The 72,089-nt window shown below is 34.5% G+C and overlaps 2 protein-coding genes and 1 non-coding gene across 3 annotated transcripts; 1 reads left to right on the forward strand and 2 right to left on the reverse strand.

Moving 5' to 3' along the window:
- Positions 1–12,079: 12,079 nt before the first annotated feature.
- Positions 12,080–12,186, reverse strand: LOC131173532 (small nucleolar RNA R71). Its single transcript, XR_009143848.1, has one exon. It is a non-coding gene; the product is annotated as a small nucleolar RNA R71 (small nucleolar RNA).
- Positions 12,187–16,515: 4,329 nt separating this feature from the next.
- LOC131172941 (uncharacterized) lies at positions 16,516–17,173 on the forward strand. The gene is made up of 2 exons (XM_058134573.1): positions 16,516–16,964; positions 17,101–17,173. The coding sequence occupies exons 1-2, from the start codon at positions 16,516–16,518 to the stop codon at positions 17,171–17,173; spliced, it is 522 nt and encodes a 173-aa protein (XP_057990556.1).
- Positions 17,174–46,497: 29,324 nt separating this feature from the next.
- LOC110668335 (uncharacterized) lies at positions 46,498–51,999 on the reverse strand. The gene is made up of 7 exons (XM_021829527.2): positions 51,692–51,999; positions 50,296–50,353; positions 49,941–50,021; positions 49,699–49,734; positions 49,355–49,594; positions 49,125–49,266; positions 46,498–47,472 (listed from the first exon to the last, which is right to left on the reverse strand). Exons 1-7 carry the CDS (start codon positions 51,898–51,900, stop codon positions 46,982–46,984), a joined length of 1,257 nt encoding a protein of 418 aa, XP_021685219.2. The 5' UTR covers positions 51,901–51,999; the 3' UTR covers positions 46,498–46,981.
- Between the last annotated feature and the right edge of the window lie 20,090 nt (positions 52,000–72,089).

Raw genomic sequence — 72,089 nt, forward strand, 5'->3', positions numbered from 1 at the left:
TACGTGTAGATATTTTTTTTTATAGAGACCCAGACAGAGTCTCCTCTATTTTATTAGTGTATAGCAGGTTTCTTTATTTACCTGTTAAACAGTCCATATTCATTTTATATTTTCCATAAACCATGTCATGTCATCATAATACTCATAATCATTTCAAGTAAATAAAAATATTTTATTTCTTTCATATAAACTCAAGTACAATATTTACAATTTTATTTACAATCACAAAATGACTTACACTGTTTACTTACATACAATAACCAAAATGCAAAATTTAACTATACATAAGCCCTACCAAAATAACATTCTGAGGTGACAACCACTCTGTAGCATATCTGATCAGAATCCTATCTAGCACTACTGTTATTGATGCTGCTGCTGCTGCTCTCCTGTACCTACGTGATGGAAAAATCAATGCGCTAAACATAACGCTTAGTGGTGCATAAAATAAAGAAAAATAACTAAACAATTTAAAATAATTATTCTAAGTATAATTTCATAAATTTCTAAATCATTTACATATTTTATGAAATTTTGGAAGCAAGTAAGTTATTAAGATCTTCTTTATTCATTTATATCGTTTTAAATCTTATTGCTTAGATCTGTGCCCAAATAACCTATAACAAACTATAAAGACTGGATACATGGGAGTATACTAATTAAACATCCATATGTCTAACATGTATACGTCTGTCATTGATGTATGCATTTTAGATCATCATTTAGGTGTAATTTTTGCACACAATTTACCCTTGTTCATAGCTATTATTATAGATATTAACATATATTTAGTCAATTTTATAATTTTCACTACTTTTTTTTTTTTTTTTTATTTGTTTTGTAGGTTAAATTTAGAGAAATTTGGTGTATTTTGATCGAGTAGCCATTTGGAGAAAATTAAAGTTGAATTGTAAAAATTTTGAAAAGAGTAAAAAATATCGATCGTCGATATTATTGTTACACACACAACCGACACAAAAATGGTGACGTGGCATTTTTGTTCGACTTTATACCTCATTTTTTCTGAATCTTCCACCTTTTACCCATTCTAGGGCAGACCCTAACCCATATAAAGTATCCTTTATCATTTTCTTTCACACAGGAAGGAGAAAGAAAGAGAGAGAGAGCCTTAACTTAGATTTCCATTATTTCCTCATTTATACATTTGGGTTTGTCTTGAAACTATGATTAGTGAGTAGTTGTTTGAGATTCTAGAGATGGGTTTGTAAATATTGTTTTGTATTGTGGTTTTGAATTGATTTAGCCATTTAAATGAAGATTGTTACATTTTGATTTATTGCTTGTGAGCTTGTTGCCTTGCTTGATGAATGGGCCCTCATTAAGTTAAGCTTTAATCCTTAATAGATGGATTGAAAAGTGAATATTAGGGATAGATAATCTTGCAATAAACTTTATTTTCTTGGTGTTAGAGATAAGCTAAGAGGATTAAGGGGAACTTTCCAAAAATCAATTAGAGCTTTAAATGGGTTTTGTTAGGTTTGAAATACCGTGAAAACAAGGTTTGATTTAATGAAAACCAACTTTGAAATGCTTGAAAAAGGTTTCAAAAATTTAAGAATTGATTTCCCTCAAAATTCCAATTCTCATGTGTTTGGCTAAATTAGGGATAAACCACATGCAAACAATATTGGAAAATTCAATCTCTAGAATCACTTTAATTTTTATTGAATTTAGATTTAATTTCTCCAAAATTTATAAATAGTAATTTCAATTTAAATCTTGGTAATCTAGTTTAATTAATCTAGTTAATTATTTGGTTTAGATTAAATTCTTCAAATACCAATTTTAATTTCAGATTTCATTTTACATCTTTAAATTTTGTCATTCTAATTAGCTTATCCTTTTATTTCCAATTTAAGCACAATTCCCTATGGGATCGATATCATTTTTTTAAAACTATACTACTGTGACCCGTGCACTTGCGGACACAACATCAGTCATGTCAGGCACAAGGCCAGCGGGCAGGCATGAAGCCAGTAATAAAATCAGGCACAATGGCCAACGGACAGGCATAAAGCCAGTAGAACAACCATCTTAGATATATATTGTCTATCAGTGATTATTCTTGTGGGTAGTACTGCAATCTGTAGTCCCTAATTAGTATACCAATCAATCCATGCTATATAAATATGTCTAGGAGTACTTTGGGCAAAATAGAGTTATTAAGTATTTATAATTTCATATTATGTGCTAATTGTATTTAATAATATTTTCATATTACTTATGATGGGAAACATAAGTCCCACATGCATATTCATGTCACTTTTATGTTTAACAATTCATTTTGATTAACTTCATATCATATAATAAGTCATTTTATGAACCTTTCTCAAGGTCCAGATTTGATGTCTTAAGTTCACCTAACAAATTGGTCAAGGTATGGCCACTGTTTGGCCACACTTCCTTCATGAAAGTTGTTCTTCTATGTCTTATCTTTGTTTTCCTTTTTGATTCATATCATTTGAAGTTTTAGAACTCAAGTTATAGTCAAATAACCACAACTGATTCATGGTCTCATTCTGGGTCCAGATTCAGGTAGATTCTAGAGTAAATCTTTGTCTAATTAATTGGATATGTTACAGCCACTTTTAAGCCTAATGTTCTTCATAGAAGTTATTACCCTATGTCTTATGATTACTCAAAATTTTGAATTACAAATTTTCAGGTCTTGTAGAATTAATTATAGCAAATTAACTAGCCTAGACTCAAGTACCCTATGCCTCTGGGATTCTAGGTTCAGGTCAGTGGCTTTGAGTCCCATTTTAGGGTCCTTACACTCAAATTTTAAGAAAAGTTTCTAAATCAAAGTTGAAGCCCTATCTCTTAGGTTTCCAAAACAGTTTGACTCATCCCATATGGGATTTTCTAGTGAAAGTTGTGGTATAAATTTTGTTCTGGGGTTAGGTGGTGATTGAGGCAAATTCCAAGATTTGGTGTACTAACTTGTTCTGGCAATTTAGCCTAATTCCCTTGGCTTCTGGGTTCTGGTCAAAACATCAATATTGTAGATCTATGTCTTATAAAAATTTTGGCACTAGTTTCATTGCTTTTTCAATTTTGTATACCAAGTTATGGCCTTTTTTCCAAAATTGGTCGGGTAAGCCTATGTACAACAAATTCTGGGCAGATTTGGTTCTGGACAGTTTTATTGATCTAAATTGTGCTAACAATTTGACTTGGTTAGAGGTAGATCTGGGTTCTGTATTTTTCATGAAAAATGTGCTCCTATGTTTACCCTTTCCAATGGTTCAAGAATCAGGTAATTCTGACCTTCCTAGTGTGAGTTATGGCCATTTGAACATTTACTGTTCATTTGGTCATTTTTCCAGGTCCAGATTAGGGTTACCCGGATTCAAGCCAATTTTAGGCAAGGTTAGGGACAATTTTTGAGCATGATTTCTTCATGAAAAATGTGGCAAATTGTCCTAAGTTTCATCTCCAATTAGCCTCACACCAATTGGAGCAACACAATTCAACTTATGGCTTAAAAACCACACTGGACTTAAGGTTCAATTGCCTATACAAAAAAATCAGCACTCCCAATTTCAAATCCTCCCAACTCCCAAACTTTATTTCACATTCATAGCACTTCTAATAGTCAACAATTCACCTCAACATCATCAATTTCAAGCCATACACAAAATTCCCAAATTGAGATCAAAAGCCTAACTTCCATGTTCATTTTTCATGCAACTCATACCAAACTTATACTAGATTAACATATCTATCATGTATGGTTATCAACAACACCCATAGACAATTTAATTTAATCAAAATTCATCAAATCCTAAACACCCTCATGGCTGCCAAAAATTAGGATTTCAAATTCCTTATCTTTTTCTTTCAATTTCTTGCAATACTAACTCCTTTCCACATGCTTACAATAAGTAGAGAAGGGAGGTAAGGAAATTCTTGCACTAACCTCTCTTAGGTGAAATCCCCATGCTTGCTAACTTCAAATTCTTCTCTTCTTTTTGCTCCCAAACTCTAAATTAAGGTTTAGTGACAAGTTTATGAAGGTAACTATGGAAAATTTGGTGAGATTAGCTTGGAAATGGAGGTTGTGTGAGCAAGAATGGTGGTTTCTCTCAAATGGGTTTTGGCTGGCTGGTTCAAGAAGGAGATGGAAGATTTTCTTTCCACTTTTCTCTCATTTTATTTCTTTTAAAATTGGTTTATGAGTGCTTGTTGCAATTTAATTGGTTGAGAGCCTTTTAATTACATCATGCTTACTCAAGCATGATGTAATAATTGAGCTTTTCTTTCATTTTTCTTTTTCTTTCTTTTCTACTCATTTTTAATTAAATTTTTAGTAATATTTATTCATATTTTATATCATATAATTTATTTACTTAATTGCATAAGTTGGTCAAAAATCATCTCTGAAGATGAAATGACTAAAATGCCCTTCATTTTGCTTATCGAGCTAAAATTATCTGTACCGATTTAGAAAATTCTCTGAGCATTTCCTTGGCATTCTATTTGCCATCGAAACCTCAATAACTCTTCTCTGGAGTCCCAAAAATTATTTCACAGGGTTTTCCCACGGTTATAGGGTCGACTACTATCTTCACAGTCGCTTTCCATTAGGTCACCCATCGCTGGAGCTATGGCTCATTTAACCTTTGTGCATTTCATTTTTAAAATTTTTTTCTAAATTTTTCTTGTCATGTTTTGGATTATTTATGACTCCTCACTATAGTTTGAGTGTAGTTCCAGACATCCTAGCTGTCCGAACAGACATTAGTCATCGGAACAGTAGAATGTACAGACTACCTAAAGTAAGGATGTCACATATCGCCGATCTGAGTGCACATCTAGGACATTCAGATACCACTGATGATGGATTTAAATTCTATTTATCTTGATCATTTGATGGGTATTTTTGAGCTCATTTAACATTGTGGTTGGAGGGTCAAAATTATTTTTCAGAAAAAAAATACCATTTCAAATGCTATTTAAAAAAATAGTTTAGAAAAAATTGTTTAGTTATTTTAATATTTTTATAACTAAAACTCATCAAATTTAATTTTAAATTATTTTTTAATACTCTTTAATTAAAATATTTAAAAAAAATATTTCTTAATAGCAGTTTCAATAGTAATGTCAAATTGACCCTTCATCGTCAATATTGAGGCATGGCTAGTGTCAAAATGAAGTTTGAAGGACCAAGATCTCAATCCTTATGTTTGATTATCTAAAACCACTACTAGTTGGGCTAGATCTGAGCTAAAAGCCACAGAGGAGGGTGATGCCAATCTCTCTCCTCTAATGACCAAAACTACTTCTATTGGTTGAAAAAAGAACTAGGACCAAAGGATTCTATTGCTGCTAATGTCCCATTGATCTAGTACTAGGAATAGCTAGAATTGGTGTCAAAGTTACAGTTTTTGTGATTTCCCCTCTTTATTGATTTCCGTCATTTTTTCACTACTCGCTGTCCATGGGAGAGGGTGTAACGCTCTCACTTTAGGTAGTCCGTACATTCTACTGTTTCGGTGACTAACGTCTGCCTGGCTAGTCAGAATGACTGGAACTATATTTAAACTAGAGTGAGGAGTCATAAATAACCTAAATAATGACAATAAAAATTAAGAAAAAATTTAAGAAATGAAATACAAAGAGGTTAAATGAGCCGAAGCTCTGGCGATGGGTAACCCTAACGGGAAGTGACTGTGAAGACAGTTGGCAACCCTAGAACCATGGGGAGCCCTGCAAAATTATTATTTGGGACTTAAGTGAAGGATTACTGAGGTTTAGATGACAATAGAATGCCAAGAAAATACAAGAAAATTTATGTCAATCGATATAGACAATTATAACTTTGTGAGCACAATGAAGGGTATTTTGGTCATTTCACCCTCAAAAATGATTTTTGATCAACATGTCCATTTAAGTAGGTGAGATTTATGTCATAAAATATGAATAAATATTGATGAAATTTTAATTAGAAATGAGTAAGGAAGAGAAGGAAAGAAAATAAAACAAATGAAATTTAAAAAGCTAATTATGACATAAGCATTAGGTAATGATGATGTAATTAAAATTTTCAACCAATCAAAATTTGACAAACCTAATTAAATGATATAAAAGGAAATTAAAAGGAATAAAAATTCAAAAGTCATATTCTACCTTCTTCCATGCTTGGCCGAATCACCATACCCATAGCTCACCTCCATTTTCTTCCAATTCTCACCTAAAATTTCATGTAAATACACAATAAAATCCCTAGATTTCTTCATAAAAACTTGCTTGTGAACCTTGGAGAAGTGATTAACGGCCAAGAATTGAAGAGAAAGTGAAGTTTAGGCAAACTCCCAATTGTGGAAAGAGAGATTAGTGCCAATTCTCACTTCTCTCTCTCTTTATTCTTTATTAGGACCTTAATTTAAGCTAGAAATTGTAGGAAAATGAAATAAAATACACAAGTATGAACATACATGAAATTCGGCAGCCATGAGAAGGAGAGGGTTTTGATGATTTTTCATTTAATTAAAGTTGCTTAGTGATGATCTTGATGAGTACATAGAGTAGAACATCAATTTCCACATGTGGTAGGAAATTGAAACATGAGGAATTAGGGTTTTGAGCCAAAATTAGGGTTTTGTCAAATTGTTAATGAATTGGTGTTATTAAGGTCAATAAATGATCATTTGATGTGGTTTGACCTTAAAATGGAATTGGTTGTGGAATTGAATTATGAATTGGATGAGTTGCCATTGTGCTGAAAATTTTGAACTTTGAGTCTAGTGGGTTTGGGCAGCCATAAGTTGACTTGTGTAGCTTTAATTGATACAAGGCTAATTAGAGGTGAAACTAGGGACATAATGCCACATTTGTCATGGAGAGACCCTACCCAGAAAACTAACACAAAGTGACCTAAAATTGGCTTGAATCCGGGTAACTAAAATCTAAACATAGAAAAATGACCATATGAATAATGATTGTTCAAATGGGCATAACTTTTTGTAGAGAGGTCCAAATGACCTGATTCTTGAAGCCATGGAAAGCTTAGACATAGTAGAATAACTTTCATGAGAAATAGAAGCCCAAATTCTGATCATAACCTAATCAAATTGCTAACCAAATTTAGCTTATCAAAACTGCTAGAACCAAAATTGCCAAAAAAATTTTGGATATGGACCAATCCGGCTAGTTATGGTAAAAATGCCATAACATGAGCTACAAAACTCTAATTGGAGTGATTCAAAACGAAAATTAAAGTAGAGACATTAAGGAACAACTTTGATGAAGAAAAGCTAGCTAAAATATCACTGTAGATTGGTCCAATGGAGTAGTAAACTTAGGTGGCAAAAATTGAAATTTTAGAATTACTTCTAGGAAGACTTAAATTGTAATTGGCAACTAATGCCAACAAATTTATAACCCAAAATGTGGTACTATTATGAATTTAGAATTTGTATTCCAATTATTTATGAAATAGTCAAAATTTGCATGAATAGTAATGTGAATAGTAACTACTATGACACAAATGCAAAGAACCAAAACCTAAATTGCAAATACGGCCATGTATGCCTAGTTATGATTGGTTTAGATAGGTTGGCATGCCAATAGGGTTCTAACTGCAGTACTACTTATAGCTATGTGCCATTCCATAATTTATGGCTTTTATTGCCATCTCGTGAATTATGGCTTTTGGCCATTTTTTTATTCCTTGACATACACGGCTTTATGCTCGATTGTTATTATGGCTTATTAGCCATTCTGTTGCACACCTGATAGACACTATGTGATCGATGGTGTGACGGCCTGAGGTACTTGGTATCCAGTGCTAGTTTACCTGTTTATCTAGTCCAGTCAATTGATATAGGTTACTTGGGCAATTAAATAAGTCTTAAGAATATATAACTAGATAATGAATATAAAAACCAATAAATTAAATATATTATAAATAATTATAAAAAATACAGTCTGTGAATAGTAATGGCATGATTTCTTTGTATTTAATTATTTTCTTTATTTTTATATTATATTTGCACCACTAAGCTTTATGCTTAGTGCATCACTTTTTGCCACACGTAGGTATTGGAGATCAGGAGAGAGAGACCAGTAGACCATAGACTAGGAGTTAGAGATTTTGATCTGCATTGGGTCCCGAGTGTCACCTCATCCAGCAGTGCATTTGGTAGGACATATTTAGCTGATGTATTTTGCTTCTTTTGGAATATTATAATTAAATATTAAACATGTAATGTAAATTATCAAATTTGTACTTGGTTGCATATTATTGTAAATTAATGAAATTTGTAATTTCGTATATAAATTGTGTATGAATGGAAATGTGATGGAAATCTCTCATGGATTCTTATGAGTGAAATTGATTGATGCTTTTATGGTGAAAATAAGTTTGAAAAAATATATATAAATAATTGTTTCACAAAGGTGGGAAATTGTTAAAATATTAATAAATTAGGGGAAACTCCGTCAGTTTCTCGGATCGATTAATTAAACCTAAATTACTAAAATTAAATATGATTATTAGGAAATGTAATAAGATAAGTTAAGGCGTTCCGGCACCGAGTGTAACATGCCTTGCTCGGCTACACTGTAGACGGGTGAGGGGTGTTACATTTAGTGGTATCAGAGCACGGTTTAGGCGTTTCTGGACCTAGATAGAGTACATACCATGCATTGCATTTGTAAGAGTTGAGGTGACACTAATGTAGATCTATTTGTCTTTGGTTATTTTTAGTTAGGATATGGATCTTGCATCACAGAGAGTTGTTGAGGAGGACGTGGAGAGTCATGCTCCACCCATGACTAAAGGTGAAAGCAGGGGAGAACCTGCTCCACCAGTGCAAGAGATACCTGCACAGCCTCAGCAGGCCCTATTCCAACAAATGACCGAATTCTTCAGGTAGATGACTGGGGCTATTCCACAACCGCACCAGCAATCCCAAAAGTCTCAATTGGAGAAACTCAAAAAGTATGGGGCTGTGGATTTTCTGGGTAAGAAAGAAGATGACCCAGCAACAACTGAGCATTGGTTAGAAAGAACAGAAAGGGTCCTTCAGCAGCTCCATTGTATCCCAGACCAAAATTTAGAGGGTGTTGTGTCCCTATTACAGGGGGATACTTATCAATAGTGGGACACAGTATCCAGGAAGGTGCAACCAGTCCAATAACTTGGGATTTCTTCCTTGTGGAGTTCAGGAAGTAATACATCAGTAATGTGTATCTGAAAGAGAGAAGAAGAGAATTTATTAGCTTGAGGCAGAGGCAACTGTCAGTAGCAGAATATGAGCGAGAATTTGTCAGATTGAGCAGATATGGAAGGGAAATAGTCCCCACTGAAGCTGAAAGATGCAGAAGATTTGAAGAGGGGTTGAATGATAATATTAAGCTGTTTATCACGGCTTTGAGGATCACAGATTTTGCACAGTTGGTTGAGGCTGCATTGAAGGTTGAGAGGGTTAGAATAAATGAACCAAACATAAGAGACAGACAGTAAAAGAGGAGTTCGGGTCAGACTAGTTCTTCCTCTGCACCTAGTAAGAAATTCAGAGGTCCTCCAGCTCAGGGCTATAACCGACACAGAGTCAGGGCCAGTCACAGAGGCCTAGATCTCAGTTTACACCTAGGAGAGGCCCGTCCACGCCATCAGTGGATAGCTCTCCAGGGATGGTGTTTAGGGGACCAGCCCCAGTAATTTCTTTAGCATGTCCACACTATCATAAGTGGCACAGAGGCGAGTGTTGGCGATTGACTGAGGGATGTTTTCAGTGTGGGTCTACTGAGCACCAAATAAGAGATTGCCCACGGAGAACTGTTACAGCTGCTCCAGTACAAGTGACACACATGTATCATATAGATGTTTTTAAGTACAATTGTATATTGTTTCATAGCATTTAGATAAGTAATCTCATGCATAATAATTTCATGAACTTTTCTAAATTCCATTACCAAGCTCTAAATTCTATATTTTCTGTATGTTTTCAGGTGTTTTGAAAAAGTTTCAAAGCATAGGAGTAAAAAAGAAAGCTTGGAAAGGCCAAAAGACAGAGAAGTGTTATTGATACACTTTACATGGGTCATGTAATCAAAGCCATAGACCTGTGTAACTTACTGCCAGGAGAAAGACAAAGAGCTAAGGAAGAATTAAAGTACACGGGCCGTGTACCATGACCCTTGTAAACTATGGAGACCCATGTAAGTCTCTGCCGAGCTAAGCATGAAGAGCTCTATGAAGAGCAAAAGAACACAGGTCGTGTAATCAAACCCATGTAACTAGCAATGCCCCATGTAATCTCCTATGTCAATACAATACGCAACCATTCAAGCTCCAGTAAGTTGCACGACCTTGGGCCGTGTAGTGACACACGAGCCGTGTATCATGCGGCAGCCAGTTTCCTGATTTGGGTTCCCACAGAGAGGAAAGACTCCTAATGCCTTGAAGACTCTAAAAAACTAACCCTAGATTATTCAATATAAATAGGGGCAGCAGAAAGCACAAAGAAAAAAAGGAAAAGAGAAGAAAAAAAAAAAAGAAAGAGAGCTTTTGATATTTTTCCTACACATTCTCTTAACAGCCATTTTGGAGAATAAGAGCATCAGCACAGAAAGGAAATCTTCAGCAAAAGTTCCACAAGTTGAAAGCTGCAGAAAATCCTCTTGGGTTCTTTTGTTTTATTTCTTTAAACAGACTTTTTATGTTCTTTCATTTTATTTTCATTATGTTTGTTAAACTCACCATGAGTGAGTAATTCCTTTATTATGGAATTAGGAGAGTAGCACTTTTAGTCGTTATTATGGATTAATATTAAGTTTCTATTTATTGGATATGAGTTTTGCTCTTTGATTTAATATTCTATGTTCTTAATGCATGCTATGTGTTGTTACCCACCTAGACATGATAAAAGATATTAATTGAAGAACTGAAAGGTAAAGGTTAGTGTTGGAAAATCAGAATATTGAACTTAAGAAATCTGACTTAGAGATAGGCTGAAATCGTTCGTAGAGTTCCATAATTAATCATAGATCTTAAAGGGTTTTAATTAATTTAATCACCATGAAAGTAGGGTTTAGGTTAATTAAAATACACCTTGAGTGCCTTGAGAGAGGACCCATAATATCTTAGGATTAATTTCCATCAAAGCTATGATTCTCAATCTGATGAATAGATAAGATCAAATTCCATAGTAAGGTTGCAATGTGAAATCCTAATTATGGAATTGCTTTTATAAATAATTTAATTCAAAATTTACTTTCAGCATCCAAAATAGATTTAACTCACTCTTCATCTATATTCGGTAGCCTAAACAGTCAGAATTGCTGTGTAGCTTGGTATTTGCTAACTAAATTCCTCGTGGGAACAATACTTCACTCACTACTTATTACTTGTTAGCGATCTATGCACTTGCGGTGGTTGTAAAACCAGCAAACAAGTTTTTAGCGTCGTTGCTGGGGAATTTATGTTTAGCAATATTAGGCAATAGGCACTTTAACTGATTTAGGCATTTATTATTATTGTTTAAATTTACTTAATTAATTCTTTTTATTTTCTATCAGGTATTTGGTTTGGTGCATGATCAGAACAAAGCTAGAGGAAGAAGTTTTGGACTTGGATCCCGAAATAGATAGAACTCTAAGAGCCATCAGAAGAGAAAGGAGACGCTAAGAACAAGATCAAGGGAATCCAGAAACTCCAATCATGGTTGACAACAATAACAGGCTAAGACTCTTGAGGGACTACGGAGCTCCATCTATACAAGGATTCCAGCCCAGTGTTATAAGACCCATAGTGGAAGCCAATAATTTTGAACTGAAACTAGCATGGCTCCAGATGATTCAACAAACCTAGTTTGGGGGTTTACCAACGGAAGATCCACATTACCACCTCTAGTGCTTTCTTGCCCTATGTGATACATTCAAGATGAATGGAGTCTCTGATCAAGCTATAAGATTCAGAGCATTTTCATTCTCCCTTTAAGACAAAGCGAGGAAGTGGTTATTTTCTCAACCAGCTGAAACATTCACCACTTGGGAAGACCTCTCCCAAGCTTTTCTAGTAAGGTATTTTCCACCTGTAAAGACTGTAAAGTTGAGAGTTGAACTATATACCTTCAGACAAAAGGAAGGTGAATCACTTTATGATGCATGGGAGAGGTATAAAGACTTGCAGAGGGAATGTCCAAACCGTGACATAGAGTATTGGCTCCTAGTTCAGAATTTCTATAATGGGCTATTGCCTTCCACAAGGAGCACAGTAGATTCAGCTGCAGAAGGTGACCTGATGGAGAAAACAGTAACACAAGCACTTGGACTTTTGGAGAGGGTCACGTATCACGACTACGAATGGTCAAATGAAAGGGGAAATACAAAGAGAGCAGCAGGGATCCTGGAAGTGGATGCCCTAAGCATGATAAATGCTCAATTTGACTAGCTCACAAAGAGGCTTGATAAAATGCAAGCCAATGCTGTTAGAACAAGCAACCAACACTATGACAGCTGTGGAGGAGGATATATAACTTTAGAAAGTAACAACTTCAATGAATCCTCCACAGAACAGATGAACTATGTGAATAATGGAGGAAACTTCAACCATATGCAGCTTAATAACCCATATTCAAATACTTATAACTCTGGATGGAAGAACCACCCTAATTTCTCATGGTCCAACTCACAGAATTAGCCAATGAACAAACAGTAAGGGTACAGACCACCACCACCCCCTGGGTTTTAGAACAGAGGACAAAACTTTGCACAGCCACCACCACCTCCTCAACCTCAATAACCTGAATCGAAAATGACCATGGTATCCATGATGGAAGGCCTCTTGGTAACTCAACAACAACAGAATGAAATGATCAAGCAGTTGACTTCCAGAATGAACCAACTTGCTACTCACAACAAGATACTTGAAAATCAAATTGCTCAGCAAGCAGGTTCTTCAAGCGAAGCTGCTGGTAAACTGCCTAGTCAACTAGAGATGAACCCAAAGGAGTATTGTAAAGTAGTTACATTGAGGAGTGGAAGAATTCTAGAACAACTAGAGGAAAAACCAACAGAGGAAACCTCTGATAAATCTAAAAGCCAAGTAGAGAAAAAAGAAGAAGAAGTCAAGAAGGATCAGGAAGAGGAAGCGAGGAAGAAAAAGAAGCTACGAGAGCCATATCAGCCTCCCCTACCTTTTCCTCAGAGATTCCAGAAAGCCAAATTGGACAAGTAGTTTGGGAAGTTTTTAGAAGTTTTACAGAAACTCTACATCAACATTCCCTTCACTGAAGCACTTTCTTAGATGCCATCCTATACCAAAATCCTTAAGGAAATTCTGTCAAAGAAAAGAAAGCTGGAGGACTATGAGACTGTTTCTCTAACAGAGGAATGCAGTGCCATACTGCAAAACAAACTGCCTCCAAAGCTGAAAGATCCAGGAAGCTTCTCCATACCTTATCTCATTGGCAATAAGAAAATAGACAAGCCCCTCTGTGATCTTGGGGCAAGTGTGAGTCTAATGCCTCTATCAATATGTTAAAAATTGGAGGTCGGAGAATTGAAACCCACAATAATTTTACTGCAATTGGCTAACCGATCTATTAAATATCCCATGGACATACTTGAGAACATCCCTATCATGGTGGACAAATTCTTCATTCTAGTTGACTTTGCTGTCTTTGAAATAGAAGAGGATGTTCAAATCCCTATCATATTGGGAAGACCTTTCTTGGTAACTATCGGAGCAATTATAGACATCAAAAATGGGTGGCTAACTCTTAAGATAGGAGATGAAGAAGTGGAATTCAACTTGTTTAACACAATAAAACATAAATTTGAACCTAATAAATACTTTAAAATTGATACGGGTGACAAACAAGTTAAAGAGGAATTCCGTAAAGCGTAACCTAAAGACCCTCTTGAAGCATGCTTACTGCACACTCACACTGCTGATAATGAAAACACAGAAATTGTAGCTTGCGCATAATATTTAGCAGCTCATCCACCCCTACCCTTGGCTCAAGCTTTTAAGGTGGAGGAGCTAAAGGAGGAACAACCCAAAAGCAAGCCAGAGAACAACACTAAACAGGTAGAACTTAAACCTCTCCCCTCCTCACTAAGGTATGTATTTTTGGACTCAAACTCTAAATATCCTGTTATTATCAATGCTAGCCTGTCAGATATAGAAGAGAAAAAATTACTAAGAGTACTTAGGACTCATAACAAGGCTTTAAGTATAAAATAGAAGACCTGAAAGGGATTAATCCCTTGATTTGCATGCATAGGGTACCCATGGAGGAAAATAGTAAACCCACTATTAAACACCAAAGAAGGCTTAACCCAAACATGAAGGAAGTAGTTAAGAAAAAAATTCTAAAACTATTAGACGCAGGTATTATATACCTAATTTCTGATAATAAATAGGTTAGTCCAGTACATGTAGTGCCTAAGAAAGGCAGGACAACTGTTATCCAGAATGTAAACAATGAACTGATCCCTACTAGGGTAGTCACTGGTTGGCGCATGTGCATAGACTATAGGAAATTGAATAGTGCCACCAGAAAAGACTATTTTTCTCTCCCTTTCATCGACCAAATGCTAGAAAGGCTAGTAAAACATTTATACTTTTGTTATCTAGATGGGTATTTGGGATTCTTTCAAATTCCTATTCACTCAGAAGATCAAGAAAAAACCACATTCACATGCCCTTATGGAACCTTTGCATATAGAAGAATGCCTTTTGGTCTTTGTAATGCCCCTGCTACCTTTTAAAGATGCATGATGGCTATTTTTTCTGATTATATTAAAAATATCATGGAAGTCTTTATGGATGATTTTTCTGTCTATGGAACTACTTTTGATGATTGCTTAGCTAACTTATCCAAAGTGTTGCAAAGATGTGAAGAATCAAACTTGGTCCTGAATTGGGAAAAATGTCACTTCATGGTAAGAGAAGGCATAGTTCTTGGTCATCTGATATTAGAAAGAGGGATTGAAGTTGACAAGGAAAAAGTTGAGATCATTGAAAAAATGTTACCACCAACATCAATCAAAGAAGTGCGAAGTTTTTTGGGACATGCAGGCTTTTACAGAAGATTCATCAAAGATTTTTCCAAAATAGCTAGCCATTGACAAATTTATTAAATCAAGATGTTTCCTTTGATTTTGATAAAAATTGCCTTGCTTCTTTCAACAGGATAAAAGAGGCCTTGATCTCAGCACCCATTATGCAACCACCTGATTGGGAGCTACCATTCAAAATCATGTGTGATGCAAGTGATTATGCTATGGGAGTAGTACTCGGACAAAGGAAAGATAAAAAACTCCATGCCATTTACTACACCAGTAGAACACTTGATGATGCGCAAATCAACTACGCTACCACAGAAAAGGAATTTCTAGCAATAGTGTTTGCAATTGATAAATTCAGATCCTATCTTTTTGGATCAAAAGTCATTGTATACACAGACCATGCTGCTATCAGATACCTTTTGAATAAAAAGGAAGCGACGCCAAGGTTGATTCGATGGATCTTACTACTTTAGGAATTTAACCTTGAAATTAAGGACAAGAAGGGGGTCAAGAATGTGGTAGCCGATCATCTCTCAAGGCTGAGACACGAGTACTTAGAAGAAGCTAAAGAGTTGCCAATAGATGACTCATTCTCTGATGAATACCTATTATCCTTATCCCACGTTCCATGGTATGCTGATTTTGTGAATTTTCTTATATGCAGGGTTTTGCCACCAAACATGTCTTATCAGTAAAGAAAGAAATTTTTGCATGATGTGCGATACTACACATGGGAGGAACCTCTGCTATACAAGAGATGCAATGACGGGCTGATAAGACGATGTATACCAGAGGAGGATATAGAGAGCATTCTCCAGCACTGCCATTCATCACCATATAGAGGACACTTTGGCACCACAAAAACAGTAGCTAAAATTTTGCAAGTAGGATTTTACTGGCCTAATCTGTTTAAAGATGTGAGATCCTTCGTGCTAGCTTGTGATCAATGCCAAAGAATATGTAACATTTCCAGAAGGAATGAAATGCCACTGCACGGTATACTTAAGGTAGAGTTATTTGATGTTTGGGGGATAGACTTCATAGGGCCATTCCCCTCTTCCTTTAGAAACAAGTATATTTTGGTTGGTGTTGATTATGTGTCAAAATGGGTAGAAGCAATAGCCACGCCGACCAACGATGCTAGAGTGGTCACAAAGTTCCTTATGAAGAACATCTTCATAAGATTTGGCACACCACGAGCAATAATCAGCGATGGAGAAAGTCACTTCTACAACCAACAATTTGAAACACTATTGAAGAAGTATGGAATGACTCACAAGGTGGCCACACCTTATCATCCTCAAACCAGTGATTAAATAGAAATTTCAAACAGGGAGCTAAAATGAATCCTAGAGAAAACAGTAAACCACTCAAGGAAGGATTGGTCTATGAAGTTAGATGATGCATTGTAGGCATACCGCACTACATATAAAACTCCAATTGGTACAACACCCTTTCGACTAATTTATGAGAAATCATGCCACCCCCCTGTCAAACTTGAACAAAGCCTACTGGGCAATTCAGACCCTAAATTTTGACTTCAAAGCTACTGGTGAAAAAAGACTCCTACAGCTCAATGAGTTTGATGAAATAAGGCAGGATGCGTATGAGAATGCTAAAATCTTCAAGGACAAAACCAAAAGATGGCACGATAGACGCATAGTAAGAAAAGAAATAAAAGAAGAAGACCTTGTCCTGCTTTTCAACTCTAGGTTAAAACTTTTTCTAGGGAAGCTAAAGTCAAGATGGTCTGAGCCCTTTAAGGTTATGCAAGTCTTCCCGCATGGAGCTGTAGAGATTTGGAGTGAAACCTTAGGTGCATTCAAAGTGAATGGACAAAGGCTAAAGCCATATTTTCAGGGAGAACTCATAGAGAAGGGAGCCAACTGCGCCTTCGATGACCTTCTAGGCAGACCGTGAATAACGAAGGCAGAGTTGAGCTAATGACTATAAACAAGCACTCTTTGGGAGGCAACCCAAAATTTCTAAATTTCCTTTATTCTAGTTCTTATTTTATTCTTGTTTTTTGTTTTCTCATGTTCTGTTCTATAGGTACCCCGATTCACAATTCTACAAAAGCAAAGAACCAAAGGCAAAGGAGGAGAGGAGACGTCAAACTACATAAGAAGAGACTGCACAAATCCAAGGAAGTAAACCTGTTGCTACTTTTTACATTCATTTCATTCATAGTGGTAGCGTAATATTTTAACACAGGGAGAATTGGAGAGCCAGAAAATTACACGGGTCGTGTAAAAGTTTTGTACGCCCCATGTAACCTACTAGAACCCCAGAGTCAAATCTGCACAACCTCCAGAAACTTACACGGGCTGACCCCATGTAACATTACATGGGGCGTGCTTCGATAATAGAGAGAGAAATTTTAAGTTTGAGGGAGACAGGAAGTTACACAGGTCCCAAATCCAATTTACACGGGTCGAGTAACATGGCTAGCAAAGTAACTTGGAGACAGGAAGTTACACGGGTCTTGTAACAAATTTACACGGGCCATGTAATTTAGCAAAAAAAGGAAAATTTAGGACAGAAAGTTACACGGGTCTGATAGTCGGGACCTGTGTAGTGATACATGCCCCGTGTATCATGTCGCAGATGCGATACTTAGGGCGCAAAATGAAAGGTCACAATGACCTTTAAATCCGTATAACTCCCATTAAACTCCCTCCCACTCAAAAACTCTCCCTCTCTAAGCTTTCTCCCCTTTAAAAACCCCTTAAATCTCCTCTTCCCTCACAAACCCTAGCCTTTTCTTCTCCCAAATCTCTAATGGCACCTGCAAAGAGATTAGCCAGAAGAATGGGCTCCTCCTCCAGGCAAGAACTCAACTCCTTACCCTCACCTCCTCAGCCATCACCTCAGCACCCAAGAATAGCAGAAGCAGCACCTCCACCACCCCCACCACAAGCCGCCCCACAACCTCAACATCCAGTATAGCCAAAATTCTCCATCGCCTGGGGATTCTACGACAACGCCCACAGAGATCTATGTGCCCAGCTTAACAACCAAAGAAAAATCTCTACAAAGTATATGGACTTCAGGGTGCTAGAGCAGATAGGGCTACAAGACAAAATCAATGGGCTTCTTGACAGCATTGGGTGGACTAGATTCACCCAACTCCAATTCCCCACCTACCGAGACACCACACTGGAGTTCCTTGGAAGTTTCAAGGCCACCTTATGGCCCAATGACATGGAGGACAGGGGCAGGATTGAGTTTTGGCTCCTTGGTGTCGACTGGGCAATGAGCATGGACGAGTTCAATGCCATCTTTGGATTCGACAGCACCGAGCATCGGGAAATCTTGCAAAACTGGATGGTCTACAATAGTGTTGAATTTTGGCGCTCCATCACACCAAACACCGATGTTTATAACTTCAGCAAGTCCAAATCATTCAGTATCACCAGCCCTGCTTTGAGGTACATGCATCGACTAGTCGCCCACACCATCACGGGCCGCGGTGATAGCCTAGGTGTGGTAAAGGCCAATGAGCTCTTTTCCTCTAGTGTCTGGTCACCGGGCAATGATGCAGCACGGGTTTCTTCCTGTGCAACCACCTCCGTCGCATCTCTCACCAGCAGACAGGCCACATAGTGCTTAGCAGACTCATCACATCCATCGCACTCCACTTCGGATTCTTTCTAGGTCATCATAAGCTGCGCTCCATTTTGAGCACCTCCAGGATTGACCAGACCATTTGCATATCCATGGGGATATGTATGAAGGTCGATAACACATGCTATCTGATAGATGCCGAAGGGGATGTCATCCCCAGGAGAGATAAAGCACAAGCAGGCCCTGGTGAACCTTCACAGCCACAGGAGGAAACCCAAGAGCCACTCCACCACGAGTGCCTCCCTACACTCCACCACCGATGGACCCCATCCTTGCATACCTTCAGCGAATGGAGACCACCATAAACAACAGGATGCAAGCACTTAAGGACAGTCTCGAGGAGGCCCACAAAAAGCTTGACATGATCATGGAGAGACTCGATGGAGAGGGACCATCATCCCCATCAAAGGCTTTTTAGAGCTAGGACTATATGATAGGTTCCTTCATGTAAAACTTTTATGCCTTAGTCCTACTTAGTGCTCATAGGTCTCTAATTTTAGATTTTTGTCCAAACTTTCAATTTTTAATACATAATATGCTTTTTGCTAATTTTGTGTGCTATACCTTAATTTTGCATATTGTGTTGACATTGAGGACAATGTCAAATTTGAGTTTGGGGGTACAGATGCAATTCATGCACTGCATATCATTGCATTTCATTGCATTGCTTAATTATATCCATATTATACTTGTGTATCAAAATTTCAGAAAATTTTACAAATTTTAAAATTTTGAACTGGCTTTTAATTTAGAATTATAACCACAAATATTAATAAGCTAATAATTGGACTCCATGGAATTGAGGAATGAATGTATTTGATAGGCACAAAGGCTTTAATATGTTATCTGTGAAAGACTTAATCACCTTAGTGGAGCTAGACTAGTTAAACCCCTTCATAGCTATTAATCTGTCACACTGAATGTAACACCCCTATTTGCATAGCCTGGTATATTTCACTGTTCCGGTGACCGGTGTCGGTCTGGACAATTAAGAGATTAGAACCACACTTAAGACAACTAGAGAAGCCATAAACACAAATAATTAGTAATGTCCAATTAGTTAAGTATAAATAAGAAAAATAGAACATAAGAAGTTAAACGAGCCGAGAGTCACAGCGATGGGTGACCTTCTCGGGAACGACTGCGAAGTCATTTTAAACTCAAATTTCGAACCGTAAAATGTGACGCCGCGGTCCTTAGGACCCTTTTGAACACAGTGGAAAAGAGAAAATCACGAAAAAGAACTGTTAAGCCAGTCAAATAATTAGGTCAGGGAGCCGGAAGAAATATTAGATTATTTGCAAACCAGGATGAACAGGCGAGAGGCAATTTGGTCAATTGACCCCGAGAGCTGACTCCTGACCTAACTGTCAAATAAAATTGGAGAAAAGAAAATTTCGGAGTTGAGAATTAAATTAAAGAACTAATAGAAAAAAAAAAGGAAAAGAAAAGAAAAAGCTAATTATATCACTTTATGACATCAAAATGGTCAAAAGTAATTATTTTAATTCCCACAAATTTTGACCCATTCAAATACATAAAGTAAGTCTTAAAAGACATAAAAATTAAAAAAGAAAATGGTCTTCTCCTACCTCAAAAAAAAAAAAAAGGCAGCCATGGCTCTCCCAAATTCCACCATTGACTCCTCCATGAAAGCTTGAATACAAGCTTTTAAATACCCATTTGACCCTACCTTACCCCAAATTCTCCCATAAAAACTTGATTTAATCACTTGAGAAGAAGATTGGTCATCAAAGAAAGAAGAAAAGAAAAAAGAAAATTGGAGAAAAGGGGAGTTAGAAGTTACTACACAAAGGTTAGTGATTTAAGTTGTAAATGAGTTTATTAGTTGTGTTTATAACTTAGTTAACTTAGAAAAATGCTTAAAATGAAATAAAAATTTATTGAGGGACCATGAATGATTTTCAGCCAGCATGTATATGAGAGTGATTTGCATGATTTGAATGGTTTGAATGGGTTTAAGAACTTTAGTTAGTTGAATGGTTATGATTAAAAGCTTTGAAGGTAGCTAAATGCATGAGGTTAGTGAATTAGGGTTTGGACATTAAGGTTTAGAGACCATAAATGTGAAAAACTTGTAAATGGTGTCTTTGACCTAATGTGAAGTGAAAAATAGTCATTTGTGACCAAATGAGGTGTGTTAGAAGTGTTGGAATTAAAAGCCAATTCGGATTAGATAAAGTCATGTGCTGGCAGCATGACCAAAATCTCCTTTAAGGGACCAAAAATGAAATTTTACAAGTCTAATGGATATGGGACCAATTGGGGATGAAAATAGGCACTAAATGACACAATTTTTATTGAGGAAGCATGCCCAAAAAGTGACTAAAACCTAGTGAACAAATTGATCAAAGTTGAAAAATTGCAGGCTGCCTCTGCGCAAACTGACTAAATGAACAGTGTTTATTCATTTGGTCATAACTCGAGCTAGGCAGGTCAAAATGACCTAAAATTTTACCAGTGGTTAGAAGAGATATAGACCTAAAACTTTCATGAAGAACACAAACCCAAATTATGGCATTAACCAAATCAAATTACTAAGCAAATTTGGGTCACTGAATCTGCAGACTGCAGATTTGCCATTTGAACAGTAAAGTTTCAATGGCTATAACTCTCTCTAGAAAACTCCGATTTAGGTGATTCTTGAACCGATGGAAACCTAAGGCATAGTAGAACATTTCATATGAATAAAATTAGACCAAATTATGGACCTAACTTGATTAAATTGCTGAACGAATTTGGAATTAATAATCTGCCAGAACAAAATTCTGCAGCATGAATAGTAAACGTAATTTGCTTATAACTTGAGCTACAAAACTCCGATTGGAGTGATTCAAAAAGGAGAATAAACTTAAGACATTAGGGAACATTTTCTATGAAGAAAGTTTTGCCAAATTTCAACAGTAAAGTGACCAATAGAACAGTGCAACTTAGGACTCCAAAACTGAAAATTGGCAATTTTGCCTAAAAGACTTAGAATTTGAATAAATAACCAAAACCAAAAAATTTAATGACCAAAATGTGGTATGTGGGTGAAGTTGGAATTCCCATACCTATTAAGCCTTAGAAAGTCAACAATTTGACTTAAATAGTGTAGTGAATAGTAATCCTGAAAAACAAAATTTAAAAAACGTCGAGTTTAGCACGTTAGAGTTAGGTAAAAGTGAAGTTAAATTTATTTTTGGATTTATGCTAAGTTATGGTACTGAAACACTGTGAAAATTGTGTGTTTTAGTTGAAAAGAATACCGGGAAAGAACCCAAGGAATCGAGTCAAGGCCAAGAGGCGACTCGCTTGAGATTTATGCACAACATCACTATGCTTTAAAATTCATTGATAAAGTGAATGAAATATGTATTTTACTTTTGCTTTGAATTGTGAAAGTTTATTTGTGATATTATTTATGAAGTTTTAATTTAAATTGTTGAAAGTTATTGTGTATATTTGAAATGACAATATTTAGAAAATTATTAAGATAAGTTTTGAAACCACAGTGTCATGACCATGTATTTGAACACCTCACTAGCATGACTAGTGGGGGTAATTAGTTTCGAATTTTAATTCCTTCTCTGGAGAAGTGTTGAGGTGTGCCAGTAGAAGAGGATGTGAATTGATATCCATATATTTGAGCTAGCTAGCTTTTTGATGTGATTTCTCTTTAGCCTCTGGCTATTGAGATTCTATTTGTTTCGAATGGCATGATCTAACTGTGGGTTTTATGAAATGTGATTTGATACTTCAAAATGAAATTGTTTGGGACTAAAATCTCATAATGCATGATTTGTATTTAATTCTCATGTTCAGTCAAATTTTCGAATAAATGTGATTTAAGTTCTGCATAAAGATTATTTTAGTATGTTGTGCACCACTGAGTCCTAGTACTCAGCGATAGCTTTTATTGCTGTCGCAGATATAGAGACTAGAGGAGCAGCAGACTGAGCTGCTAAGGATTGAGGATTTATCAGCTTGAAGTTATAGGGTATAATTTATACCCTGCCTGTAAATATTTATTTTGATGTATGTATTGCACATAAATGTATGGACATGTAAATCGGTCTTGAGCAGTTTGTACAAAGTTTGTATAAAGCTGTAATAAAATTTTAGTTTGGATTTTCTTAATATAGGTTTTGGTATGATGTATATATATAGTTTGTTGTCTTTAATGAATGGAAATGTTTTATTTTAATTTGAATGAGATTGATAGATATTATTTTACTGATGATTGAATTTTGGAAATTGAGAAATGTTGACTATTGAATTTTGAGATTTGAGAAATTGTTGAGATTGATTGTGAAATTGAAGTAGTGGTTGAGAAAATTTTTGGAAGTGCTTTTTTTTAGGTATTTGAAGAACTGTTTTCTTAAAATACTGACGAAACTCTGGCAAAATTTTTATAAAATTTGCGGAAAAATAAAATGGACAAAAAATATTAACTAGTTTTAAATTTAATTAAATATTTTAAATACTTATTAGAAAATGCTCACCACTTATCAAAAATAAGAAAATTGTTTTAAAATCTCTTGTAGGGTACTTAATGAGTTATCAGTAGGTGAAGTTCGGTAGTTCATTAGGTATTCTATGGGATCATGTTATACCTTACAGAGGGGTAAGGTGTGACACTGAACTTGCAACATCGGGAGAAAATTTTTGAAATACAAATAAACCTAAAATTGTCTCACCAACTCTAGAACATATCTCTTAGACCTATCGAGGTGAAATCCTAGCATATGTTTGAAAAAGAAATGATTAAGGCATTCTTTCATTTAGCCCCACTAAGCCTTAAGCCACCCTTAGTTACAATATACCCCCTTGCAGCCAACTTGAGCCTATACTTTCACCTGTATAATTTTCCTTGTTTACCCACACATGTTTACCTAGCCCCTAGCCTAAACACATACCTACCCTTTTGAGGAAGTTAAATGCATAAGTAAAAAGTATATTAGGTGCAAAAATAGAGAGAAGGTGTAGAACTCAAGAAAGAGTGCAAGTGTGCAATTGAAATCAAAGAAAAATTTGCTTTTCCAACCCAGCAAAAGCAATGAGTTTGGGGGAGAGGACAAGAGGGACATAAAAAAAAAAAAAAAAGAAAAAGAAGAAGAAGAAGTCCCAAGATAAGTATCATGGAAGCATGCTTGGCACTATAAAAACCAAAAGTCCGTCTTCTCCATACAAAATAAGTAGAATAAACTTAGTATACTAGGTATTTTATGCGTATATACTATCCTTATATTTGCATTCCCTAAAAACCTTCCATTAGCAACCAAGTCATTATCTCTTTAGCCCCATTACAACCCTTTTAAAGACCTTTTGATCTTTTGAAAAATGTATGCTACATTAGTGGAGATAGGTAATTGAGATATGCCTATGGAATTGGAATTAAATCAAACTTACCACAATCATCCTTAATAGAGGTAACTTGGGGAAGTAAGTGTTTCTTAAGTCTATCCTGAAAACAGAGGTTATTTGTGACTTATTAATGGTCTTGTATAGAGGAATAATTAGTTGAAACACCATAAGGGGGTGAGGTTTTAAGCAGGTAACTATTGAAACCTTTATGCCTTGAAAGAGGGTATTTGGTATAAAGGTTGAAGGACTTCAATTATATGCATATCGAACCTATGGTTATGCTTCTGAATTTTTCCCTAAAAAAGTGTTCTAAAAAGGTTTTTCAATTTGCTTGAGGATAAGCAAAAGTTTGAGTTTGGGGATATTTGATACACATGTATCATATAGATATTTTTAAGTACAATTGTATATTGTTTCATAGCATTTAGATAAGTAATCTCATGCATAATACTTGATTTCATCAACTTTTGTAAATTCCATTGCCAAGCTCTAAATTCTATGTTTTTTTGTATGTTTTCAGGTGAAGAAGTTCCAAAGCATAGGAGTAAAGAAGAAAGCTTAGAAAGGCCAAATGACAAAGAAGTGTTGCTGATACACTTTACACGGGTCATGTAATCAAAGCTACAGACCCGTGTAACTTATTGCCAGGAGAAAGACAAAGAGTTAAGGAAGAATTAAAGTACACGGGCCATGTACCATGACTAGTGTAAACTATGGAGACCCGTGTAAGTCTCTACCGGGCCAAGCCTGAAGAGCTCTATGAAGAGCAAAAGAACACGGGCCGTGTAATCAGACCCATATAACTAGCAATGCCTCGTGTAATCTCCTATGTTAATACAATACGCAACCATTCAAGCTCCAGTAAGTGCACGGCCCTGGGCCGTTTAGTGACACATGGGCCGTGTATCATGCGGCAGCCAGTTTCCTGATTTGGGTTCCTACAGAGAGGAAAGACTCCTAATGCCTTGAAGACTCTAAAAACTTAACCCTAGATTATTCAATATAAATAGGGGCAGCAGAAAGCACAAAGAAAAAAAGGAAAAGAGAAGAAAAAAAAAGAAAGAGAGCTTTTGATATTTTTCATACCCATACTCTTCATAGCCTCTTCACAGCCGTCTTGCAAAATAAGAGCATCAGCACAAAAGGGAAATCTTCAGCAGAAGTTCCACAAGTTGAAAGCTGCAGGAAATCCTCTTCGGCTCTTTTGTTCTATTTCTTTAAGCAGACTTTTTATGTTCTTTCATTTTATTTTCATTATGTTTGTTAAACTCACCATGAGTGAGAAATTCCTTTATTCAGGAATTAGGAGAGTAGCACCTGTAGTCGTTATTATGGATTAATATTAAGTTTCTACTTATTGGATCTGAGTTTTGCTCTTTCATTTAATATTCTGTGTTCTTAATGCATGCTATGTGTTGGTACCCACCTAGACATGATAAAAGATACTAATTGAAGAACTGAAAGGTGAAGGTTACTGTTAAAAAATCAGAATATTGAACTTAGGAAATCTGACCTAAAGATAGGCTGAAATCCTTCGTGGAGTTCCATAATTAATCATAGATCTTAAAGGGTTTTAATTAATTTAATCACAACGAAAGTAGGGTTTAAGTTAATTAAAATACACCTTGAGTGCCTTAAGAGATGACCCAGGATATCTTAGGATTAATTTTCATCAAAGCAATGATTCTCAATCCGATGAATAGACAAGATCAAAATCCATAATAAGGTTGCAGTGTGAAATCTTACTTCTGGAATTGCTTTTATAAATAGTTTAATTCAAAATTTACTTTCAACATCCAAAATAGATTTAACTCACTCATCATCTATATTCGGTAGCCTAAACAGTCAGAATTGCTATATGGCTTGGTATTTGCTATCTAAATTTCTCGTGGGAATGATACTTCACTCACTGCTTTATTACTTGTTAGCGATCCATCCACTTGCGGTGGTTGTAAAACCAGTAAACAATAAGCAGACAGACCAGCCCTTATAGCTCAAAGGGGTAAAAGACCGGGTAAATTTGAAGTAGCTGGTACGTCACAGAGGCCTACATCAGAGTCAGTTGAGAGGCCATAGGCAAGGGCACCAGCTAGGGCATATGCTATGAGGGCTCAAGAGGAGCAGGATGCTCTAAATGTCATCAGGGGTATGTTTTCTCTCTATGACATACCTGTGCATGCATTGGTGGATCCAGGATCCACTCATTCATACACTTGCATTAAGATACCCGTGGAAAGGGGAGTTAAAGTAGAGGAAAGTGACCAAGATATTTTAGTCACTAACCCACTAGGCCACAGTGTGGTAGTAAATAAAGTGTATAAAGGTTGTCCATTGAGGATTCAAGGGTCTGAGTTCTTGGCAGACCTAATTAAATTATTCTTCCACGAGTTTGATGTCATCCTTTAGATGGATTGACTATCATATCATCAGGCAATAGTTGATTGTAAATTAAAAAGGATTACACTGAAAATTTCTGAGAATGATGAGATTATAGTTATGGGGAAAATGACAGATTTTCTGCTTAATCTCAGCCACTACTACAAGGAAATTGATGAGAAAAGGCTGTGAAGCCTGCTTGGCACACATGGTTGATACTAGGCAGGCTAAGCTTAACCTGTGTGACATACCCACTGTAAGTGACTTCCTTGATGTCTTCCATGAGGAATTGCCTGGTTTGCCACCAGAAAGCGAAGTAGAATTCACTATTGAGGTAATGCAGGGTACAACACTAATCTCTATTGCTCTTTATAGGATGGCACCCACTGAATTGAAGGAGTTGAAAATCCAGTTGTAGGAATTACTGGATAAGGGGTTTATACGCCCCAGTGTGTCACCATGGGGATCTCCAGTGCTATTTGTGAAAAAGAAGGATGAGACTTTGAGGTTATGCATTGACTACTGGCAGCTAAATAAAGTAACAGTGAAGAACAAGTACCCATTACCCAGAATTAATAATCAATTGAAGGGAGCAGGTGTATTTTCCAAGATTGATCTTAGATCAGGGTATCATCAGCTGAGGGTAAAGGATGCAAATGTGCCTAAGTCTGCATTCAGGACCTGGTATGGGCACTATGAATTTCTGGTGATGCCGTTTGGATTGACCTATGCACCAGCAGCTTTCATGAATCTTATGAACTGTATCTTCCATCCATACTTAGGTTGGTTTGTAGTAGTCTTTATTGATGATATACTGGTGTATTCTAAGAACAAAGAAGAACATGATGAGCATTTGAGGATTGTTCTGCAGACCCTGAGAGAGAAGAAACTGTATGCTAAGCTGTCCAAGTATGAATTTTGGTTGAATGAGATTGCTTTTCTTGGACACATAGTATCAGCTGATAAGATTAGAGTGGATCCCAAGAAGATTGAAGCTTTAATGGAATGGAAGCCTCTCAAAAATACAATTGAGGTCAGAAGTTTCTTGGGGCTAGCTGGATATTATAGAAGGTTTGTGAAGGAGTTTTCTATGATAGCTGCTCCACTGACTAAGTTGCTGCATAAGAATACAAAATTTGACTAGAATGACAAGTGTCAAGTCAGCTTTGAAAAGTTAAATGCTATGTTGACAAATGCTCCAGTGTTGACACAGCCAGTATCTGGGAAAGACTTTATGGTTTATAGTGATGCTTCCCATAATGGGCTAGGGTGTGTTCTGATACAAAAAGGGAAAGTGGTCGCCTATGCTTCCAGACAGCTAAGGCCACATGAAAAGAACTATCCCACCCATGATTTGGAGTTAGCAGCAATCATCTTCGCATTGAAGATATAGAGGCATTATTTGTATGGTGAAAAGTACTACATATATACAGACCACAAAAGTCTGAAATACTTGCCAACCCAGAAGGAGCTCAACCTTAGACAGAGAAAATGGATTGAGTTTCTGAAAGACTATGATTGTGTGATTGACTACCACCCTGAGAAGGCAAATGTAGTTATTGATACTTTGAGCAAAAAGTCTATTGCAGCATTAAGATCCTTGAATGCCCGCTTATCTCTAGCTCAGGATAAAGCTATTTTGGCTGAGTTACAAGTGAAGCCAAACCTACTACAACAGATACAGAATGGGCAGAAGATAGATGAGAAGCTAATGGCTATCATGGGCAGAATCACAGAAGGGAAGGAGACTGAATATGAGGTGAAAGAGAATGGGTGTTTGTACTACAAGGGAAGAGTATGTGTACCAGATGATGGGGAATTGAAGACAAGTATTCTGAAAGAGGCATACAACAGTGTTTATGCTATGCACCATGATTTAAAGCCTCACTAATGGTAGCCTGGCATGAAAAAGGACATAGCTGACTATGTGACTAGATGCTTGACATGTCAGCAGGTCAAGGCAGAACACCAAGTTCCATCAGGTTTGTTACAACCCATAAGCATGCCTAAATGGAAATGGTATCGGGTCACCATGGATTTTATTAGTGGTCTACCTCTCACCCAGAAGAAACATGATGCAGTATGGGTGATAGTGGATAGATTAACTAAATCAGCACATTTTCTACCAGTTAAGACTGACTATTCATTGGAGAAGCTAGCAGAGTTGTACATTAATGAAATAATTAGACTACATAGAATTTCACTTTCCATTATATCTGATAGAGACCCAAGGTTTATATCTAGATTTTGGAAGAAGTTGTAAGAAGCCTTGGGTACATAACTCCATTATAGCACGGCTTTTCATCCTCAAACAGATGGACAGTCGGAATGAGTAATTCAGGTAAACTCCAAAACTTGTTGAATTATTATAAATATTAAACTGAAATGATAGTAATAACATGAAATATGTGATAGGTGCTTGAGGATATGCTAAGGAGTTGTGTCATAGAGTTTGAGAGAAGTTGGGGCAGATACCTCCCACTGGCAGAATTTGCTTACAATAATAGCTACCAAGCTAGTATCCAAATGGCTCCTTATGAGGCACTGTATGGGAGAAAGTGCAGAACACCACTGTGTTGGACAGAACTAGGTGAAGACAAACTTGTGGGACCAGACCTGGTGAAACAAACTGAGGAAAAAGTTAAACTGATAAAAGCTAACTTAAAAGCTGCCTCAAACAGACAAAAGTCATATGCTGACTTGAAGAGAAAAGACATAGAATATGAAGTTAGCGACAAGGTATTTCTCAAGGTATCACCATGGAAAAAGGTATTGAGATTTGGGAGAAAGGGTAAGTTGAGCCCTAGGTTTATTGGCCCATATGAAGTCATTGAACTTGTGGGTCGAGTAGCCTACATGCTAGCTTTACCACCAGATCTAGATAAGATCCATAATGTGTTTCATGTATCTATGTTGAGAAGATATCGATCATACCTTTCACATGTCATATTAATGGAAGAAATTAAAATACAACTAGATTTGACATATAAAGAGGAACCAATAAGGATCTTGGCTCGAGAAGTGAAAGAATTGAGAAATAAACGGATTCCACTGGTGAAAGTGCTTTGAAGGCACCACAATACGGAAAAGGCAACCTGGGAAAGTGAAGAGACGATGAGGCAATAGTTCCCTCAACTGTTTGCATCAGGTAAATTTCAAGGACGAAATTTTTGTTAGAGGGGAAGAGCTGTAACGCCCTCACTTTAGGTAGTCCGTACATTCTACTGTTTCAGTGACTAACGTTTGTCTGGACAGCCAAAATGACTGAAACTATATTTAAACTAGGGTGAGGATTCATAAATAACCTAAATAATGACAAGAAAAATTAAGGAAAAATTTAAGAAATAAAATACAAAGAGGTTAAATGAGCCAAAGCTCCGGCGATGGGTAACCTTAACGGGAAGTGACTGTGAAGACAGTTAGCAATCCTAGACCCATGGGGAACCCTGTAAAATAATTATTTGGGACTTAATGAAGGATTACTGAGGTTTAAATGACAATAAAATGTCAAAAAAATACAAGAAAATTTATGTCAATCGATATAGACAATTATAACTCGGTGAGCACAACAAAGGGCATTTTGGACATTTCACCCATAGAGATGATTTTTGACCAATATGTCCATTTAAGTAGGTGAGATTTACATCATAAAATATGAATAAATATTAATGAAAATTTAATTATAAATGAGTAAGGAAGAGAAGGAAAGAAAATAAAACAAATGAAATTTAAAAAGCTAATTATGACATAAGCATTAGGTAATGATGATATAATTAAAATTTTCAACCAATCAAAATTTGGCAAACCTAATTAAATGATATAAAAGGAAATTAAAAGGAATAAAAATTCGAAAGTCATCTTCTACCTTCTTCCATGCTTGGCTGTAACACCCCTACGTTTATTAGTTTCGTACATTCCACTGTTCAGGTGAACAGTGTCTGCCCGGACAGTTGGAATATGTAAAACCATATTTAAGTCACCTAGAAAAGCCACAAACAAAAATTAATAATAATTACATGAAGGTAAAATAGAAATCAAGAAAACAAAGCATAATGGGTTAAATGAGCCGAGGCCACAGCGATGGATGACCGAACCGGAAGTGACTGCAAGGTCAGTCGCTGCCCTATTTTCGAATGGGACCCTATGGCACCCTAGGCCTAGGGATAATTGCGAAGTTAATGAAAATATAAAAACTATAGAAAAAAAATTGAGAACAAGTTCAAATAATTAGATCAGGGTTCAGGAAGTAATCTAGCGTTATTGGTAAAACAGATCAGACCGGTAAGGGGCAATTTGGTCAATTCACCCTTAGAGGTGACTTTTGGCCTAAATGTCCATTAAAATATAGAAAATTAAAATTATGAAAGATAAATTTAAATTGAAGAGGTGAATGGAAAGAAAAGGAAATGAAAATTAAAAAAGTAAAAGATTATGACATCATGGATGACACAATAAATAATTTTTATTTAATTAAATTAATTTAGGATGATTACAAAAGGAGATAATTACAAAATTAAAAATCAAATTTTGGTCTTCTTTCTTCTCTCCTTTGCCATCCCTTCTCTCTCCTCTCTCTCACCATTTTCTCTCAATCCTCCATTAAAACCCCATTGTGAGCTTTTGAAACCCTATTTTATCCCCTAATTTCCCCTACAAAAGTGATGGAAAACTTTTAATTGAGCTTCAAAGAGAAGTTTGGAAGAAGGAATTTAGAGGAAACTTGAAGAGAATTGGAGTTGCAAAGGTTCACCAAAGAGGTTAGTAAGGATTCTTCCAATTTTCTCTTTATAATTATGATTAGGCACTTAAACTAAGTTAGGATTTGTTAAAAATTGAAACAAAAATTCATGTATAGGAGCCTTAGGGAATTCGGCCAACCTTATAGGATTAGGGTTTGATGGTAGTTAATGGAATTAAATGTGTAATTCAAGCTTGATTGAGTATGTAAATGTGTTTTATACACTTTGATTTCATGAATTAAAGCAATTGGAAATTAGGATTATTGGCAATTGGAAAATTAGGGAAAATTTAGGGATTTTCATGAATTGATGCACAATTGACATAATTGATGCTTAAATTGGTCAATTGGTGTGTTTATGAGTGTGGTTGAATGCATGGAATGGAATTGAAGTGTGAATGTGGTAATGTCCAATTTTGGATAGCTTGACCTTGGTCCACTCAAAAGGCTATAACTGAAATTCTGTTGCTCCAATTGGTATAAGGCCAATTGCAGATGAAAATTAAGACCCAAAGCCACAATTTTCATGCAGAAACCTTGCCCTAAAACTAACCATAAATTAGTGTAAAATTTGGTTAAATCTGGATTAGGTACCCTGCCATTGGACAAAACTGACCATATGAACAGTATATGTTCAAATGGTCATAACTTAGTGTAGAAAGGTCCAAATGACCTGATTTTTATACCATTGGAAAGCTTAGACATAGTAGAACAATTTTCATGAAGAATACAAACCCAAATCCTGACCATAACCTGGTCAAATTTCCAACCAAACTTAGGTCACCAAATCTGCCAAAACCCTAATGTGCCCAGAATTTCTGGATTTTGACCAATCTGGCTAGCCTTAGTAAAAATGGCATTACTTGAGCTATAAAACTCTAAATGGAGTGATTCAAAAAGCGAATTAAAGGTAAGACATTAAGGAACAACTTTGATAAAGAAAAGTTGGCTAAATTTCCATTGTAGATAGGTCCAATGGAATAGTAAACCCAAGTGACCAAAACTGAAATTTTGGAATTTCTCTTTGGGAGTTTTGAATTTCAATTGGCAATCAATACCACCACAATTGTAACCCAAAATGTGGTATGTGGGTGCAATTAGAACTAGTATACTCCTTAAGTATGAAAAATTCAATATTTTTGAAATAAATAGTGAAGTGAATAGTAACCACAAATGCACCAAATGCAAAGGACTCAAATTTTATAAAGCTTATTTGGTTAGATTAAGTCAATAAAATTTAATTGTTGAATTATTTATTAGAAATGAGTTAAATAAGTAGTGAAACACTTTAAATTATGTGTTGCAGTAGAAAAAGAGATTAGGAAAGATAAGGAAAAAGTGAGTCAAGACGGAGAGGCAACTCATTAGAGGTTTGTGCATAATAACTAATCCTTTTTTTGATTTTCAATTTTAATTTTGAATTGAATAAGTTGTGAAATTAATTTATGACCTCATTTGTGTTGAATATGTTGCTTAACAAAATTATGTGTTGCTAGCCCAAATTTTTGAGAAATTATTTTGAATAAAATACGAAAGTGAATTGAATGATATTTTGATGCTTGGAAAATTGTTGAAATGGTTTGAAACCACAGTATCATGACTATATATTTGTATTCCACACTAGCTTACCTAGTGAGATAAATTGGATTTGTATTCCCTCTCAGGTTGAAGTGTTGAGGTGTTTGTCAGTTGAGGACGAATTGAATGAGTACTCATATATTTGTGCTAGCTAGCCTTGGTATTCCCCATTAGCCTTTAGTTATTGGGACGAATTGGAAATCGTGTCATAATCAAAACTGTGTGTCTTTTTAGAATTTTGTTTTATGATTGATAGAATAAAATATGTTTCTATTAAGAAATTTTCTGGCTTTAGAAATAAAGCATGGTTTTATATGTATTAATATTTGAATTGATTTACTTGGGGAAATTGTGATTTAATTACTGTGTAAATTATTATTTTCTTTAAATTGTGCACTACTGAGTCTTTGTGTCAACAATAACGTTTTGTTGCTATCGCAGGTAAAGAGGTAGATAAAGCAGCAGATTAGGCTGCTTGGGACTCGAAGTGACTAGAATTTTTAGGATCATTACCGGGTATATAGATTATACCCTTGTAAATTTTTATTTTAATGTATATGTAACTGTGTGTATGTTTATTGGACTTAAGCAGTTGTATAATAAATTTTGAAATTTTATTTTGACCATTGTAAATATTTGTACTACAAACTTATTATTTCTTATTAATGAAAAGTTTAAGTTCTTCTTTTTGTTTACATTTTTTTTTGTTAAAATAATGAATTGCTCGAAATTGTGGTTGTTGAGATTAAATTATGATGAGAATATTGGAGTTGTGGATATTAAATATATTGGGAGTGTTTTTAACAGGTTTTTGAAGAATTGTTTTTCCAAAATATAGACAACACTCTATCGAATTTTCTGTAAAATTTTCAGAGATTTCAAATTAATTTAGAAATTTGATTTATAACCTAAACTTCGATTAAATGTTTTATATAATTAATCAGCATTACCCACTACTTTAAAATGATTGAAAATTGGTTTAAAATCCCTAGTAGTATATATAATGGGTTATCAATAGGCGAAATTCGGTAATTCATTAAGTATACTATGGAATCATGTTATGCCTTACGGAGGGATAAGGTGTGAGACCAATTGGTGTGAGGCCAATTGGAGGTGAAACTTAAGACCTAAAGCCACATTTTTCATGTAGAGACCCTGCCCAGAAACTAAACCTAATATGACCTAAAAATTGCTTGAATCCGGATGACTACATACTAGACCTGAAAAAATGACTATATGAACAGTAAATATTCAAAATGTGGTACTATCATGAATTTAGAATTTATATTCCTATTATTTATGAAATAGTCAAAATTTGTATGAATAATAATGTGAATAATAACCACTATGACACAAATGCAAAGAATCAAAACCTAAATTGCAAATACGCCCATGTATGCCTAGTTATGATTGGTTTGGATAGGTTGGCATGTCAATAGGGTTCTGACTGCAGTATTGCTTATGGATCTATGCCATGCTGTAATTTATGGCTTTTACTGCCATCTCGTGAATTATGGCTTTTGGCCACTTTGTTATTTCTTGACATATACGGTTTTATGCCTGATTGTTATTATGGCTTATTAGCCATTCTGTTGCACACCTGGCAGACACTATGTGATCGATGATATGACAGCCCGAGGTACTTGGTACCTAGTGCTGGTTTACCCGTTTATCTAGTCCAATCAACTGATATAGGTTACTTGGGCAATTAAATAAGTTTTAAAAATATATAACTAGGTAATGAATATAAAAATCATTAAATTAAATATATTATAAATAATTCTAAAAAATACAATATGTGAATAGTAATGGCATGATTTCTTTGTATTTAATTATTTTATTTATTTTTATGTTATATTTGCATCACTAAGCTTTATACTTAACTCGTCGCTTTTTGCCACATATAAGTATGGGAGATCAGGAGAGAGAGTCCAGTAGACCATAAACTGGAAGTTAGAGATTTTGATCTGCATTAGGTCTCGAGTGTCACCTCATCCAGCAGTGCATTTGATAGGACATATTTAGCTGATGTATTTTGCTTCTTTTGGAATATTGTAATTAAATATTAAACATGTAATGTATATTATCAAATTTGTACTTAGTTGCATATTATTGTAAATTAATGAAGTTTGTAATTTCGTATATAAATTGTGTATGAATGGAAATGTGATGGAAATCTTGCATGGATTATTATGAGTGAAATTGATTGATTTTTTTATGGTGAAAATAAGTTTCAAAATAAAAGAGAGTGGGCTGGGGAATGGCTATCACGCAGTAGGGAGTGAGGGGGTAGGGAACCTGCTGGGAACATTTTCACATGTTTCAATTTTTTTCTTTTTTCAAAATTTCAAAATGATAATTAAATAATAACATATATTTAAAATAATATATTTTAATTAGAAATTCTGCACTTAAAATATTAATACAAATAAGTAATAAAATTAATAAAAATAAAATATAATTTTATAAAATTTATTTATTAAAAAATTATAAGATGTTACATTCTTCACGCTTACAAAAATTTATTGTCAAAATTTAAAATTAAGGGAAAGAAAACACAATGGAACAAGTATGGATAGTAGTTCCTTAAACCCTACTTAGCTTATCAAAAGTATCCTTAGCGATATGACTTTACTGTAGCTTAATAACTATCGATATCTATTTGGAGCGAAGCTATCACATCTTGCTGTCCATTAGCCACTAATAGGACTCCTTGTAAGCCTTGTCTTCATTAACTGTCACATCATTCATTTGGTCATCAGAGAGGTGCTTTACTGTTCCTGCCATAAAGCACTCTGTAGGGTGTCCTCCTTATTTAACTATTTTTATAGGCACCCTTCTTGAGACCAATGCTTAGGATTTTTACCCACAAGCTGTAATAAAAAAGTGAATTTAAGAGTAATTATTAAAAAGTGATGAATTATTTAGAGTTAGATAAAATATATGTGAAATGTTAATTATAATAATATTTTTAAAGTTTAAATGTTATTTATAATAGTGTGTGTATTAAAAAATTTTAAAAAAAATTAAATATTATTAATAATATCATCTAATTTTTTTTTAAATAATAAATAATAATTAAAAAAAAATTTAAAAGTTAAACGTTACTTATAATAGTGTCTAATTTTTTTTTTATTTTTAATTATTTTATTTTATATTTTAAATAAAATATAAATATTATTTTAATAATAAAATATAAATATTATTTTAATAATAAAATATAAATATTATTTTAATAAATAAAATCATAATATTTAATATTATATATTATAATATTTTTATTATAAATATTATTTTTTAATTTAAAATTAAATTAAAATTTAATGAAATAAAAAATTAAAATAAAAAAAATTAAAAAATACATAGTAACATCCAACTTTTTTTTTAATTATTTTATTTTATATTTTAAATAAAATATAAATATTATTTTAATAAATAAAATCATAATAATTAATATCATAATATTTTTATTATAAATATTATTTTTTTATTTAAAATTAAATTAAAATTTAATAAAATAAAAAATTAAAATTAAAAAAAAATAATTAAAAAAATTTAAGAAAAATCATACGTTACTTATAGTAGCGTCTAACTTTTTTTTAAATTTTTAATTATTTTATTTTATATTTTTAATTATTAAAAATATTATTTTAATAAATAAAATTAATTATTTAATATTAATTATTATAATTTTATTTATTAAAATAATATTTTTAATAATTAAAAATATAAAATAAAATAATTAAAAATTTAAAGGAAAGTTAGATGCTACTGTAGCATTCAACTTTTCTTAAATTTTTTTAATTATTTATTTTTTAATTTTAATTTTATTAAATTTTAATTTAATTTTAAATAAAAATATAATATTTATAATAAAAATATTATAATATATAATATTAAATGTTATGATTTTTATTTATTAAAATAATATTTATATTTTATTTAAAATATAAAATAAAATAATTAAAAATTTAAAGAAAAGTTAGATGTACTTATCCAATTTTTAATTTTTTTTAAATTATTATTTATTATTTAAAGGAAAGCTAAAGTCTATTATGAATAGCATCTAGCCTTTCTTTAAAATTTTTAATATGCATGCTATTATAAATAGCGCCCGGACCTTAAAAACGTTATTATATATAGTATCCGGATCTTAAAAACGCTATTATAGATAGCATTCCGCACTCATCTCGTCCAAGTCAATATAATTCACCCTTTTTTAATAATTATTCTCAAACTCACACTTTTTTGTATAATTTTTTTTTATTACACTTTTTGGTAAAAACCCCCCAATGCTTTCCCATTGACCATCGAAACACTAGGAAGACTCTTTCCATACTTAGTACGCACGCATACTCTCAGACCTTTGATCATATCCGTCATCTCCATATGGCTTCCTTCCTGAACTTGTCAAGATTATTGATGGGCATCAAGCCCTTGGCAAGTTGGCGTTTTTGCTCACCACAATCACCTTAACCTCAATACACCCATAACTTGACAGAATATCAGAAGCAAGTTTTATATACTAGATAACTTTATAAAACTATGACAGTTAAGACATCCATTAGTTGTTATAGTCAGCATAGATGGTAATGTCACATCAATTCTTGAGCTTTCAAAACCTTTCAAGAGGCGAATCTAAGACCATTGTTCAATGCCATTGGGGGTTTAATCTTCGGCTTTTCATAAAAATGATGACAACTGATGACGACTTGCTTGCCAATGCTAGTTGTTGAAGTCTTTTTACTTTTAGTTCCTTTTTTTTCTTTTGGCTTTTTGGGGTTATCCATGTGAGAAACAATGTAAGATTTCCACTCAATTTTGTCATGGCCCTCTGAGACGCTAGCACACTGAGGATGATTATGAACGTGATGGAATACATGAATAAGTACAATACCATGAAGAGCAGCATACTCCAACTGGTTTTGACTCAAAGACCGTTGCTCCCAATTGCTATTCCATCTTGTTTTATTCAAACCCACTCCTAATATTTTCTTTGCAAACCCTAATAGACCACATCGAGATTCTGTGAATGAATTCTGAATGTCTAGTAACATTTCATAGTGCTTGAAGCACTTTAATTCTCCATATGAATGAGCTAATTGTTTTTTTATCACATTGAAAGTTATAACCAAGTTTCCTAATTCTAGGAGACTGTAAAATTTGAGTTAAATAGTTGTCTAAACTCAAGTAGCTTATTAGGAATATCCCTTCATCTCATAATTAGAGATAACCAAAATGATGGAAGTTTTAGAGAGTTTTTGTATCTTTCACAAAAGAAACATTTGCAAGAATAAAAAGGGTCACCATGATTTTAGCATACGAAAGCTGATTTCGCTCACTCTCTCTATAGTTTTTTTTGGATGTGTTGCCAATTAACATCGGTCGTAGAATCTTAAGACTCGTGATTATTTGTTATAAAAAATTGTTCTCTCTTAAAAACACCCTGGGATAAAGTGATGGAAACGGACTCTCTCTCTCTCTCTCGTGAATGAGATGAACGTCTACTGGATGATGATCGGGCTACAAAGAAGGTGCGCCATAAGGAGAAGTCAGAGGTAATGGAGGTCGCCACTCTGACTGTCAAGGCTTCTTTCAAAGATAGTGTTCTTAAGGGTCTGAATGAGGATGCAGAGATGGCGGATAATGTGGTTATTGAGGATTCATGATGAGGAGGTTATTGTTGACAAGACTAGCCCGGTTTCATCCATTGTTGTTCCTGAAGGCGTGCAGAGAAATTTCATGAAAAAGATGGAGAAATCAATGGTTATCCGGCTTCTGGGTAGGAAGGTTGGCTATCGTGCTCTTTGCAACAAGGTTCAATCGTTGTGGAATAGAGGCTCTTCCAAAGTTTTAGATTTAGGGAATGACTGGTTCCTCGTTCAATTCTCCTCTAACCTTTATTATCAAAGTGCCCTCCTCGATGGTCCTTGGACAATGCTTGGCAGTTATCTCATTGTTAAGCCTTGGACAATGGATTTCAAGAATTCAGTTACTGATGTTGATTCTATGGTTGTTTGGGTATGCTTTCCAGGATTGCCTCTTCATTTTTATAATAAGCAGTTGCTAAGGAAGATTGGAGGTGCGTTGGGAAGTGTTATTAAGATCGACTATAATACCAATATGTGTAACGGTTCGAAAGTTACCCACTCCTATTCTTGGCAGTTGGCAAGGCCGTCACAAGCTGTCTCTTGCCCTATGGAGCTAACCAGTGTGAATCTATACAGGTACGGTGTCAGAAACCTCGAAAATGCTTAATACATGAACTTATGCGAGCTTGCCAAACAGGGAGAGACTGACCTGGGGCCCTGGTCAAGGGGGACCTAAGTGTCACAGGAGGCTAGAACTCCCGTCCCGTGACATATGGCTAGGGGGAGGTTTGCTAGGATTACAGTGTCCATTAATCTTAAACAATCGTTGGTTTCAAAGTTTCTTTTAAATGGTGAATTACAAGTTATTGAGTATGAAAGCTTGCCTCAGATTTGCTTTCATAGTGGCAAGGTGGGTCACCGTGACACGATATGTCTAGTGAAACCAGCTCTGGCAGAGGATACTCCAGCTTGGAATGGAGAGATGAGTGGTTAAGTGTGGCCAGAGGATGCTAATTTTGGGCCGTGGATGATGGTTACAAGAAAGGCGAGGAATAAATATAGCGACATTAATGCTTATGGAAAATCAGGCTCCCGTTTTGATATTTTGGCTGATAGGGACAGATTTGGTTCCCTCTCATGAAGAAGGGGTGGTCAGCGCTAATCAAGCTGGTGGACCCCCTTTTCAGAAAGCTAATCATCAGGATCTTCTATTATTCATGCACGTACTCAACTCGCTACTAATGATCAAAATAGAAAACACGATGCTCCTAAGGCGATAAACAAGGGTACAGCTATGGGTAGTTCCCAACAAGGTAAGGCGGCTGTGGTTCCGGATGATGGCACAAATAAGGAAAATGATGTGACCCAGACTAGGAGGTCCTCCAGAGGTATTTTTTTCCCTTATCTTAACGGGAACGATTCTATGGGTAATGTTGTTCCAATGAAAACCTCTCTTAATCCTACGTTTCATTATGTTGTGAAAATGGTTGAGGAGAGGCATGTTTTAAAGACCTGTGAAAGGGACACTGATCCCAGTAACTCTTCCCTTAGCCCACGCACTGTGGTTGACTCTTCACTTGTTCAAAGCAATTTGACTAGACCGCCGGACCCTATGTAGTTGCTACTGGATGCTTATGAAGGGACATCTCGGCATGAGAATGCTTTTGATGCTACTTTGGATATGGATAAACAAATGGTTGATGACGATGTTGACATTGACGGTGGAGAGGAAGATATTGATGAGGATGATGAAGAGGAGGAGGAATTTTCCGAGGAGGAGTTTAATGACCCTTACCTTAGAGAATAGTGCTTTGATCATTAGTGATTTCTTTCTTAATGTCGTTGATTACCTGGAATTGTCAAGGTGCTGCTAAAAATTCTTTTTATCGAACTTTCAAGCTTTTTGCTTCTAAATATAAGCCTACTCTTATTGATCTTTTTGAACGTACGGTCAGTGGTGCTCAAGCTGATAAGGTCATTACTAAGCTTGGTTTTCATTCTTCTCATAGAGTGGAAGCTTCATGATTTTCTGGAGGTATTTGCTTGCTTTGAAATTCAGATTGCCAGGTGGATATTTTGGCGAATGATAGTTAGTTTATTCATGCTCACATCACTTCCCCTTCGGGAAATCTTATGTTTCTTACCGTGGTCTATGCTCATCCTTCTAGAACCAGAAGAGCTTGTTTATGGCCGAAACTTCTAGCTCTTGTAACAATTATCACTGGTCCCTGGATCCTGAGTGGTGATTTTAATGTTATTCATAGCTAGAATGAGAGAATAGGTGGTTCTAGGGCACTTCTGGTATTTGCAAATAGTTTAAGAATTGGTTTTCTTCTTCCAAGCTTTTAGATTTGGGTGTCCAAGGGTCCTCTCTTTACTTGGCGAAGAGGCAGCTTATTTCAACGACTTGATCATGCTATTTGTAATGATTTATGGTGTTTAAAATTTGATGAGGGCTCAGTTGTTCATTTGCCGATGTTTAGTTCTAATCATAGACCTCTTTTGATCCAACTTTGTAGTTTTCAGCCTGTTGTTGCCAATAACAAGCCTTTCATTTTCTTGCTTCTTGGATATCTCATCCGAAGTTTAAGAATTTTCTTCAACCCGAATGGAAGGATAATGGCAGCAACGCTTACACCATCGGTGATTTCACGTCCAAGTTAAAGACTTGGAATAGGGAAGTTTTCAGAGAATGAGCTTGTTGCGAGACTAGCTGGTGTGCAGCGAGCAATGGAGTTAAGGCCTCACCGTTCTTTAGAGAGGTTAGAAATGAAGTTGAAGAAAGAACTGGATGAGATCCTTGCCCAGGAGGAGATGCTCTGGTTTCAGAAGTCTAGATGTGACTGGCTAAACTGGGGTGATTGTAATCGTGCTTTCTTTCACCTTAAAGCTATTCAGAGGATGAAGAAGAAGAGAATTAAGCGTCTCCAGGGTCTTGATGGTACTTGGGTGGCGGAGCAGAATCAATTACAGAGCATGGCCATTGAGTTATTTTCCACATTATATCAAGAAGAGTTGATTGATTATCCTCCTTTCCCTCTACGAGGATGTTTTCCTTCCTGTTTGTGTGATGAGACCTTGGAAGGTGCCGGGCCCAGATGGTTTACCTGCTGGTTTTTTTCAGTCTCAATGGAGCACTGTTGGTGTCTCTGTTTGTGAGGAGATTCGAAGAATTTTTGGGCGAGTTTCGCATCCTAGTATTTTTAATCATACTCTTATTGTTCTTATTCCTAAAGTGGAGCTTCTAGTTTCATTTTCTCAGTTTCGCCCGATTAGTCTTTGTAGTGTTTTATAAACTCATTACAAAAATTTTAGCCAATCGCCTGAAGAAAGTGCTACCTTCTCTTATCAGTTCTACGCGACTAGCTTTGTTCCTGGATGACATATAACGGAGAATATCATTATCACTCAGGAGGTGATTCATTCTCTACGGAATAAAACTGGACGCAAGGGTTATATGGTTATTAAGATTGATTTGGAGAAAGCCCATGACCGTGTTCGTTGGAGTTTTCTTTATGATACTTTGATTGATGCGGGTTTGCCTTCAGATTTTGTTAATCTTATTATGAATTGTGTTTCGTCCAGTACCATGCAGATTCAGTGGAATTGTTCGTTGACTGACCCTTTCAAACCCAGCAGAGCAGGGAGATCCTCTATTTCCTTATTTATTTGTATTCTGTATGGAGAAGGCTGTCACATTTAAGGCTAATTATTAGGTACATTTAAGGCTAATTATTAGGTACACGAAGTACTAAAAAATAGTACTCTTTGTCTCACAAAAAGTAAGTCCTTCCTGCATATAATAGAGGGAGTAAGTCCCATATGACTGTGAGAAAAGTTATATATGCACCCGGTGCACCTAATAATCCCTCCACATTTAATTACTGCTTGTCTTGATGCTGGTGATTGGAAACCTCTCGGTCTTAAAAGAGATAGTCCTCTTCTATTTCATCTCTTCTTTGCTGATGATTTTATTATTTTTGTAGAGGCTTCTACTCAACAATTGAATGTGGTGAATGGGGGTGCTGGAGGATTTCTATATATTTTTTGGGATGAAAGTGAATTTTCGTAAGTCACATATTTTTTTCTCTAAGAATGTTCAGTTTCTATGCGTCGCTCCCTTACTCGATCTTCGAGGTTTCTAGAGACAGATGATCTTCGGCGTTCTCATCCTACATTCCAGAGTTAAGAGGAGTACGTATAATTATATTATAGAGAAAGCGTGAAAGAAGTAGAGATGGAACTGTCAGATTTTTGCGACTATTTAATTTGGTTGAATTTTAATAGAATGAATTTAGATAATATATAATCAAATTTAAAATTAAATTTTATATGTTGAGTATCTGTCACCTGAATTTGTTTATATAAATATTTAATTAAATATAAAATATATATATTTTTAATAATATTTATAAATTTTTATATATTTTATTTTATATAAAATAAAATTAAAATATTTTATAAAATTATTAAAATTTTAAAATATAAATTATTAATAAAAATAATTTTTTATATAGATTATTAATTTAATATATAAAATTAAATAAATTTAAGTATTTTTTGAATAATAACAATTTATTTTGAGATGAATTTGAATAGTTGAGAATAAATTTTAATTAAATTTAAGACGAGTTCAAATTTTAAAAATATTAATCAAGTTCGAATTCGGATAAGATGATTTTCTCATCCATAGCTTACCTGTTACTATCCCTAGAAAAAAGTTGTTAATTGGAATGTTCAGAAACTTTCCCCAGCAGGCAGAATCACTCTGGCTCACTCTGCTTTGGCCACGATCCCTTATTATGCAATGCAAACGACTAAATTGCCAGTTCACATTTGTGATGAAGCTGATAAATTGTGTTGTAATTTCGTTTGGGGGTCTACGAGTAACAATAGAAAACTGAGTTTGGTTAAATGGAGCACGGTTCAATTACCCAAGGATATGGGTGGTCTGGGGTTTTGCACTTCTCAGGACATGAATGCGGCCTTTTCAATGAAATTGGGTTGGGCTTTATTATACAATTCTAATTCTTTATGGGCTAGAGTTATTTGTTCCAAATACAATTCCAATGCTAATCAGGATGTTGTGGCTGTTCCTAATGGTGGGGACGAGGAAAGGGTAAATAAGGATAAAAAGGGATAAGTAATTATTATACCATGTTTGAAAAGAGATGAGTTAATAAAGAATAAAGGTAAGTAAGGGTAAGGCTTATCCTCCCTTATCCCTCAAATCTCAATTTTTTTTATACTCCAAATTAGAGTGTAAGTAAGGGGAGGTGAGAGCTGAAAATTATTTTATTTTTTATTTTTCTATTATATGCTTAATTTTTTTTATTAAAAATTCAATTATACCCATTAAAAATAAACCTAGCATACCACTACAAATAAATGTCTTCTCTCTCAAGTGGCCAAACATAATTTCTCTGCTTTCAATCATTTGTTTTTAAATAGTTTGCTGTAATTATTATTTTTTTATTTATTCTTTATAGTTTGCTTCAATTATTATGCTTCAATTATCATTTTTTTTTCTAAATAATCATTTTTTTATTCAATCTTTGTTAGATTTGCCCATTATTATTTTGATTTATTAATTTTATGATTTATTTATAGTAAACCATTATTATTTATAAATTTAAGATTTATCATAATAAATTCACCATTTAATAAATTATCTAATAAAAAAAGAATATTTTTATACTTCTAATAATTATTTATCCTTCTTTCACTTCTTTTCAAACACGAAGAATATAATTTACATTTCCTTAATTTTTCATTAATTTACCTCTTTCCAAATATGAGATTTTTTTTATTATAACTCTCTTCACTCTTTCTTTTCCTTGCCCTCCCTTATCCTTCTATTAATTACACTTCCCCCGCCCTATCCAAACAAGCCTAAGGCTAGTAGTTCAGTTCTCTGGCATGGGATTTGTGAAACTTGGCACTATATTCTTTCAGGTGTAGCTTGGACTGTTGGGAATGGGCAACGGATTCGTTTTTCGGTTCGGGGTGAAAATTGTCTTCTAGAAGTAACGACCTCTCCAGTTCCTCTTGCTTTACAGGAAAGTAAAATTAAGGATTTTGTCACTGATGAGTGTTCCTGGGATTGGTAGAAATTTAGTTCCTATCTCCCTTCACATGTTATTTTAGCCATTGTAGCTATTTTACCTCCTAATGCTGCTCTTGGCGAAGATGAGTTTTGTTGGAGATTTTCTTCTTCATGAGTGTATTCTGTGAAAACTGGTTATAATTATTTAGCAGCAGTTAATCTCTCTTCTAATATCTACTGGTGGAGAATTTGGGGCTGGAAGGGTCCCCACAGAGTTCAGTCCTTTCTTTGGTTGCTTGCTCATGATTGTTTGCTTACCAACGCTGAAAGGAATCGCCGTCATTTTGCTCCCAGTGGTGATTGCATGATGTGTTTTAGGTTGGATGAATCTTCATTACATGCGGTTCGTGATTGTAATTTTGCCTTTGCTTTTTATTCCGGTTTCTTGCCTTAAGGTGATATTAACCAGTTTTTTACTCACATGGCGACTAAGGACTGGGCTGCTTATAATCTTAGCCGTCATCTGATTGTTAGCAATGGTCGTTCTTGGCACCTTCTTTTTGGAATTGCTACTTGGAAACTCTGGAATAGACGTAATTTTTCCTATTTCGTGATATGTCTCTGTCCATGGATTCACTCCTTTATGAAGTTCTGAATTATGCCGCTAATGTGACTAACTCCATTGGGTAGTTGGGTGATGGGATTGTTAGTCCCTTTCGGATAGAGTATAAATGGGTTTGCTAGTCTCCTCCTTCAATGGGATGGTGGAAATTAAATTGTGATGGTTCTATGAAAAGCTCGGATAATCTTGCTACTGCTGGTGCTCTCATTCGAGATTATAATGGAAATTGGCTTTCTAGTCTTGCAGTGAATCTCGGAAGATGTTTTGTTTTACATGCTGAACTGTGGGCTTTGCTTGAAGGTTTGAATCTGGCCGAACAGTTAGGAATCCAGCAAATGCTAGTTGAATGTGACAATTTACTAGTGGTTCAGATGGTTTAGGTGTGACTGATCCTCCTAGAAACGCCATCTCTTTAGTTATGGCTATCAAATCTCTTCTTCAATCTGATTGGGTGGTCCATGTTAGTCATATTTGGCGAGAGGGTAATTTTGTAGTGGACTGCCTTACTACTCTTGCCGGGTCTCTTCCGTTTGGTCTACATGAGTTTCAACAACCTCCCACTAGTCTCCTTCCTTGGTTATCCCATGATAAATTTGGTGTGGGATATTCTAGAACTGTTAAAATGTAGTTTCTTTTGAGCTTTTGCTCCCTCCTGTCACAAAAAAAAAAGTTCTCTTTTTTTAAAATTGTTTCTTTGAGCACATGTTAGAAAATGCCTTTTATTTGTCAAGAGTTGGACTTATTTTCCCTCGACAACTGTTTGAATTGAATGTAACATGAACTGTTAATGTATCATATTATATAATTTTTATTGTTAAAATATTTAAAAAAATAATATGATAAATAATAATTTAATAATTTTTTTATTAAGTAAGACGTTATGTAAAATAAATATAAAAATTACTAAAATATTTTTTACCCTTTTAAATATATAAATGATTTAAAGATATTTAAATTAAATATTAATTTATAAATAATATCATAATAATAATTAAAGATATATATTTTTTAATTAATCATTAAATATGCTTTATAAATATATTTTACTTAATTTAATTAAAATAAAATATAATTAAATTTTATAAATTGTATAACGAGAAAATAATAATATAAAATTTTTAAACTATCCTAACCCACCCACCAAATTGACTGTTTGAAAATCTACGATCAAATGATGATTTAGAAATCATCATTTAACAACAGAACAATCTTCCCAAATAAGTAAAGAAGCCATACCATATATTATGACACCATAAAAAACCATGATGCAAACGAGATGTAAACAGAGAGTTCCGAAATTATTTGAGCGAAAAGTCCAATTTGGGTTTATTTGGTCTCAACGAAAAGTTCAGCGATTGATTTGAACTTTTTCCCCCAAATTCAAATGGCACTTACACGGCCATAATAATAATAATAATAATAATAATAATTTTAGACAATAATAATAATAATAATAATAATAATAATTACATTTTTTTTTCTTTAGAAAAAGAGCATTAGGTACTTCTCGGTAATAGAGTCAGCCTGTTACATGTACATATTCTAATTCATCCTACCACTGGAGTCCCATACGAAAAGACATTTATACATTCTCCACTGAAACCTCCTCTAACATCTTGATCTAGGGCACTAAGAAAACCCATTTCTAAGGCACCTTTTAGCATGGTTTTTATTTTTCTCTTGGAAGGAACAGTTGCCTATCTGACCACCATAACATGCAGTACATACCAAGCTACCTTCGTATTTCACTATATACATGCCATCAACTTTTTTTCCTACCTGTACACTTAACGCCAGAGTAATGGCCCAGAAGCTAGAGAATCAAGTTGTCACATAAAATGTCAAAAAGATGACACCATTGTAACTCAGTTGCCAATCTTCTTTGTGCAGAATTCGGAGGGTTCAGTCTTGCTTGTGATCTCCAGGCTTTTGATGCATGCATGTAAAGCCATTGGTAGAATTTCTTGTCAAGATTAATCCATATGTAACTATAATCTTGAGCGACGAGTGCATTTTATACCATGAATAAGTGAGTGCCTTCTGGCAGAAGCAATTGGCTGGCCATTCAAAGAACCTGAAACTCTTATATCCCAACCTTCAACATTCTTGGGGACACAAACATCAAAGAGCATTTGCCCAAGAACACTATTTGCATTGATGCTGGAGGAGGGGGGCAGATAAACAGACATTTCTTTTCTTCCATCTTGTAAAGGCTCTGACTCTCTATTATTGTGATATTCTGCTGAAGTTGGAACAAAGAAGTGGTCACCTGGTCCAACTGCTATACTTCTTAAGCTTTTGTTTGAGTTAACTGCTGCTTTCTGGAGGCTGCAGACTAGTTCAGATATCTCATCATGCACACCATCCAAGCCAACTCCCTCTCTAAGCTGTTGGATTCTTTGAGAATAAACTGAAGCTGCCTTCTCAAGAAAATCAGTAACAACGGCCCTGTATTGGATTGGATGATGCTTGTAATGACCTGAAACATCACAGGATGTTATTACTACAGTTTCAGAATGTCAAAGAAAGAGAATGAGGAACAGTTAGTAGTAAAAAAGGAACAGTTATTTATATTTAAATCTCAGTAAGACTACTCTCTCTCTCTCTCTCTCTCTCTCTCTCTCTCTCAGAGTAAGACTGCTCTCTCTCTCTGTGTGTGCCAAATACAATGATGGGCACAATTGTAGTCATTGTCTCAGTCAAATACAATGATGGGCACAATTGTGGTGATGGTATGAGTTGATCCTATTGTATACTGCAACATTTGTCTCTTCATAGTTCCAGATTAATTGGAGTTGACACAAATCAAATATATGATAGCAGCCGTGTCAACTCACTCTGTCTATTAAACTACTCAGTTATTCCTTTTGGTAGAATCTATATACAGCCATTAAGTCCACCCACAGTACAGAGAGAAACCAAAATAATTTTACAAAATAGTTAATAATAATAGAAAATGAACATCAAAATAAAATATCATAAAATAAATTGAAGAAAGCAGAGGCCACAGTCAAGAAGAACAGCATCTGATTTAAAGATTCCTTTGGCAATTGTTGTACTGTTCAGATTCATCAAACATTTTAATTTTTACTTAAAGTAATCTTGAGGTGCAGCCCATCTTTTTTTTTTTCTTCTTTTTTTTTTTGAGAAATATATTGAGCACAATATACACATCAACAGCATAAACAAAGTTCCAAACAGAGATCATATGGTTTGGATTTAAGTTCTCATTAATTGTCACTCAACAAAAGTTATCCAGTCTTTCAGTCTTCACCTCAGCATAAACTTTAGCTGGATATCAATATTTAAGAAGGAATTATCACCTAAAACTCATCTATTGTAGTAGCAAAAAATAACTACTATATCTATTTGAGCAACCAAACCCACCCACCCCGCACACACCCCCCAACAAAAACAACCACTGGGCACCCCCCGCATGTCCCTTCTTCCTTCAATTTGAAGTTCTGGCTTTGCCCTGCTTATTACAAGAGCATTCTATAATATAAAGGATATTTTCAAATATAAAATTATTAAGTTACAATATTTTATACATATAAAGAATAAATTACTAAAATCAAAATTTTCATAAATGAATTTTCAATTTGCCACAATTTATCTATCTAAATAATTTTCTAATTGTGGACAAAAAAATTGTCATGCAAAATCAAATTGGGGAATATTAATAATGATAGGCACATCTACGAGTCTACCAACTAAAAAGGCAAACAATTATACTAACACACTAATGAAAAAAAATTAAAAAAAAAAGAGCGTCATTTGATATTCAATAAAGAGAAATAATTAAAACATCCTAACAAAATAATGGAGCATAATAATTTTGGGAATTAAAATTGTTTAAGAAAAATATAGCATGAAAAAGAAAATCAATCAATGAATTCACTAATGTAGTCCGTACAACAATTTGAATTTTTTAGGAGAATATATTATATTTTTGAATTTATTTTCTCAACCCTTTAACTCTCAATATAATTTTAATAGACAAATAAAGGTTGTGGTTGGCACCCTTCTTGATTATGTGGATTTGCCACTGAACATAAGCAGTAAGAGTATTTATCATTTAACATTGCTGCACATGCACAACTCGTATTGGAGAGAAAAGGCTGCACAAACCAATGTGAGGTGAAACATTCCACTTCACAAGCTTAATGTCTCCCCCAAGATCTTGTAGGCATTGAGCAAATCTGAAGATACTTCTATAGGGTGCAAGGTGATCACTTTCTGAGCATAAAATTAGATATGGAGCCCCAAAGTCCTATATAACAGAGAAGGACTTAAAATCAAATGGTTTAAAATAGCAAAACTACAACATTAGTGAATTTCATTGCCAATTAGAAACTTACAACTGAAGAGTACAGAGTCTGCCAGTACTCAACACGCTGGGATTCAAACCTGGTAAGATATAAACCATCTAGACCAGAAGTAATGCCTTTTACAAACCAAGAGACAAGTTTTGATGGACCAGGCATTTTTTGAATGGCAGGGGGCAGAGCAAATTGGGCACCCAAATCTCTTGTAAAATCAACTGGACTAGAGTCATAGATATGCCCAGAAACACAATTTCTGAGCAATCGACTCTCATCCTACACAAGATAAGAAGTAAAAAAGAAAACAAATTAAAAAGTGAACAAGTTTGATGGACCTTTAATAACAAGAGAAAAGAAAAATAAAGAGGAGAAATGCCTACCAGATTACCATCACCATCACATGTTCCTTGAATGATCTGCATTTTGTGCAGCAAAATTATTTTCATTGACAAAGTTGGAAGGGGGAAATCAGCAAAGCAAGGAGAGGGGATGGAGGGTGAGAGGTTGAGGAATGAGGACAGGATCTCCAACCCATCAGGATTATAGGAAAAACAAACAAGACGCTTGGCTGCAGTTTATTTTCCACAAGAATTAGATTTCTAAAAGATTGTATCAAATTTACCTGGAAAACCTTGTACATGCAAGCTTGGGGACCACCAGAAAAAGCAGCAAAAGCAATTGGACATGGTCTAATCCTTAGCTCCTGCAAATCCATAACCAATAGGTATTTACCTTATGCAGTACTTCCAAAAATATTGAAAGCTAATAACAGCCTAATTCATCTCACTGTGCTCGCAATTATTTTGTATGGGATCCCACACCATGTCAAGTAGATTTATGATTTTAAAGGCCTTAATTTCACAACTATGGGCTCCCACAAATACAAAGCCCCTGCATCAAATGGAATTCCATAAAACACATAGATATAAATTCAAAACTAATTACACATCTGATATTAAAAAATCCATGTAACTGACCTCAACAAGCTCATTGAGGATAATATATGCAAGCGACAAGGCCTTTTGAGGACAAAATCTGCACAAAGTTTTATCATTCAACAGTTAACATGCACAAATCTAAAATTCTTAGGAAAATAATCTAAAATTTCAAGTGCCAATAACTTCCCCAACCCAAACAAAAGTAAAGGAAGAGGATAAAAACTTGAGCACCATTTTATTTCTCAATACACTCTTCTTTTTTTTTGGGTTTCAATTTCAATCTAATAAATATATTCAAAAGAGTTTACGTTAAACCATAAGTTTACCCTCCTTAAATTGATCATTTTAAACAAAATATATCTTCAAATAAATCAACAACAAAAGAAAATAACGGATTAGCCTCATCAGAAAGCCTTTAGATACTTGATTCAAAGAACTCTTTATCATAATTCTGTATTCTCTAGGATCAGTTTCCTTCTTTAAGATCTAAACAAAGATTTTTTTTTTTTTTTTTTTTTTTTTTTTTAAGGCTTCCATAGCCTCAACCAATTGGCTTTTGACCTCTATCTTTTTACCAGCTTCAAAGTGAACCAGACCACTCTTCTCACTGCGGTAATGCATGCATCCTCTTCATCTTGTATCAATTACAGCTAGATCCAAATTCTTCAATAATGCATTTGTCAAAAATGTCATATGGTTATCCCTAGTAGAGTAGTAGTGCTGCCACTCATCCAACCTCCAACATTTCCATCCCCCAATTTGTCGCATGGACCATTTCTTGACAACTTTGTATCATAACCAAAGGATTTTCATAGCTCGGCAGCCTGCCCTATCAACCCATCCGATTTCAATCATATGGCTTAGATTCAATTCATAAAACGTAAAACTAAATAAAATAAGATCCTATTCAATCTCTCCCTCAGCAAGGTTGACAAAAAAACAATAAATAAAAATAGAGTGCTCAGACGGTAATGTCTTATCATTCCACAGATAAGAACATCAAACAAGAAACTTTAGCAACATCCCTCTGGAGACCCAGTACACATGCTTAATACCAAGAAGCATAATGCGAAATATGTAGTAGCACCAGGTACATTCAAAGATGAACCCACCGGGAGGCATTTTCAAAAGTTGCAGAACTAGCATCATTTACTTCACTATAATTCAACAGCAACAACTTTATGATAGCTGAAATGGGCGCATACAGAACAAAACTCTAATTGATCACTGACTAACTATCATCACAAAGAAACTATAGATCTCGTTATGGCATTATTTTGGTGTCTAGGAAAAGTAAGAAAGATATTTAACATAACCCCTAAAAACAATACCCCTTTTCCACCAAATACCCAAAAAGAAAAAAAAAAAGAAATCATTTTTCCCCATCATTTCCCTCATTTTCTAAGTAAACAAACAGAGAGTGTGTGAGTGTTACGCGCTGAGAAAATCGGCACGAGAAACAAGCGAATTCCAACCAAGAGAGGAGTACAAATCCACGTAGCTCTTCAGGTCATTCTCAGGTAGTGAAATCCAGGCGAAAATGACGACAATTCCCTTGAATTCATCTCCCTTCCTTCCCCAATAAACGCTGCCTCCCCCACCTCCACCTCCACCTCCACCTCCACCTCCACCACTACCAAACATTGCTTCTGGGCAATTGTAGAGATTTTTCCCTCTTTCCCTAATGGACGGTGCTCAGAATCGAAATTCAGACAAAACAAACATAGCCAAGAAGCAGAAGAAAACAAAATATGACATGTGGATTGCAATTTCATTACAGGAAAATGAAAATGAAATTGTATTTTTGTTATTATTTTTAACCTACTGTTCATAGTGGATTTTAATTAATATTTATTTAAAATTTTCTGAGAAATTAGTAATACGTGGGCCCGTCAATTTTGTCCAAAAGTCACTTGGAGTCCGGGTTGATTCTTTCGGGCTATTTAAATCCATAACAATTAAAGAAAACTAGAAACAAACCTAAGTTATGTATAAAGCATATCAAATTAGCCAAAAATTAGTCCGCATGCATACCACAAGACTGAACGACATTAAGGGGTCGTTCATTTCAAGAGCTTCACATTTCTCACTGGTCATAAAAAATCATTGAAGATGAGTTAGGGTGGGTGATGGCATCATCATTTTCTTCAGATCAATCCATATCCTTTGTTAGAGTAAATTGAAGGATGAGAAGATATATGGGTGAGCCCCTGTGATATATTATTACCAGGTCTAAGCAAACATTTGGACGTCATGGAAAAAATCTAATCCGAGCAAGAGTTTTTTAGATGCATTACATATTGCATAAGATATTGATTTTGATATTTATTTGGTTATTGGAAGATGTAAAGTATAATTTATAGTGTAATTTTTTTTAGTTGTTTTCAGAATCTTGAGGATAGAGAATGTGAGTTTTTTTGAATGGATTGATTAATTTTAGTTAGCTACATTTCCTTTGTGTATATCATTATGTTCAGCTAATTTAATATGGACATGAAATTAGACAAGATCTGAATTTAAATCTTTATAGTTGTTGTGCAATTGAGGTTTTAATCAAATAAATGTCTACCTCTTTCAAAAAATTCCTGTTATCTATAACTTGATAGTATAATTAGCTGTAATGCAATGGAGGATTATTTGTAGGATAACCTTGAGGAGAGAGATGTTGAAGCATGAGCAAATGCTGTCAAAGGGCTCATTTCAATTTGTAAGATATTAACTCAAGCAAAAGAATGTTATGATATTTGTCATAGAGAGGACCAAATGACTGTGTCACGTGAACACAAATGGCCACCTCTTCCCTGGTTTGATCTATATTTAAGTACTTTGATGAAGAGGTTGTTATGACTTGCTTGCAAGTAGCCTTTTCATTGTCGTGCTTTGTAAAATTATTTCAGTTTAGATATTAGAGCAGTGCTAAGTTATTCCAGTTGATTTGAAAGATTCTTTAGGAATACCAATCTTTACATCAGAAATCTGCATTTTTGAATTTGAAGACCTTAATGAGAAGGTCAAGGGAATATGTGTCATCTGTGGACATCCAATAGGTGCTACAACAGTACAAGAAATGTGCCTCATTACACCCTCTTAAAAAGTAATACAAGCTTTTTGCTAAAAAATGATGGATGTCTATTCTTTAGTAAAGATGTGGAGGTAAACTTGCAAAATTAATGAATAAACGAGCAAAATGATTAACTTTTGGTGTTCAACTGAAGAATTATTTAGAATTTCTTTCTTCTTCATTCCTTCACCTTCTAATATTTAGCATATAGATCCACACAACAATGATTTTAATTGTCAAATCTTACCTTGTTTATTTTGTGAGGGGAATCTGATCTAGTTAATTCTTATTTCGTATTGGATTTATTGTTTTTCATATGTGCTTTACTTGGTCATTTGCAGAATTTCAGGAGTATTGTTAACTCTAGTAACAATTCAAGTTTTTATATTTTTTACTCGTTTTTAATTTGTATTTCTTAAGGAATTGATGTTGATCAATGTACATATTCCATTTGATTGCTCTAGACATAAGTCTGGATAATTTTTATTCTTATTTTTGGATGTTTTCTTGCACTCAATTTCGAAGATGTTATCATTTTGTTTTCCTTCTACTTTATATATATATATATATAAAATGAAGCCTCATTTTGTTATTTACTAGATCTAAGCTAGAGTTAAAGAAAATGTGCCCCGTTAACAGATATTAAAGACCATCAATTTTACGCTTCAATTTTATGACTATTAAAGTTTAAATGGTCCAAAAGAATTAACTATGGCTTAAGTGACTTTTGGACCAATTCCCAGGGGCTTTTGCCAAGAAATTATTGTTAGAAATTGTTCAAATATAAAATTAGGGGAGTTTGCACATTTAAATTTAAGTTTAATTATATAACAGTTTTTTGCCTATTAAATATGCTATTTTTAATGAAAGGATATGTTCTTTCAAATTTGTAACCACCAAATTTTGAAAGATAATGTTGTATAGTTTATTTTTTGTAACCAACATCCGTCCAAACTCACTCTTTTAAAAGGCCACATTGTTCTCTTGTTGTTCCTAATTAGAATTTCTTCACTATTTGCTTAGTGCATTAATTCTTAAGGCTTGTTATATCCATTAAAGCTGTTTGTATCTCTCCCATGGCAATCTCAAGGGGAGAGGGAGCAAATATCGCTTTTAGGAAAGCGTTTATCAACGTGTTTCAAGCCTATATCCTTCTATGTTTTTTCTTATATTTTTGACAATCTAAAAGCGATATTTTCATCATGGAGGCTGCTACAATCAAGATGAAGAACCAATATTTTGTTTGCCTTGATCGTTTTGATGGCACAAACTTCACCTAGATGGAAGGACAAATTGAAATTTATGCTTATTGCTTTGAAGATTTGTTATGTGCTCGATCCAAATCTTCCTCCAATTCCTACACCAAAAGATGATGATTCTGATGAACTCAAGGCACAAAGAAAGAAAAGAGAGGAAGATGAAATCATGTGTAAAGGCCACATTCTTAGTGCTTTGTCCAACCATCTCTTTAATCTCTATACCATTAAACCCTCAGCGGTTAAAATTTGGAAAGCTTTAGAATTTAAGTACAAAGCACAGGAGGAAGGTACCAAAAAGTTTCTAATTTCTAAGTATTTTGAGTATAAGTTTAATGATAATAAGCCAATTTTGGTACAAGTGCATGAATTACAGGTTATAATAAACCAATTGAGGGTTGCAGAGATTGAACTTTCATAATCTTTTCAAGTTGGTGTAATTATAGCAAAATTACCATCATCTTGAAAAGGATATATGTCACACCTTATCCCTCCGCAAGGTACAACATGATCCCGTAGTATACCTAATGAATTACTGAACTTCGCCTACCGATAACTCATTAAATACACTACAAGGGATTTTGAACAATTTCAATTCATTTTAAAATTGTAAAGTAGTGTTAAAGCATTATTTAAAAGCCTTTAGTTGGAGTTTATGTCATAAACAAATATTTTTGTAAATATGATTTTCTGCAAATTTTATAAAAATTTCAGCAGAGTGCCGGCTGTATTTTGAGAAAACAGTTCTTCAAAATCTGAAAAGAAAGCACTTCCAATAAAGTTTTTCCCAATCTCAACTTCAATATTCCTTAATTCAACACAATCTCAATACATTTTCAATATCCATCAATACTCAATTCAACATATTTTAAAATAAACATCAATTTTATTTAATATATTCAATATAGGCACAAAAGTCCAAATGTTATAGAAAAGAAAACAAAAATAATATCATTACAAATTATACTGTACAACTGCTCAACTAGTACAAAAGATATATATGAACAAAAATATTTACATCAAACTAAATGATAAGGGTATGACTAATATACTCGTACAAAAATCCTCAAACGGTGCTCCCCTATCATTGTAGCAGCTCACTCTACTGCTTTGTCTTTTTCGCTATCTGCGACAGTAATAAAAAAGCCATCGTTGAACAAACACTCAGTGGTGCACAATAAAATTTTAAAATAGCTGAATATAAAAAGCATACATCGATAATGTAACGCCCCTGTGTTCGGTAGTGCATTCTACTGTTTCGGTGACCAGTGTCGGTCCGGACAGCTAGGATGCCTAGAACTACACTTAGATATGGGTGAGGAGACATAAAATAATGAAATACAAGAAAAGAAAATACAAGAAAAACAAAGAAAAAATAATAGCAATGAAATATAACCAAGTTAAACAAGCCGAGAGCCATAGCGATGGGTGACCGCACCGAGAAGTTGCGGCGTGGACCGTTGACTAGCCCTGGACCGTGGGGAACCCTGAAAAATATTTTTAAGACTTAAATAAACATCTATTGAAGTATAAATGTCATTAGAAATATCAAAGAAAAATTAATTAATCAGTACAAAGAAAAACGAGAAATCGAAAAAACGACAAAACTCGGTGTTATTGAAAAATCGGGAATGCAACCCGAACAGGGGCATTGTGGTCATTTGACACTCCGAGTTGTCTTTTGACCTAAATGTCCATTCAAAATAAATGATATTACACTTGGAAAATGTCATGAAAAATTAAAATAGTGGTACATAATCTAAATAGCAAAAGATAAGAGAAAAATGTGGAAAATTGGAAAGTTTAACATTAAAATACCATTTTATTCAATTAGTGCTCCACTAACACCACTTAAGTGGACCACTAATCAACCCTTGGACAGAAAAATTCTGTCATCATCAACCTTGGGAAAAACCAGCTGAAACAAGGGAGAGAAACCTCCATGGCCAAATTGCATACAAGCTCTCATTTCACCACCTTTAAGCCATAAATTCTTGTAAGTCCCTTCCTTAAAAGTGATCCTCACACCATGGGCAGTAGACAAGCAGCAAGAAAGTTAAGTTTTGGTGAGGTTTTGAAGAACTTCAAAAGTGGTAAGTGAGTGTTTTCAATTCTTGTTTCATTAAAAGTGTAACCAAGGTTGTGGGTAATTGATTTATGGAAGAACTTTTTAAGTTTAATGAATTAGTGGAAATGTACATTTTGGCAGCCATGGAACTTCACTATGAACAGTTTGTTCTTGCATGTAAATAGTGGTTTGAATGATGATTTAAATGTTTGATTTAAATGTTTGATTGTATTGTAGTTGAATTCCATGAATAAGGTTTGATTTGTAAGCTTGAAAATTGCAAATGGAGGTTAATGGGTATGTGTAAACTTGTGGAAGCCTCATGAAGAAGATTGAAGTGTTTGAGTTCATGAAATATTATTGAATTATGTTGTCATTGATGGTAGCATATGTATATAAATAATTGTTTGAATTTGGACATGGAAATGAGGTATGTTCATGTGGTTGAATTGTTGTAAATGGGACTTTGTCAAAATGACCAAAAATGTGAAGTAAAGTGTGTTAATGTTAAGGTACAAACCAGAATTGGCATGAAGGAAGTAGTTTGGTAAGTATAAAATGTGTAATGGGTATGTGATGAAGAAGTGTGTAGTAGGGCAATGTGTGTTTTGGCTTAGAACCTTAAGTGTGTGACTCCAATTGGTATGAGACCAATTGGAGATGAAACTAGGCATAAAATGTGCCTACTTTCATGAAGGAAGCTTACGAAAATTCTGCCTAGAAGGTGACTTGAAAAATGACCAAATCCGGATTAGTGACTTGAAAGCCTAAAAATTGACCATTTGGGCAGTAGTTAGTGTTTTGACCATAACTTACTCAAAACAGGTCCAATTGACCTGAACTTTTTACCATGAATAGTTGAGACATGTATCTACAATTCTTATGAAGACACAAAAGCCCATAAATGGCCAGAACCAAGCCAAATAGCTTGCACAAGTTCAGGTACCAAAATTGGCCGAACCAAAAGTGACCTAAAAATGACCTAAAGTTACCATTTTGGTGCATTCTGTCCAGCATTGGTAAATTGACCATAACTTGGTCTACACAACTCAGAATGACCTGAAATTTTGCTTCGCGTGCAATAAGACATTGACCTACAAGTTTGTAGTTTGAACCGAAACTCGAAAACTGAGGGAACTAGGTCGTCCGACTAGGTCAAAATAGTACATCGAAATTTGGTAAATTGCAACAAAATGCAATACACTTGGAAATGAAATTGGTAACATATACCAACACTAAAGGGCTATAAAATGTGACATATTGGTAACATTAGAATTGACTCACTTAGAGTGCATCAAGGGTCAACATTATAAGTTGACTAATTAAATGAATTGAAGGGAATAGTACAAAGAAAATTTAGATATTGGATTGTATGGTTGGAAACAAATTCATTGAGTACTGAAACACTTTAAATTATGTGTTTCAGTTGATAAGGATATTGAGAAGCATAAAGAACATTGAGTCAAGGCCTAGAAGCGAGTCAAATCAAGTTTGTGCACAACTAGTTTTTAACTGATTTTGTTCTAAATATTTCATATGATTAAATGACATATTTTTCTTATGTATTATGTTTAATAAGCATTGGATTTAATTCAATGATTATTGAAATTGTTATAGTATGTATGAATTTAGCTTTGTGAAATGGTATTTCCACAAGTATTAAGCATTATTGTGAATTGAATAAATTATGTTTTGGAAAATTGTGATAGAACATGTTTTGAATTATGATGGGCAATTTGCATGGAAAAATGCAAATTTATGATTTGAATTGTGATGAGCATAAAAATTATTGGATATTAGAATTGACTTTGAATTGAATTGTATTGTGATTTATGCTCACTAAAAGGATTGTAATATTGTTTTATATCTCACTATAGATGCTTGACTAGGTTATTATCCGTCTCTCTCATTTGTTGAGAAGACAATGGGGTTAGTTGTGTTTTGATTACCATGGTACGTGCACAGGCTTAGATTTTGCTCTTATTAGAGGTTAGATCTAAGTTTTTTTTTTTTTTTTTATGTTATGGCCCTTTCGGAAGATTCATTATTGTGATGTGTATTGTGCACGATGATTCAACCTCCCCAACCATAGGGAGTTAGAATCCGATTCGACCTCCTTGACCATAGGGAGTTAGAATCACCCCGAAGATGGCCCTTGCAGATTAGTCTTGCATAGTTAGTGAGATAAAGAATGGTTTTTGAGATAAAGAATGGCTTTGAGATAAAGAATGGTTTTTGAATAGTAAAGAATTGTGATTTCAATTATGCTTTATGTATAATTGATTTTGTTGGAATTACCTTAAATGGTTAGTTATGATTTGATAAATTGAATTTCGTGATCAAAGTCATTTTATACAAATGATTTATATTATTGTCAATGAATATTTTGAGTTTTGGAATTTGATAAGTATCCAGATTTCCAAATTATTTACTATAATTTTTGTTAAGATATATTGTACTATGTTTTAAATTATAGTTGTGCACCACTGAGTTCACCACTCAGCGATAGCTTTGTATGCTATCGCAGGTGAAAAGAGCATAGAGCAATTGAATAAGCTTCTTTGAAGAGACATTCAGATAAGCTCTAGGTATACCCATGTACACAGATTTTGATGTATGTATATAATAATATGTATGTAAATTATTTGAGCAGTTGTATAAAAACTCTTGTAAAATATTTTGGTATGTAATTAAAGGTAAATTATTGTAAATGTAAATTTGAGATTTCATTTACTTGAATAGTTTTGTAATATAAATTTTGAGTCTTGTAATCAATGAAATGTTTCTTTATGATGAGATTGGTTTGAAAATGAATTGATTGTTTATTGAGATTTGAATTGTGAGTTGAAATGAAGTTATTAGAGTTGTATTTGAGAAAACATATTGGGAGTATTTTCTTTTGCAGGATTGAAGAACTGTTTCCTCAAAACACAGTCGGCACTTTGCCAAAATTTTGAAAATTTTTTTTTTATAATACCAGATTTTAATCGATGATTTAAATTTTACGAAAATTGTTTTAAAATCCCTTGTAGTATATCTAATGGGTTATCGATAGGCAAAGTACGGTAATTCATTAGGTGTACTATGGGATCATGTTACATCTTACGAGGGAGTAGGGTGTGACATGTTTTGTGGTATCAGAGCAATGGGTTTAAAGTAAATTTTGAACTGTGAATTTGAAATCTTTTTATCGGTAACTACAACTGTTCAAATGTTTGATACATATAGTATATTTACATCATAAATATGAACTAATGGAGAGGAATCTCCTTGTATTGGTTGTACAGGAATAGAAAATCCTATGAAAAGATATGGAAGAGAAGAATGAGACAATAGAACAGTCTGTAATGGCAGAAGTACAAGTTGAGGCCCCAGCCCCACAAAGTGTCGAAGGCCCGACTATACCAGTTTTACCGGTACAAATTACTGCACAAATGGCCCAGCAAATGGCCACTTTCTTTCAACAAATGGCTGATACTCTGTCAGCTCAAGCTTAAGCACAAACCCAACCCCCACAAGGGCAGTGTGAAATAGAGAAGAGGGAGAAACCTATGGGTCAGAGCTCGAATAGTAATTTGGGAAAGAGAAATAAATTTGAGGAACCCCGGGCTCAGGGATATGACAGAGGCGGATCATCAGGGCAGAGAACACCAGGATCTAGTCATCGAACAACCAGAAGTTCCTATTCTGCCCGTTTCTGCCATGTTTGTGGTAAGCTACATGGAGGTATTTGTCGTAAGGCCTCTGGAGCCTGCTACAATTGTGGAAAGCTTGGACATTTTGTTAGAGATTGTACTAGAGCACCTCGATATGCTCTCCGGAGTTCACAGACAGTCAGTCAGAGTCGAGATAGAAATAAAGTTGGTACTCCTCACCACCATAACACAGTGAATCAACCCGAATATAGCAGCGCACTAGTCAGAGCATCCATTATGCGCCAAGGGGAAAGAACAGAAACTTCAGATGTAGCTGTTGGTAAGTTCTTAATTTTTGAAAGAAACAATTAGTTATTATTTTATCCCAGTACTACTTAGTTGTGTGCTAGTGTTAGAACTATATGTTCTGTTGCTATTCCTTTACATGGGAATGAATTTTGATGTATTCGTGACTAGTCCTTTAGGATAAAAACTATAATAACAAGTATAATTGACATTAATTTTGGAAGAATTGTTAGTTAAAAGTATTTTCTAACACACCATAAATTATAAAGCTAATTGGCGAGCCTACTTAATGTAAGGCAAGAGGACCTAAAAGTAAGTTACAGTAATAAATTGCTCTAAATAAGGGCAAAGATGTTACTGTTAGTAATTGTCAAGGGATATTGTAATCAGAATCGGTTTAGGATATTAGTGGATTCGAGAAAGATAAGATGTTAGAAAACCTAGCCCATGAGGTTATAACGTAGTGACTATGTAATATTCTCGATGTTTGTATTGTAAGCTGCAGATTACAGTACCGACATGGGATTATTGTGTAGAGCTACGAGCTTCCTCGTGGTACAATAAAATAAGAATATTTGTAAGTAATCTATAAATTGATACAGTTATGCCCGAATAGAGTACTATTACTGAAAATAAATGTGAAAATTTTAGTCAGAAATCTAAAACTCTAGAAATAGCTTGTCAAAAGACTACACTTGTAAGGTAGCTGGAGTCAGTAACTCGATTACAACAATGTGAACTACCTGTACCACAGTAATTACTATAAGTTTAGAGATATCAGTACGACTTATCATCCTCAGACAGATGGACAGTTGAAATAAGTAATTCAGGTAAATTCTGAAACTTATTGAGTTTCTGTAAATAATGAAATGAAATGATAATAATAACCTGTAAAATGTAATAAGCCCTCAAGAATATACTGAGAACTTGTGTCCTTGAATCCGAGGGGAGATGGGACAGATACCTCCCACTAACAGAATTTGTATACAATAATAAGTGTCAAACTAGCATACAAACGACACCCTATGAAACATTGTAAGGGAACGGATAACTATGGATTTTGTGATGAGACTTTCGAGGACACAGAATAGTCATGATGCAATATGGGTCATAGTTGATAGATTAACCAAGTTTGCTCACTTTTTGCCAGTCTGGATGGACTATAGTTGGAGAGATTGGCCAGATTGTACATAAATGAGATTGTAAAACTGCATGGAGTGCCAGTATCGATTGTATCAGACAGAGATCCTAGGTTCACTTCTAGATTCTGGGGTAGTCTTCAGAGAGCCCTAGCAACTAGATTGAACTTCAGCATGGCATTCCATCCACAGACATATGGCCAGTCTGAGATGGTAATTCAGATATTGGAGGATATGCTACGGGCATGTGCGATTGAGTTTGAAGGTAGTTGGGATATACACTTGCCTTTGATTGAGTTTGCTTATAACAACAGCTACCAATCAAACATTGGGATACCTCCATATGAAGCTTTGTATGGCAGGAAGTGCAGAACTCCCCTATGTTGGGATGAAGCAGGTGAAAGAAAGATGATTGGGCCAGAAATTGTTTAGCAGACAGAGGAAAAGATCAGATTGATCAGAGATCGACTCAAGGCTGCATCAGACCGTCAGAAGTCCTATGTTGATCTGAAGAGAAGAGATATTGAATATGCAGTGGGTAATAAGGTATTCCTTAAAGTTTCTCCTTGGAAGAGGACATAAGGAGACAACACCCACAACTGTTCAGAAACTGATGCCAGGTAAAATTTCGAGATGAAATTTATTTTAAAGGGGGGAGAATTATAACACCCCTATGTTCGGTATTACGTTCTACTATTCCGGTGACCAGTGTCGGTCCGGACAGTTAGGATGCCTAGAACTACACTTAGATATGGGTGAAGAGACATAAAATAATGAAATACAAGAAAATAAAATACAAGAAAAACAAAGGAAAAATAATAGCAATAAAATGCAACCAAGTTAAACGAGCCGAGAACCACAGCGATGGATGATGATCGCACTGGGAAGTTGCGGCGTGGACTGTTGACTAGCCTTGGACAGTGGAGAACCCTGGAAAATATTTTTAAGACTTAAATAAACATCTATTGAAGTATAAATGTCATTAGAAATATCAAAGAAAAATTAATTAATTAGTACAAAGAAAAACGAGAAATCGAGAAAATGACAAAACTCGGTGTTACCGAAAAATAGGGAATGCAACTCGAACAGGGGGCATTGTGGTCATTTAACACCCCGAGTTGTCTTTTGACCTAAATGTCCATAAAAAATAAATGATATTACACTTGGAAAATATCATGAAAAATTAAAATAGTGGTATATAATCTAAATAGCAAAAGATGAGAGAAAAATGTGGAAAATTGGAAAGTTTAACATTAAAATACCCTTTTATTCAATTAGTGCTCCACTAACACCACTTAAGTGGACCACTAATCAACCCTTGGACAGAAAAATTCTGTCATCTTCAACCTTGGGAAAAACCAGCCGAAACAAGGGAGAGAAACCACCATGGCCAAATTGCATGCAAGCTCTCATTTCACCACCTTCAAGCCATAAATTCTTGTAAGTCCCTTCCTTAAAAGTGATCCTCACACCATGGGCAGTAGATAAGCAGCAAGAAAGTTAAGTTTTGGTGAGGTTTTGAAGAACTTCAAAAGTGGTAAGTGAGTGTTTTCAATTCTTGTTTCATTAAAAGTGTAACCAAGGTTGTGGGTAATTGATTTATGGAAGAATTTTTGAAGTTTGATGAATTAGTGGAAATGTACATTTTGACAGCCATGGAACTTCACTATGAACAGTTTGTTCTTGCATGTAAATAGTGGTTTGAATGATGATTTAAATGTTTGATTGTATTGTAGTTGAATTCCATGAGTAAGGTTTGATTTGTAAGCTTGAAAATTGCAAATGGAGGTTAATGGGTATGTGTAAACTTGTGGCAGCCTCATGAAGAAGATTGAAGTGTTTGAGTTCATGAAATATTGTTGAATTATGTTGTCATTGATGGCAGCATGTGTATATAAATAATTGTTTGAATTTGGACATGGAAATGAGGTATGTTTATGTGGTTGAATTGTTGTAAATGGGACTTTGGAAAATTCTGTATTATAGTGTGCATATTGAGAGTGGTTACAAGCTGCCAAAATGACAAAAAATTGAAGTAAAGTGTGTTAATGTTAAGGTACAAACCAAAATTGGCATGAAGGAAGTAGCTTGGTAAGTATAAAATGTGTAATGGGTATATGATGAAGAAGTGTGTAGTAAGGCAGTGTGTGTTTTAGCTTAGAACCTTAAGTGTGTGACTCCAATGTTAGTAGTATGCCCTAGAGCATATCATTTAGTATGTATCTTGTACATATTTTTAATAATAAAAGGCATTTCCACTTTTCCGTTTACATAATATATTTATGTGTAATAGAAAAGGTCCATTGATATTTTGTTAGAAATATTATTCTTAAGTTGTTAAGAATATGAGTGACAATATTTCTAGCACAAAGTATCATAAATAGGTTCACAATCGAAGATACTTCATAATAAGGACATGACTTATCCAGAAAGATTGTATTCATGTTTGTTCCCAAGTTATTTATATGAGATGTAAATAAGATGGAATGGTGAGTCTCATGCCATATAACAAATATGATAGGCACTTATAAATGATAAGTAGGCCGAACCAGTGACACTTATGACAAGCACATGGAGTTTACTCTTGTCAATGTTTTGTCATAAATCATATCTGTGCATATAATTTTTAGACCTGAGATAGCACAGTTATCTTGTATATAGGTAGTTTGAGTTTGATCGCTTTCATACTTGTACTATGTATGGGTATATGGGCATGTGTTGGCTCCTGCTAGTTATATATGGAGGTAGGTGTTGATCAAGAAGGAATCTGTTCCTCTAAGTAAATAGAGATAAAATCCTATGTTCATTTAATTGTTCTTGATGTTTTCAAGTTCCTGGCCAGGACAGATAGATTTATTCAGAAAAGAGTTTCTGATGAGAAAAATCTTTTAATCAAGAACTGGAATTAAAAGAGAACATAATATTCATAGCAAATGGAGTTTGACATAAACCATGACTCCAGATTGAGTTGGGATTTTGTAACAGAGAGATTCTAGTGCATGGTAACATATGATTATAGGTTCATTTAAGGTAAATCTTATTACTAATTGGGTGGCCATGGCATGCTATGCTAGGTGTTAACCATGGTCTATGAGATTCATAAAATGATTTAGAGAAATCATTTATGGTAAGAAAGAGTTCTGATGATATTAAGAGTTGATATCATGTCTCATTGCCAATTAGTGATGAGCCTAGTAAGTCACACACATACACAAGTTATCACCTATTTAAATATGATTTAATTAATTAATTAAAGAGTTTAATTGATTAATTAAATAGATTTGGTTTGCAATAAAATTGCAAAGTCCCTAGCATGACTTGAAACCAAATCTAGATTATTGGATGTGTAGTATAAATTAAATTTATATTTAAAGTGTTTAAATATGAATTTAATTGATGAGAAATTAATTAATAGAGATTAATTAATTAATTTATATTTGATATAAATTAATTAGAAGAAGAAAATAATTATTTTGGGTTAAGAACTCAAAATTAAGACACGAGGGCATTTTGGTCATTTTGCAGTGTGACACGTGGCACCATGAGATGGTGACACATGGCATAACACATAAGCTTGCCAAATATTTTTAATCATGTAAGATGATTAAAATCAAGATTAAATATAGGTTTGACACTTGGCACAATGTGATTGAGTCACTTAAACCTAGAGCTAATCAAAAGGTGACATGTGGCTAGGGTTTAATGTGTTAACCTAGCTATTTAAGTGGGGTTATGAAAAGAAAACACAACCAGCAGCCTCTCCTCTCATATGTCACGCCACTTTGAGCCTCTCCAGCTATTTCTCTTCATCTCTCATCAATTCAAAGAGATTAGCCATCAATCTCTTGAATTAAAAACACTAGAAATTGTTTCTAGTGTCCTGTTTGCATCTCTAATCTCTTAAAAGGCAGAACTTGAATTTCTAATTAATAGAAAAGGCTTTAGAAGCTGTTCAAGGGCTGCCATAGGTGTTCTTGGTGTGGACAAGCTAGAGGGACAACATCGGTGTCACGAAGACGAATCTCAAAGCGCAGACATGCGGCACATCAAGAGGTTAGTGTAATCGTTCTTGATTTAATCTAGGGTTCTAAAATTAATCTGATTAATTTTAAAATCTTAAATGGCAAATACAGATCCAAAAACATATTAAAAGAGTTTTAATATGTTGTTTATCATTGAAATCAAATAGATAAAAATAAATCTTGCATGGTGCTTGTGACCCTAGGTGAAAATTTTTGAATTCAATGGTATAATCTTGTGTTTTTCACGCTTCCGTTCCTTCATCCAATTGGTATGAGACCAATTGGAGGTGAAACTAGGCACAAAATGTGCCAACTTTCATGAAGGAAGCTTACCAAAATTCTGCCTAGAAGGTGACTTGAAAAATGACTAAATCCGGATTAGTGACTTGAAAGACTGAAAATTGACCATTTGGGCAGTAGTTAGTGTTTTGACCATAACTTACTCAAAACAGGTCCAATTAACCTGAACTTTTTACCATGAATAGTTGAGACATATATCTACAATTCTTATGAAGACACCAAAGCCCAAAAATGGCCAGAACCAAGACAAATAGCTTGCACAAGTTCAGGTACCAAAATTGGCCGAACCAAAAGTGACCTAAAAATGACCTAAAGTTACCATTTTGGTGCATTCTGTCCAGCATTGGTAAATTGACCATAAATTGGTCTACACAACTCAGAATGACCTGAAATTTTGCTCCACGTGCAATAAGACATAGACCTACAAGTTTGTAGTTTGGACCAAAACCCGAAAACCGAGGGAACTAGGTCGTCCGGCTAGGTCAAAATAGTACACCGAAATCCAGTAAATTGCAATAAAATGCAATACACTTAGAAATGAAATTGGTAACATATACCAACACTAAAGGGCTATAAAATGTGACATATTGATAACATTAGAATTGACTCACGTAGAGTGCATCAAGGGTCAACATTATAAGTTGACTAATAAAATGAATTGAAGGGAATAGTACCAAGAAAATTTAGATATTGGATTGTTTGGTTGGAAACAAATTCATTGAGTACTGAAACACTTTAAATTGTGTGTTTTAGTTGATAAGAATATTGAGAAGCATAAAGAACATTGAGTCAAGGCCTAGACGCGAGTCAAATCAAGTTTGTGCACAACTAGTTTTTAACTGATTTTGTTCTGAATATTTCATATGATTAAATGACATATTTTTCTTATGTATTATGTTTAACAAGCATTGGATTTAATTCAATGATTATTGAAATTATTATAGTATATATGAATTTAGCTTTGTGAAATTGTATTTCCACAAGTATTAAGCATTGTTGTGAATTGAATAAATTATGTTTTGAAAAATTGTGATAGAACATGTTTTGAATTATAATGGGCAATTTGCATGGAAAAATGCAAATTTATGATTTGAATTGTGATGAGCATAAAAATTATTGGATATTGGAATTGACTTTGAATCGAATTGTATTGTGATTTATGCTCACTAAAAGGATTGTGATATTATTTTATATCTCACTATAGATGCTTGACTAGGTTATTACCCGTCTCTCTCATTTGTTGAGAAGACAATGGAGTTAGTTGTGTTTTGATTACCATGGTACGTGCACAGGCTTAGATTCTCCTCTTATTAGAGGTGAGATCTTAGTTTTTTTTTTCTTTTTATGTTATGGCCCTTTCGGAAGATTCATTATTGTGATGTGTATTGTGCACGATGATTCGACCTCCCCGACTATAGGGAGTTAGAATCTGATTCGACTTCCCCGACCATAGGGAGTTAGAATCACCCTGAAGATGGCCCTTGCAGATTAGTCTTGCATAGTTAGTGAGATAAAGAATGGTTTTTGAGATAAAGAATGGCTTTTGAGATAAAGAATGGTTTTTGAATAGTAAAGAATTGTGATTTCAATTATAATTTATGTATAATTGATTTTGTTAGAATTACCTTAAATGGTTAGTTATGATTTGATAAATTGAATTTCGTGATCAAAGTCATTTTATAGAAATGATTTATATTATTGTCAATGAATATTTTGAGTTTTGAAATTTGATGAGTATCCAGATTTCCAAATTATTTGCTATAATTTTTTGTTAAGGTATATTGTACTATGTTTTAAATTATAGTTGTGCACCACTGAGTTCACCACTCAGCGATAGCTTTGTATGCTGTCGTAGGTGAAAAGAGTATAGAGCAATTGAACAAGCTTCTTTGAAGAGACATTCAGATAAGCTCTAGGTATACCCATGTACACAGGTTTTGATGTATGTATGTAATAATATGTATCTAAATTATTTGAGCAGTTGTATAAAAACTCTTGTAAAATATTTTGGTATGTAATTAAAGGTAAATTATTGTAAATGTAAATTTGAGATTTCATTTACTTGAATAGTTTTGTAATATAAATTTTGAGTCTTGTAATCAATGAAATGTTTCTTTATGATGAGATTGGTTTGAAAATGAATTGATTGTTTATTGAGATTTGAATTGTGAGTTGAAATGAAGTTATTAGAGTTGTATTTGAGAAAACATATTGGGAGTATTTTCTTTTGCAGGATTGAAGAGCTGTTTCCTCAAAACACAGCTGGCACCTTGCCGAAATTTTGAAAAAAAAAATTTTATAACACCAGATTTTAATCGATGATTTAAATTTCACGAAAATTATTTTAAAATCCCTTGTAGTATATCTAATAGGTTATCGGTAGGCGAAGTACGGTAATTCATTAGGTGTACTATAGGATCATGTTACATCTTATGAGGGAGTAGGGTGTGACAGATAAGCACATTTTTAAATCCTTTCACAATCACATTTTATGAAATTGATGTCAACTTTTACAATACCATTTTATCAAAATAAATTATAAATCACAGTGTTGCCAATCAATACACATCTTAGGTCATGACACAAAATTTCCAATTAATGTTGTGTTGTACATCACGACAAAGCAATCTCAACCCCACTAATCGAAATCAATAAGGGAGGTGGCTAGTTAGCTATGTGAGTACTCATCCAATCTCAACCTCAAACTGGCAAGCCAGAGAGGGAGGAATATAACCAATCTCAACCCCATAAATGAAGGAGAAACATAATGATATTGCCATGCCAAGTGTAAATCCAAAACCAAATTCAAAATTATAGTATTCAAACATTTCATACAAAGCGCTAATAAATTTTCATTCCAAAATTTCATTTACAAAATAGGCAACACCACATTTCTCAAAGCTATAATAAACATAAATTGCTCATAATACATGTTCAAATAAATTTTTAAGTAGAAAATGAGAAATAAAAAATTATTGTGCACAAACCTCTAATGAGTCGCCTCTCTGCCTTGACTCTCTTGTTCCCTATCCTTTCTAGTATCTTTTTCTACTGAAATACATAATTTAAAGCATTTTAATATTCATTCAACTCATTTCCCATAATTAATTCAACAATTAAATTTATGCACACTAAATTTTCCTTATAAGTTTCCTCTAAGGATTGAATTCTTTGTATGTGGTATGTTTATGGTTACTATTCATTTGACCGATTGGTCAAAGTATTGACTTTTTCATACTAAATAATGATATTAATTTTAATTGCACTCACATACCATATTTTGGGCTACAATTGTGTTAGTATTGATTGCCAATTGAAATCCCAAACTGCCTAAGTGAAATTCTAAAATTTCAGTTTTGGGTCACTTGGATTTACTGTTCCATTAGACCTTTTACAGTGGAAATTTGGCCAACTTTCCTTCAATCAAAGTTGTTCCATAATGTCTTAACTTTAATTTCCTTTTTGAATCATTCCATTTGGAATTTTGTAGCTCAAGTTATGCTACTTTTTCTAAGGCTGGTCGGATTGATCAATTCCAGATTCTGGGCAAATTTTAGAGTCTAGCAAATTTGGTGAGCCAAATTTGGTTAGCAATTTGACTAGGTTGTGGCCAGAATTTGGGTTGGTGTTCTCCCTAAAAGTTGTTCTACTATGTCTAAGCTTTCCATTGATATAAAAATCAGGTCATTTGGACCTTTCTACACCAAGTTATGACCATTTGAACAAGTACTATTCATATGGTCAGTTCTGTACAGGGGCAGGGTACCTAATCCGGATTCAACCCAATTTTTCACTAACTTGTGGTCAGTTTTAGGGCAAGATTTCTACATGAAAGTTGTAACTTTGGGTCTTAATTTTCATCTCCAATTAGCCTCATACTAATTAGAGCAACAAAATTTCAGTTATACTTATTTGAATGGGCATGGGTCAAGCTGCCAGAATTGACCCTTACACATACACCATTCAATATTAGTTTCAATCATTCAATCACAATGCAATTCACACCAATTGACCAATTTAAGCCTCAATTAGGTCAATTTGCATCAATTCACCAAATCTCTAAATTTTTCCTAGTTTTCCATTGGTCAATAACCCTAATTATGCATTTGACATAATTCAAAAAATCAAAGCGTATACAACACATTTACATACTAAATTAAGCTTGAATACACTTTTAATTCCAACAAATTCCATCAAACCCTAAGCATACTCAAGGTGGATGAATTTCATGGGGTCCTTTAACATGTTATTTTTGTTTAATTTTCAACAATTTCCAACTTGTTTAAAGTGCCTAAGCATAGATTTAGAGAGAAATTAGAAGGATTACTACTAACCTTTTTGATGAGCCTTTGAAACTTCAATTTCCTTCAACTTTCTTCAAATTTTCTCCTTCCAATCTTTTTCTCAAATTTCAATTTGAGGTTTTCTATAAGTTTTATAAGGGATTGAGGGTGTAATTTAGGGTTTAGAAAGCTTGGGGTGAGCTTTCATGGAGGAATTGGAAGACAAATGAGAGAAAATGGTGAGAGAGATGAGAGAGAGAATTGGGACGGCAAGGAAGAAGATAAATGAAGATTTTTACGGTTTTATTTTTAATTATCTTGTTATACTTATAACAAAAAAATTAAATTAAATTAAAATTCTTTATTACCTCATGCTTGTGTAAGGATGATATCATAATTCTTTTCCTTTTTGATTTTTTTTATTTCTTTTTCCTTTTCTTTCACTCACCTCTTCTCTTTTAATCTAATTTTCAATATTTTAATTTCCTATATTTTATTGGACATTTAGGCCAAAAGTCACCTCTAAGGGTGAATTGACCAAATTGCCCCTTACCGGTCTGATCCATTTTTCTAGTAATATTTAATTGCTTCCAGAACTCTGGTTTAATTTTTCGAACTGGTTTTTGATTCTTTTCTGAAGTTTTCACATTACCATTAGTTTTGTAATAATTCTTAGGCCTGGGGTGCCATAGGGTCCTACTAAAAAATAGGGCAGCGACTGAGCTCACAGTCACTTCCCGGTTCGATCACCCATCGCTGTGTCCTTGGCTCATTTAACCCATTATACCTTATTTTCTTCATTTGCATTTAACCTTCATGTAATGGCTATTACTTTTGTTTATGACTTTTCTAGATGACTTAATTATGGTTCAAAGCCTCTTAACTGTCCGAACCGATACTGGTCACCGGAATAGTAAAATGTATAGAACTAGTGAACATAGGGGTGTTACAACTCTCCCCCTCTTAAAATAAATTTCATCTCGAAATTTTTACCTGGTCTTAGTCTCTGAACAATTGTGGGTACTGCTTCCTCATATCCTCCTCGCGTTCCCAAGTAGCTTCCTAGCCTGAATGATGGTTCCATGGCACTTTCACCAGTGGTCTCTGCTTATTCCTTAGCTGCTTCACCTCATATGCCAGAATCTCTATGGGTTCTTCCTCATAAGTGAGGTCTGGATTCACTTCAATCTCTTCTACTGGTAGCACATGAGAGGGGTCTGATCTATACCTCCTTAACATAGATACATGGAAAACATTATGTATCTTTTCTAACTCTGGAGGTAGTGCCAATCTATATGCCAAAGGACCCACTCTCTCCAGAAACTCATATGGTGCGATGAAGTGAGGACTTAGTTTCCCTTTTTTGCCAAATCTCACAATCCTCTTCCAAGGGGAAACCTTAAGGAATACTTTGTCACCCATTGTATACTCAATGTCTCTTCTTTTCAAATCAATATAGAACTTTTGGCAATTTGATGCAGCCTCGAGTCGATCTCTGATAAGCATAATCTTCTCCTCTGTCTATTGAACAATCTTTGGGCCAATCAGTTTCCTTTCACCCACTTCATCCCAACATAGAGGAGTTCTACACTTCCTACTATACAAGGCTTCATATGGAGGCATCCTTATACTTGATTGATAGCTGTTGTTGTAGGCAAACTCAATTAAAGGAAAGTGTGTATCCCAACTACCTTTAAACTCAATCACACAAGCCCGTAGCATATCCTCCAATATCTGAATCAACCTCTTAGACTGGCCGTCTG

Source organism: Hevea brasiliensis, chromosome 14 (genome assembly GCF_030052815.1).
Source record: "Hevea brasiliensis isolate MT/VB/25A 57/8 chromosome 14, ASM3005281v1, whole genome shotgun sequence".
NCBI classification, from domain to species: Eukaryota; Viridiplantae; Streptophyta; class Magnoliopsida; order Malpighiales; family Euphorbiaceae; genus Hevea; species Hevea brasiliensis.

Bases quoted from the DNA above. Each gene is read 5' to 3' on its own strand.
- LOC131172941 (XM_058134573.1), top strand. From the start codon at position 16,516: ATGAGAAATCATGCCACCCCCCTGTCAAACTTGAACAAAGCCTACTGG. The intron at 16,965-17,100 runs GTGAATAACGAA...TCTGTTCTATAG, and splicing joins GATGACCTTCTAGGCAGACC to GTACCCCGATTCACAATTCT.
- LOC110668335 (XM_021829527.2), bottom strand. From the start codon at position 51,900: ATGTTTGGTAGTGGTGGAGGTGGAGGTGGAGGTGGAGGTGGAGGTGGG. The intron at 50,354-51,691 runs GTAACACTCACA...AACTTTGTGCAG, and splicing joins CGTGCCGATTTTCTCAGCGC to ATTTTGTCCTCAAAAGGCCT. The intron at 50,022-50,295 runs GTCAGTTACATG...ATGGATTTGCAG, and splicing joins TCCTCAATGAGCTTGTTGAG to GAGCTAAGGATTAGACCATG.